Source organism: Oncorhynchus nerka, linkage group LG14 (assembly GCF_034236695.1).
Source record: "Oncorhynchus nerka isolate Pitt River linkage group LG14, Oner_Uvic_2.0, whole genome shotgun sequence".
NCBI classification, from domain to species: domain Eukaryota; kingdom Metazoa; phylum Chordata; class Actinopteri; order Salmoniformes; family Salmonidae; genus Oncorhynchus; species Oncorhynchus nerka.
The window spans coordinates 69,497,447-69,558,394 of NC_088409.1; the positions used below are offsets into that span (position 1 = coordinate 69,497,447).

Consider the following 60,948-nt stretch of genomic DNA (forward strand, 5'->3'; position numbering starts at 1 on the left):
AGAAGCAAACAGAACAAAACGGGGAGAGACCTACCGGAATTTGTCCAATAGGAACTCTCTGTTTGGGACTAATGACTACACCCCAGATCAGTTAGATGCAGGCAAGTGTGTGCAAGGCAGTATTGAATGTGTCACTGTCTGTCACCTTGATTACTCCAGTTTGTCTCTCGACCTGTGCACCTACGTTATAAACATTCATTTGTAGGTTGTAGCAACCTCATGATGGGTATAGATAGGGCAAATTCAAGTATCATGTAGCAGCCTAACCCTATCGATGTTACATTGACCTGGGTGAATGGAATATGAATGGCAGTCCTTCAATATGATGTAATAGAAATAAGGCCATGCTCATAAAAACTATTTTCCTCCCTAATATTAAACTGCACTGACCGCCACTGATGTGGGTGGAGCAGCAGAATTGCATGGCTGCTGAAAACTATGACATCCCAAATTGGAGACTTTGGGAGTCGACGTGTCACTGACCTGAATATGTCTAAACTGACAGCTTACTCTCAGGCACTCAGAGTCACTCAGTGTTAACTCAGCGTTACTAGCGAGTCAGCCCTGCATTTTCAATCCATTAACTTCACTGGTGATCTCTTCACCATTCAGAGTAATCATTGATTTTATCCTCCTAAAAATCGACCTACTGTAGCACCCAGTGTGAATATTGATTGACCCTCATTTAAGAGAGTGATCAACCCTAAAGTAGATAGATTTCCCCAAAAATATCAGGTGTATTATGTAGGCCTCTTGGCCTTATAGCATTTTAATAACACGAATGTCTGAACAAACCAGTGCTAGCTGCTTTCAGAATGCACCATTAGCACAGCACTCCTCAATCATAGGGCAGGCTGCTTTATATTTTGGACCCTGAGTCATAGTGACATATTGTGACACCTCTGCAGCAGCCAAATCACTGAACCACCCTCCCTCCGTCCATCAGTCCCTGTGGTGTTTTTTTTTCTTTGTGCAGTGCACTCTCTCTGATGGATCAATAACCGCTTATATAACGTGCCTCATTGGTGCCGGTTTGAGCTGGAGATGGGATTCCAGCTGCCTGGGACACGTGATGCAGATTTTGGGTGTGGATGATGACCCACATTCTCTCCCCCTTCCCCCCTCCAACATCACCCATTCCTCCCCCCTATGCTCTCCCCCAATAACCACAACTCTCAACCCCCAGGAAAGCAGGGAGAGAGAGCGAGAGAGAGCGAGAGAGAGAGAGAGAGAGAGAGAGAGAGAGAGAGAGAGAGAGAGAGAGAGAGAGAGAGAGATACGCAGGCAGCTCCAGCAAGGGCAGTACTGTGAGAAGCCTGGTCAGGCAGCTGATATATCGATTTGTTGGGCAGTGGCTCATGACTTAACTGTTGGGACGTTCATGGAAAGAGCCAGGCTGGGCTGTCACCATGCCACACACACACACACACACACACTTAGCAATAGTAGAAAGGGCATATGATAGGAACCACTAAGAGGCATTGAATCTATCCTTTTCTCAGGGTCTCTGGGTTTTGAATGGAGGGGGACTTTGTTGAAAAATGAGTCGGCCATACAGCTGTACTGTACTACTGAGAGGTGAGATGACCTTAGATAATGATGTCACCAAGCCAAGTAACTAGTGTTTCTACTTTGTGCCTGCGGTGTATACACCTTCGTTTTGCCCTGCCCTGTGTGTCACACTGTTCCATTGGTGTTATAGAAACAGTCAGCCTTATCTTGAACAACTTCACACACCCCTGTTCAGCACCACCCGAAGCTTTTCAAGAAAATACATTTACAGAACATAAAGACATTTCTCTATGTCTTCAACTAACTCTAAGGACTCAAAACCTGCCAATGCAACCCAGAAAAATGTATGTTTCACAATAAGATAATAAAATGCTATTCTTGCATTACTGCTCTATTCCATAAATGTTTGTGCAGGAATAAAGCGCGGGAGCATACTTTGTACAGATATTTCCTTCTTTTAGAAAAACATGAACCAACCATCTACTCTTTGTGACGGTGACAGCATGAACGCTTTACAAAGCCAATAGATGTTTCTGAAATTGTTCATAAGTACTCCATTGAAATACATTGTGAATAAAAAGTCATCTTTAATCAAGGTCCTGTGGAAACTGAAGCACGAAGCCAGAAGACCTTATAGACAGCCATTTTGTTTTTAAGAGTGTTGTTTTTAAGAGTCCACAGCCAAGATAATACCGAACATGGAAAGTAACTAGCCACCTCAGAGACCAGACAAGTACTCATTGGGTAATAATTATGACTCAACCTGAGAGGGTTCAGAGGTGAGACAAATCCTGACTTGTGTTCTGTCCAGGTTCAGAGGTGAGACGAATCCTGACTTGTGTCCTGTCCAGGTTCAAAGGTGAAACTATTCCTGACTTGTGTCCTGTCCGTGTTCAAAGGTGAGAGGAGATAGGGAATCAAAGAGAGGGAATGGTTCTGTCATGACTACAACACAAAGCATATATATTTGAGGGAGATTTTTTGGTAACCACCTTTTCAAAGATGGGATATTACCAAGAACCAAACCCCATCATCAGGCCGTTTGCTTGCCTCTGATACAGAGTGTGGGCATGGTTTTTGTCGGATACCGTCTATAGCAGTGATCTTCAAGGCATTCCTAGTCGATCACCAAATATTTCTGTAGAAAAGACAACGCACGCTAAAGGCTTGCGCTCCTTTTTAAAATTGTGTTGCGCTGTTGCCGGTAGGTGCACTTGATTCAAAAGGCCTGCGCACCGGGTAAGCAAAGTGATTCCATGAGACAAACTCCGCCTACTCGGCAGACTAAATCGAGTGCACCTACTGCGCTGCCCAATCGGATAGCTCAAATCACCGTGGCTACAGAGCTTCGGTGACCCTGGCCACAGCCACGTTTAATAGGCTACTAGCCTACGTAAGATGTAATAACTTTTAAAACCATGACCACAGAGAGACTGTCAATGAATACAGCAAAGAGCTGCTGTTTTTACGAGTGTGTTCATGTCTAAATTTATATTCAGCACTGTCACAGTTTTTATTCAACACTATTACAAACGCACTTCTCTGCAGCTGCAATGAATGAGTAGCCAAGTATCGATAACCCTGCGTTTTATTATTATTTGCAGCTCGTCATGTCGATTTTAATATGAAGGAATATTTAACTTTCTCTGGTCAAAGGAACAACATGAATGTGTGCATGAGACAGATGCGGTGCGACTCGAGTTTCACCATCAGGTGGAAGACGGTGTCCCCTCTCTCTGGTCAGTCTCACAGGAGGAAAGGAAGGAGAGAGCAGAGAACTCGAGTTTCACCATCAGGTGGAAGACGGTGTCCCCTCTCTCTGGTCAGTCTCACAGGAGGAAAGGAAGGAGAGAGCAGAGAACGCAAGTTTCACCATCAGGTGGAAGACGGTGTCCCCTCTCTCTGGTCAGTCTCACAGGAGGAAAGGAAGGAGAGAGCAGAGAACTCGAGTTTCACCATCAGGTGGAAGACGGTGTCTCCTCTCTCTGGTCAGTCTCACAGGAGGAAAGGAAGGAGAGAGCAGAGAACCGTCATCCAACTCGGAATTCCAAGTGGGAAACTTGGACATCTTTCTAGAGCTCCGACTTTTCGACCTGAATATCAGTGACGTGGTGACAGTGCCTCACAAATGCTAAACCAACTGATATATTTAGTTATCAAAGCTCGAGTTTTGAAATATAATATGATCTGATTAGCAATATTGTCAGGCCAATCATATAGCCAATATGCTGTGATTATGTATTAGGCCTACTGCCCAAACCTCATTCCTAAAACACTGTTTGTGTGGGTTAATGTAATTTTTTTATCTGAGCAGTAGATCTCAGCTTGCTTTTTGACTGCGAAAGTGATCTTGACTCAGAAAAGGTTGGTGACCACTAGTCTATAGCATATAGAGGAACTGTATATGACTCAGTGAGACTGTGGGGCTGGTCCTGCTGCTGCGTCAGTCAGCCTCCCACTAGCGACTAGCATAGGGGAACAGTATGACTCATCAGCATCTTGTGTTTCCTGCTGCTATAATTAGACAATCATTCATTCCTGGAACATACTGACGATAGGAACCCCTCATCCTATGTTTCACTGGGACCTCATTCAACTCTATGGCTTTCTAGGTACATTGCGATACCTTTTAAAGCCAACAGCTATGTTTGAAAAGTCACGTTATTGCACTATAATCCACTTTTTACTTTTTTTGTTTGTTTCATATGCCCTCTATGCTACATGGCTGGTGTTACATTGACGTATGTGCTCCATAGTAAGTGTTACATTTAACTATGCACTTCTCCTCAACGGTTTTCAGCCAGTGAACTCTCCCCTGCCTACCTTGTCTGAAGGTCTGTCTGGTCTCTTTATCAATCTCTCTCTGATGCCCACAGCTGGAATCAACAGGCTGGAGGATAGAAGCAGACAGGAGGGAGAGATGGAATGAGAAGGAGGGGGAGAGGAGTATGACACGGAGGAGGGGATGGGGGACGGGCGGAATTGGATGTTGATGAGACACAACATATCCTAGGTTGGGGAGATAAGAGACACACACACAAACGCACACACCGACTCACATTCCCTTGTGCCACCAATCCAGCCTGCTCTGCCCTGCCCTCTACATTATTTTGGGGAAGATGAGTGTAAATGTGAAGGCCTTTGAAGGTTGCATTGGGACAAAGAGAAAGGCAGATGTCTGTCTGGATTCAAGGCATATTACCCTCTCTCTTTCTTTCTCTCATCCTCTCTTCCCTTCTTTCTTCCTTTCTCTCTTTCTCACTCTCCCTGTATCACTCCCCCCGCTTTCTCTCTTTCTCCAGCCTCCTGTTGAGAGTGAACACAGATCCAGGACAGCTCAGGACAGTTCAGGACAGGCGGGGAGGCAGGGAGACAGGCGGGGAGGCAGGGAGAAAGGCGGGGAGGCAGGGAGGCATGGAGACAGGCAGGGAGACAGGCGGGGAGGCAGGGAGACAGGCGGGGAGGCAGGGAGAAAGGCGGGGAGGCAGGGAGGCATGGAGACAGGCAGGGAGACAGGCGGGGAGGCAGGGAGACAGGCGGGGAGGCAGGGAGAAAGGCGGGGAGGCAGGGAGGCATGGAGACAGGCAGGGAGACAGGCGGGGAGGCAGGGAGACAGGCGGGAGGCATGGAGACAGGCAGGGAGGCAGGGAGACAGGCAGGGAGGCAGGGAGACAGGCGGGGAGGCAGGGAGACAGGTGGGGAGGCATGGAGACAGGCGGGGAGGCAGGGAGACAGGCGGGGAGGCAGGGAGACAGGTGGGGAGACAGGCGGGGAGGCAGGGAGACAGGCAGGGAGGCGCAAAGGGCACTGTACCATCCTCTGGAGGAGACTGAGGATCCCACTGATACAGTATGACAGCCTGACTTGGCAAAACTGTCTGGGGTGGGGGGAATTTGAATGTGAGTGTGTGAGTGTGTTTGTGTGTGACAGTGCGTGAGAGAAGGAGAGAGAAAGGCAGAAAGAGAGAGAGAGAGTGTGTGTGTGTTGTTTTGGTTATACTATCCTTTTGGGGACCAGAAGTACGAAAAAGTGGGGACATTTCGCCAGTTCCCACAAGGAAATGTATTTTAGGGGTTAGATTTAAGGTTAGGGTTAGGTTAAGGGTTAGGGGTTAGGTTTAGGGTCAGGGAAAATAGGATTTTGAATGGGAATCAATTGTTTGATCCGCACAAAGATAGTAAAACAAACGTGTGTGTGTGTGAGAGAGAGAGAGAGAGAGAGAGACTGTGCATGTCAGGTGTGTTTGTAAGAGAAGGGTTGTGTCTGTGTGTGGAGATCAATTTAGAAACTAGCAGGTCATATGCTGCTTTTTTCTTATGCATCGCTGTGAAACACCTGAACAAACAGGCCGACTAGAACAAGGCACAACCTTTACAGCACAGACACTATACCTGCCTACATGTGTGTGCTTGACACAGCGCCATTCGTCATAGCATCCCTGGGAAGAGGATGCTAACAGGACTCACAGACCACACTGCCTGGGTTACACAATGCAGGAAGGTTCCACAATAAGAGAGAGAGGGGGCGGGGTTGGAGTGAGAGTGATAGAGAGCGACAGAGAGACAGAAAAAGAAAGGAGAAGGGAGAAGGAGAGAGAGAGCGTGTGGTGGTGGTTTGTGAGAGAGACAGAGAAAGAGAGGAGAAGGGAGAGAAGGGGAGAGGGGGGAGAGATAGAGATTAAGACAAAAGAGCTTTATTTTCAGACAGAAATACTCCTCAGTTTCACCAGCTGTCTGGGTGGCTGGTCCCGGACGATGCCACAGGTGAAGAAGCCAGATGTGGAGGTCCTGGGCTGGCATGGTTACACGTGGTCTACGGTCGTGAGGCCGGTTGGAGGTACTGACATGTTCTCTAAAATTACGTTGGAGGCGGCTTATGGTAGAGAGATTAACATTAAATTATCTGGTAAAAGCTCTGGTGGACATTCCTACAGTCAGCATGCCATTACACACTCCCTCAACTTGAGACATCTGTGACATTGTGTTGTGTGACAAAACTGCATATTTTAGAGTGGCCTTTTATTGTCCCCAGCACATGGTCCACCTGTGTAATGATCATGCTGTTTAATCAGTTTCTTGATATGTCGCACCTGTCAGGTGGATGGAATATTTTGGCAAAGGAGAAATGCTCACTAAAAGGGATATAAACTAACTTGTGCACAACATTTGAGGGAAATAAGGTTTCTGTGCATCAGGAACATTTCTGGTATCTTTTATTTCAGCTCATGAAACATGGGCCCAACACTTAACATGTTGTGTTTATATTTTTGTTTAGTATATAGAGGGGGAATGGACAGAGAAAGAAAAAACAAGAGATAGCTTTTACTCAAATATCCAAACCCAGCCTACCAAACAGTGAACTGATAGCTGCCACAGACTGGAAAGCGACATTGTGTAAGTGTTCTCTCGCAACCCCTCTCTCTTTCCTCCCTCCAGAGACATCAAATTATATTGTTTTCTTCCATCGCAATGAGTTAAACCACATTTTCACATGATAATAATTGTGCATTTCACAAACAAAGTCTCTCTCTCTTTCTCTTCTCTCTTCTCTCTCTCTCTCTCTTCTCTCTCTCTCTCTCTTCTCTCTTCTCACTTCTCTCTCTTCTCACTTCTCTCTCTCTCTTCTCTCTTCTCACTTCTCTCTCTCTCTCTCTCCTCTCTCCTCTCTCCTCTCTTTTCTCTTTCCTCTTCTCTCTCTCCTCTCTTCTCACTTCTCACTTCTCTCTCTCTCTCGACTCCAGATCTGTTTGGCTTGGCTCTTAGGTGTCAAGCGTAGTTCAGCCCTGCTAAGGAACAGAGAGTGACAATCACAAAGCTATCCAGCTAGCACATTCGGTTCCTTGGAAGTTGTGGGAAAGTATGTTTTTGGTTTGACATTGGTTGTGAGAAGAAAGCCATAAGTGTCCTGATCGATAAAACTGAATGTTCTGACAACATAAGTGAAAAAACACACAAAACCAAGGGCCATGTATGCTATCCGCGCATGTTTGTTCACTCACAAATGACTTCCAGCAGCCAAATAGTGCTCTGTGCACCCGCCATTTGATGAATGGAAAGAAACATCTGTTAAAACACCCAATTAGTTTAATGACATTCGACGATTGATGACATTCAGCGATTGCATTGATGCGTCTGCTGCTGCCCGGGCGCTTCAGTCTCGGCCAGTCATCTCCTCCATGGAAAAATGTCAGTGTTCTCATCAAACCACACAGCATTTTGGAGTGTATATACCACCTGTTTTCAAGTCCATTCGCTCATTTTTCATGTGGCTGACATTCGGTCACGATAAATAATGTTGTAAAAGCCTAAAGTTTTCTTGATTTTTTTTGTTTTAATTATTGTGATAGTCTCATGTTTTACAGGTACGGCATACCTCCACTATTTATTTTTCTAGGACGCCGTACCGGACCGTACCGGCTTACTTTCACCCCTGGAGCTAAGAAATATATATGGTTCTCAGAACATTATGTGCTAGCTGGGTACCTAGCTGTCACATGGCATTAGCTCTCTCCCATAGTGTCTGGCTACCCTCCCTTAGCTTCAGGCACGGGCGTTAACACTCAAGTCCTTAAACCTTCGCTACACATGATACTACAAAACAGGAATTCATGTACTAGCTAGCATAGAGAATAACAACGCTTTTTCTTGCAGATATCCCCACACCACACCCAATATGCAACATAGCCATTTAACCCTTTACACTCGTGGGAATTGGCCTATATGGATGTCATGGATGTTGAAATGTTTCTTACAGAAGTGTTATGGAAAGCATTTACATAACCATGGTAGCAATTAAAAGGGAACAGTTTGGAGATTATGGGGAAATTATTAGACTAAAGGTGAGGATACAACAGTTCACCTGACACAAGGCTGAATCCAAACATTACACTGTAGATACTTTCAACAATATGATGAGAATATTATTGGAAAATATGGGGTAGGTACAACATAAGACAAAAAAAATACAAAGGTTTGAGTGAGAGGTCAAACTGGTGTCTCCAAGTGGCCACACACCTCTCCAATTGTGCACAATCCAAACATTAGACAGTGTAACAGTTCCTAAGTCATTTCAATGCACTTTTAAGACTCAAAGAAGAGCGTTTTGAGCTCTCCTAGCTTTGCCGTTGAGGAACTAGAGAAATCACATTTGTAGTTGTTTCATGTGGAACACAGCCCTGCATCACACATTTACTGTCCAAAAGCGTTACATTATAAATCGCAGTCTGGGTCAGGGGGGGGGGATCATTTGAAAGCTTGTTCTACTGCCAACATGATTAGCTAAATGATAAAATATGATCTTACGGTGTGAGGATTTCACAAGGCAATGCAGAGAAGCAGATAATGTTGGTGCACATAGAACGGAGTCATGAGTGAATTCAGATGTGTGGTCCATGGCAAATGTTCTTCAAAATACAATAAACAGGCTCATTCTGTTCAGGACAACCCAGGGTTTAATGCCATGTCATCTTCTAACTGTACATCAAACATCGTGATAATAAACGTTGACACTGTATACTACATTAGGAGACCCAGCCTACAAAGGGAAACCCAGCCTCGAGCTGCCCAGTGACACAAGCCTACCAGACGGGCTAAATATATTTTGTGCTCGCTTCGAGGCAAGCAATACTGAAGCATGCATGAGAGCACCAGCTGTTCCATACGATTGTGTGATCACACTCTCTGTAGCCTATGTGAGCAAGAAGTTTAAACATGTCAACATTCACAAGGCCGCGGGGCCAGACGGATTACCAGGACGTGTACTCAGAGCATGCGCTGACCAACTGGCAAGTGTCTTCACTGACATTTTCAACATGTCCCTGACCAAGTCTGTAATACCTACAAGTTTCAAGCTGACCACCATAGTCCCGGTGCCCAAGAAAGCGAAGGTAAGCTGCCTAAATGACTACCACCCCGTGGCACTCACGTCGGTAGCATTGAAGTGCTTTGAAAGGCTGGTCATGGCTCACATCAACACCATCATCCCGGATACCCTAGAACCACTCCAAATTGCATACCGCCCCAACAGATCCACAGATTACGCAATCTCAATCGCATTCCACACTGCCCTTTCCCACCTGGACAAAAGGAACACCTATGTGAGATTGCTGTTCATTGACTACAGCTCAGCGTTCAAAACCATAGTGCCGACAAATCTCATCACTAAGCTAAATACCCTGGGACTAAACACCTTCCTCTGCAAATGGATCCTGTACTTCCTGACGGGCCCTCAACAGGTGGTAAGGGTAGGCAACAACACATCTGCCACGCCGATCCTCAACACAGGGGCCCCTCAGGGGTTCTTGCTAAGTCCACACCTGTACTCCCTGTTCACCCATGACTGCATGGCAAAGCACAACTCCAACACCATCATTAAGTTTACAATGGGGGTAGGCCTGATCACCGACAACGATGAGTTAGATTATAGGGAGGAGATCAGAGACCTGGCAGTGTGGTGGTGCCAGGACAACAACTTCTCCCTCAATGTGAGCAAGACAAAGGAGCTGATCGTGGACGACAGGAAAAGGAGGGCCGAACTAGCCCCCATCGATGGGGCTGTAGTGGAGCGTGTCGAGAGTTTCAAGTTCCTTGGTGTCCACATCACCAACAATCTATCATGGTCCAAACACACTAAGAAAGTTGTGAAGAGGGTACGACTACACCTTTTCCCCCTCAGGAGACTGAAAAGATTTGGCATGGGTCCCCAGATCCTCAAAAGGTTCTACAATTGCACCATCGAGAGCATCCTGACCAGTTGCATCACCGCCTGGTATGGCAACTGATTGGCATCTGACTGTAGGGCGCTACAGAGAGTAGTGCTTACAGCCCAATACATCATTGGGGCCAAGCTTCCTGCCACACAGGACCTACAGTTGAAGTCGGAAGTTTACACACACCTTAGCCAAATACATTAAACTACATTTTTCACAATTCCTGACATTTAATCCTAGTAGAAATTCCCTGTCTTAGGTCAATTAGGATCACCACTATTTTAAGAATATGAAATGTCAGAATAATAGTAGAGAGAATTACTTATTTCAACGTATTTCATCTTATTTCAACGTATTTATTTCATCACATTCCCAGTGGGTCAGAAGTTTACATACACTCAATTAGAATTTGGTAGAATTGCCTATAAATTGTTTAACTTGGGTCAAATGTTTTGGGTAGCCTTCCACAAGCTTCCTACAATACATTGGGTGGATTTTGGCCCATTCCTCCTGACAGAGCTGGTGTAATTGAGTCAGGTTTGTTGGCCTCCTTGCTCGCACATGCTTTTTCAGCACTGCCCACAAATTTTCTATAGGATTAAGGTCAGGGCCACTCCAATACCTTGACTTTGTACTTAAGCCATTTTGCCACAACTTTGGAAGTATGCTTGGGGTCATTGTCCATTTTGAAAGACCCATTTGCGACCAAGCTTTAACTGCCTGACTGATGTCTTGAGATGTTGCTTCAATATATCCACATAATTTTCCTACCTCATGATGCCATCTATTTTGTGAAGTGCACCACTCCCTCCTGCAGCAAAGCACCTCCACAACATGACGCTGCCAACTTGCAAGCCTCCCCCTTTTTCCTCCAAAATAACGATGGTCATTATGGCCAAACAGTTCTATTTTTGTTTCATCAGAGGGATGAAACAAAGGAGGACATTTCTCCAAAAAGTATGATCTTTGTCCCCATGTGCAGTTGCAAACCGTAGTCTTGCTTTTTTATGGTGGTTTTGGAGCAGTGGCTTGTTCGTTGCTGAGCGGCCTTTCAGGTTATGTCGATTTAGGACTTGTTTTACTGTGGATATAGATACTTTTGTACGTGTTTCCTCCAGCATCTTCACAAGGTCCTTTGCTGTTGTTCTGGGATTGATTTGCACTTTTTTCACTAAAGTACGTTCGTCACTAGGAGACAGAACAGGTTTCCTTCCTGAGTGGTATGATGGCTGCGTGGTCCCATGGTGTTTATATTTGTTTACTATTGCCTTTACAGATGAACGTGGTACCTTCAGTTGTTTGGCAATTGCTCCCAAGTATGAACCAGACTTGTGGAAGTCTACAATTTTTTTCTGAGATCTTGGCTGATTTCTTTTGATTTTCCCATGAAGTCAAGCAAAGGGGCACTGAGTTTGAAGGTAGACCTTTGAATACATCCACAGGTACACCTCCAATTGACTCAAATTATGTCAATTAGCCTATCAGAAGCTTCTAAAGCCATGATGTCATTTTCTGGGATTTTCCAAGCTGTTTAAAGGCCAGTCAACTTAGTGTATGTAAACTTCTGACCCACTGGAATTGTTATACAGGGAATTATAAGTGAAATCATCTGTCTGTAAACAATTGTTGTAAAAATTACTTGTGTGATGCACAAAGTAGATGTCCTAACCGACATCCAAAACTATAGTTTGTTAACAAGAAATTTGTGAATTGGTTGAAAAACTAGTTTTAATAACTCCAACCAAAGTGTATGTAAACTTCCGACTTGAGCTGTATATACTAGGCGGTGTCAGAGGAAGGCACAAAAATGGTCAAAGATTCCAGTCACCAAAGTCATAGACTGTTCTCTCTGCTACCGCACGGCAAGCGGTACTGGAGCACCAAGTCTAGGTCCAAAAGGCTCCTTAACAGCTTCTACCCCCAAGCTATAAGACTGCTGAACAATTCATCAAATGGCCACCCGGACTGTTATATTGACCCCCTTTGTTTTACACTGCTGTTACTCGCTGTTTATGCATAGTCACTTTACCCCTACCTACATGTCACTGTTTATGCATAGTCACTTACCCCTACCTACATGTCACTGTTTATGCATAGTCACTTACCCCTACCTACATGTCACTGTTTATACATAGTCACTTACCCCTACCTACATGTCACTGTTTATACATAGTCACTTACCCCTACCTACATGTCACTGTTTATGCATAGTCACTTTACCCCTACCTACATGTCACTGTTTATGCATAGTCACTTTACCCCTACCTACATGTCACTGTTTATGCATAGTCACTTTACCCCTACCTACATGTCACTGTTTATGCATAGTCACTTTACCCCTACCTGCATGTCACTCTTTATGCATTGTCACGAACCGGCTCAAAGCCCGTAACAAAGGGAGACAACGTGGAGATAAGGAGTAGCAAAATATATATTTATTAACTAAAGCAACTAAGTATAATATACAATGGTGTGTGTAATCAGTAATCAGTAGTGTAAGTGAGTGTTTTGCATGCATGAATGTGATAATGCAGGGTGTTGAAAGGTGCCAAAGCAAACAAACAAAAGGCCACCAAGAACCACAACACAATCTACAAAAGGTGTCTGCATGGAGAGAGTCTCCTCCATGAATGTGGAAGAGGTCTATTTATCCTGGGAGACACCTGGCCCAGGTGTTTCCCATGTAGCTGACGACCCTCTGCACTCCGCCCACCGGCATCCTAATAAGGAAACAAGAACAAAGACAGACTACGGCAGACAAAGTGGGAGGGTCGTCACAGCATAGTCACTTTACCCCTACCTACATGTCACTGTTTATGCATAGTCACTTTACCCCTACCTACATGTCACTGTTTATACATAGTCACTTTACCCCTACCTACATGTCACTGTTTATACATAGTCACTTTACCCCTACCTACATGTCACTGTTTATGCATAGTCACTTTACCCCTACCTACATGTCACTGTTTATGCATAGTCACTTTACCCCTACCTACATGTCACTGTTTATGCATAGTCACTTTACCCCTACCTACATGTCACTGTTTATACATAGTCACTTTACCCCTACCTACATGTCACTGTTTATGCATAGTCACTTTACCCCTACCTACATGTCACTGTTTATGCATAGTCACTTTACCCCTACCTACATGTCACTGTTTATGCATAGTCACTTTACCCCTACCTACATGTCACTGTTTATGCATAGTCACTTTACCCCTACCTACATGTCACTGTTTATGCAAAGTCACTTTACCCCTACCTACATGTCACTGTTTATGCATAGTCACTTTACCCCTACCTACATGTTACTGTTTATACATAGTCACTTTACCCCTACCTACATGTCACTGTTTATACATAGTCACTTTACCCCTACCTACATGTTACTGTTTATGCATAGTCACTTTACCCCTACCTACATGTCACTGTTTATGCATAGTTACTTTACCCCTACCTACATGTTACTGTTTATGCATAGTCACTTTACCCCTACCTACATGTCACTGTTTATGCATAGTCACTTTACCCCTACCTACATGTCACTGTTTATGCATAGTCACTTTACCCCTACCTACATGTCACTGTTTATGCATAGTCACTTTACCCCTACCTACATGTCACTGTTTATACATTGTCACTTTACCCCTACTTACATGTCACTGTTTATACATAGTCACTTTACCCCTACCTACATGTCACTGTTTATGCATAGTCACTTTACCCCTACCTACATGTCACTGTTTATGCATAGTCACTTTACCCCTACCTACATGTCACTGTTTATACATAGTCACTTTACCCCTACCTACATGTCACTGTTTATGCATAGTCACTTTACCCCTACCTACATGTCACTGTTTATACATAGTCACTTTACCCCTACCTACATGTCACTGTTTATGCATAGTCACTTTACCCCTACCTACATGTCACTGTTTATGCATAGTCACTTTACCCCTACCTACATGTCACTGTTTATGCATAGTCACTTTACCCCTACCTACATGTCACTGTTTATGCATAGTCACTTTAATCCTACCTACATGTCACTGTTTATACATAGTCACTTTACCCCTACCTACATGTCACTGTTTATGCATAGTCACTTTACCCCTACCTACATGTCACTGTTTATACATAGTCACTTTACCCCTACCTACATGTCACTGTTTATGCATAGTCACTTTACCCCTACCTACATGTCACTGTTTATACATAGTCACTTTACCTCTACCTACATGTTACTGTTTATGCATAGTCACTTTACCCCTACCTACATGTCACTGTTTATGCATAGTCACTTTACCCCTACCTACATGTCACTGTTTATACATAGTCACTTTACCCCTACCTACATGTCACTGTTTATACATAGTCACTTTACCCCTACCTACATGTCACTGTTTATGCATAGTCACTTTACCCCTACCTACATGTCACTGTTTATGCATAGTCACTTTACCCCTACCTACATGTCACTGTTTATGCATAGTCACTTTACCCCTACCTACATGTCACTGTTTATACATAGTCACTTTACCCCTACCTACATGTCACTGTTTATACATAGTCACTTTACCCCTACCTACATGTCACTGTTTATGCATAGTCACTTTACCCCTACCTACATGTCACTGTTTATGCATAGTCACTTTACCCCTACCTACATGTCACTGTTTATGCATAGTCACTTTACCCCTACCTACATGTCACTGTTTATGCATAGTCACTTTACCCCTACCTACATGTTACTGTTTATACATAGTCACTTTACCCCTACCTACATGTCACTGTTTATGCATAGTCACTTTACCCCTACCTACATGTCACTGTTTATGCATAGTCACTTTACCCCTACCTACATGTCACTGTTTATGCATAGTCACTTTACCCCTACCTACATGTCACTGTTTATGCATAGTCACTTTACCCCTACCTACATGTCACTGTTTATGCATAGTCACTTTACCCCTACCTACATGTCACTGTTTATACATAGTCACTTTACCCCTACCTACATGTCACTGTTTATGCATAGTCACTTTACCCCTACCTACATGTCACTGTTTATGCATAGTCACTTTACCCCTACCTACATGTCACTGTTTATGCATAGTCACTTTTACCCCTACCTGCATGTCACTCTTTATGCATAGTCACTTTACCCCTACCTACATGTCACTGTTTATGCATAGTCACTTTACCCCTACCTACATGTCACTGTTTATGCATAGTCACTTTACCCCTACCTACATGTCACTGTTTATACATAGTCACTTTACATTTACATTTACATTTAAGTCATTTAGCAGACGCTCTTATCCAGAGCGACTTACAAATTGGTGCATTTACCCCTACCTACATGTCACTGTTTATGCATAGTCACTTTACCCCTACCTACATGTCACTGTTTATGCATAGTCACTTTACCCCTACCTACATGTCACTGTTTATGCATAGTCACTTTACCCCTACCTACATGTCACTGTTTATGCATAGTCACTTTACCCCTACCTACATGTCACTGTTTATGCATAGTCACTTTACCCCTACCTACATGTCACTGTTTATACATAGTCACTTTACCCCTACCTACATGTCACTGTTTATGCATAGTCACTTTACCCCTACCTACATGTCACTGTTTATGCATAGTCACTTTACCCCTACCTACATGTCACTGTTTATGCATAGTCACTTTTACCCCTACCTGCATGTCACTCTTTATGCATAGTCACTTTACCCCTACCTACATGTCACTGTTTATGCATAGTCACTTTACCCCTACCTACATGTCACTGTTTATACATAGTCACTTTACCCCTACCTACATGTCACTGTTTATGCATAGTCACTTTACCCCTACCTACATGTCACTGTTTATGCATAGTCACTTTACCCCTACCTACATGTCACTGTTTATGCATAGTCACTTTACCCCTACCTACATGTCACTGTTTATGCATAGTCACTTTACCCCTACCTACATGTCACTGTTTATACATAGTCACTTTACCCCTACCTACATGTCACTGTTTATACATAGTCACTTTACCCCTACCTACATGTCACTGTTTATGCATAGTCACTTTACCCCTACCTACATGTCACTGTTTATGCATAGTCACTTTACCCCTACCTACATGTCACTGTTTATGCATAGTCCCTTTACCCCTACCTACATGTCACTGTTTATGCATAGTCACTTTACCCCTACCTACATGTTACTGTTTATACATAGTCACTTTACCCCTACCTACATGTCACTGTTTATGCATAGTCACTTTACCCCTACCTACATGTCACTGTTTATGCATAGTCACTTTACCCCTACCTACATGTCACTGTTTATGCATAGTCACTTGACCCCTACCTACATGTCACTGTTTATGCATAGTCACTTTACTCCTACCTACATGTCACTGTTTATACATAGTCACTTTACATTTACATTTACATTTAAGTCATTTAGCAGACGCTCTTATCCAGAGCGACTTACAAATTGGTGCATTTACCCCTACCTACATGTCACTGTTTATGCATAGTCACTTTACCCCTACCTACATGTCACTGTTTATGCATAGTAACTTTACCCCTACCTACATGTCACTGTTTATGCATAGTCACTTTACCCCTACCTACATGTCACTGTTTATGCATAGTCACTTTACCCCTACCTACATGTCATTGTTTATACATAGTCACTTTACCCCTACCTACATGTCACTGTTTATGCATAGTCACTTTACCCCTACCTACATGTCACTGTTTATGCATAGTCACTTTACCCCTACCTACATGTCACTGTTTATGCATAGTCACTTTTACCCCTACCTGCATGTCACTCTTTATGCATAGTCACTTTACCCCTACCTACATGTCACTGTTTATGCATAGTCACTTTACCCCTACCTACATGTCACTGTTTATACATAGTCACTTTACCCCTACCTACATGTCACTGTTTATGCATAGTCACTTTACCCCTACCTACATGTCACTGTTTATACATAGTCACTTTACCCCTACCTACATGTCACTGTTTATACATAGTCACTTTACCCCTACCTACATGTCACTGTTTATGCATAGTCACTTTACCCCTACCTACATGTCACTGTTTATGCATAGTCACTTTACCCCTACCTACATGTCACTGTTTATGCATAGTCACTTTACCCCTACCTACATGTCACTGTTTATACATAGTCACTTTACCCCTACCTACATGTCACTGTTTATGCATAGTCACTTTACCCCTACCTACATGTCACTGTTTATGCATAGTCACTTTACCCCTACCTACATGTCACTGTTTATACATAGTCACTTTACCCCTACCTACATGTCACTGTTTATGCATAGTCACTTTACCCCTACCTACATGTCACTGTTTATGCATAGTCACTTTACCCCTACCTACATGTCACTGTTTATGCATAGTCACTTTTACCCCTACCTGCATGTCACTCTTTATGCATAGTCACTTTACCCCTACCTACATGTCACTGTTTATGCATAGTCACTTTACCCCTACCTACATGTCACTGTTTATACATAGTCACTTTACCCCTACCTACATGTCACTGTTTATGCATAGTCACTTTACCCCTACCTACATGTCACTGTTTATGCATAGTCACTTTACCCCTACCTACATGTCACTGTTTATGCATAGTCACTTTACCCCTACCTACATGTCACTGTTTATGCATAGTCACTTTACCCCTACCTACATGTCACTGTTTATACATAGTCACTTTACCCCTACCTACATGTCACTGTTTATACATAGTCACTTTACCCCTACCTACATGTCACTGTTTATGCATAGTCACTTTACCCCTACCTACATGTCACTGTTTATGCATAGTCACTTTACCCCTACCTACATGTCACTGTTTATGCATAGTCACTTTACCCCTACCTACATGTCACTGTTTATGCATAGTCACTTTACCCCTACCTACATGTTACTGTTTATACATAGTCACTTTACCCCTACCTACATGTCACTGTTTATGCATAGTCACTTTACCCCTACCTACATGTCACTGTTTATGCATAGTCACTTTACCCCTACCTACATGTCACTGTTTATGCATAGTCACTTTACCCCTACCTACATGTCACTGTTTATGCATAGTCACTTTACTCCTACCTACATGTCACTGTTTATACATAGTCACTTTACCCCTACCTACATGTCACTGTTTATACATAGTCACTTTACATTTACATTTACATTTAAGTCATTTAGCAGACGCTCTTATCCAGAGCGACTTACAAATTGGTGCATTTACCCCTACCTACATGTCACTGTTTATGCATAGTCACTTTACCCCTACCTACATGTCACTGTTTATGCATAGTCACTTTACCCCTACCTACATGTCACTGTTTATGCATAGTCACTTTACCCCTACCTACATGTCACTGTTTATGCATAGTCACTTTACCCCTACCTACATGTCACTGTTTATGCATAGTCACTTTACCCCTACCTACATGTCACTGTTTATACATAGTCACTTTACCCCTACCTACATGTCACTGTTTATGCATAGTCACTTTACCCCTACCTACATGTCACTGTTTATGCATAGTCACTTTACCCCTACCTACATGTCACTGTTTATGCATAGTCACTTTTACCCCTACCTGCATGTCACTCTTTATGCATAGTCACTTTACCCCTACCTACATGTCACTGTTTATGCATAGTCACTTTACCCCTACCTACATGTCACTGTTTATGCATAGTCACTTTAATCCTACCTACATGTCACTGTTTATACATAGTCACTTTACCCCTACCTACATGTCACTGTTTATGCATAGTCACTTTACCCCTACCTACATGTCACTGTTTATACATAGTCACTTTACCTCTACCTACATGTTACTGTTTATGCATAGTCACTTTACCCCTACCTACATGTCACTGTTTATGCATAGTCACTTTACCCCTACCTACATGTCACTGTTTATACATAGTCACTTTACCCCTACCTACATGTCACTGTTTATACATAGTCACTTTACCCCTACCTACATGTCACTGTTTATGCATAGTCACTTTACCCCTACCTACATGTCACTGTTTATGCATAGTCACTTTACCCCTACCTACATGTCACTGTTTATGCATAGTCACTTTACCCCTACCTACATGTCACTGTTTATGCATAGTCACTTTACCCCTACCTACATGTTACTGTTTATACATAGTCACTTTACCCCTACCTACATGTCACTGTTTATGCATAGTCACTTTACCCCTACCTACATGTCACTGTTTATGCATAGTCACTTTACCCCTACCTACATGTCACTGTTTATGCATAGTCACTTTACCCCTACCTACATGTCACTGTTTATGCATAGTCACTTTACTCCTACCTACATGTCACTGTTTATACATAGTCACTTTACCCCTACCTACATGTCACTGTTTATACATAGTCACTTTACATTTACATTTACATTTAAGTCATTTAGCAGACGCTCTTATCCAGAGCGACTTACAAATTGGTGCATTTACCCCTACCTACATGTCACTGTTTATGCATAGTCACTTTACCCCTACCTACATGTCACTGTTTATGCATAGTCACTTTACCCCTACCTACATGTCACTGTTTATGCATAGTCACTTTACCCCTACCTACATGTCACTGTTTATGCATAGTCACTTTACCCCTACCTACATGTCACTGTTTATGCATAGTCACTTTACCCCTACCTACATGTCACTGTTTATACATAGTCACTTTACCCCTACCTACATGTCACTGTTTATGCATAGTCACTTTACCCCTACCTACATGTCACTGTTTATGCATAGTCACTTTACCCCTACCTACATGTCACTGTTTATGCATAGTCACTTTTACCCCTACCTGCATGTCACTCTTTATGCATAGTCACTTTACCCCTACCTACATGTCACTGTTTATGCATAGTCACTTTACCCCTACCTACATGTCACTGTTTATGCATAGTCACTTTACCCCTACCTACATGTCACTGTTTATGCATAGTCACTTTACCCCTACCTACATGTCACTGTTTATGCATAGTCACTTTACCCCTACCTACATGTCACTGTTTATACATAGTCACTTTACCCCTACCTACATGTCACTGTTTATACATAGTCACTTTACCCCTACCTACATGTCACTGTTTATGCATAGTCACTTTACCCCTACCTACATGTCACTGTTTATGCATAGTCACTTTACCCCTACCTACATGTCACTGTTTATGCATAGTCACTTTACCCCTACCTACATGTCACTGTTTATGCATAGTCACTTTACCCCTACCTACATGTTACTGTTTATACATAGTCACTTTACCCCTACCTACATGTCACTGTTTATGCATAGTCACTTTACCCCTACCTACATGTTACTGTTTATGCATAGTCACTTTACCCCTACCTACATGTCACTGTTTATACATAGTCACTTTACCCCTACCTACATGTCACTGTTTATGCATAGTCACTTTACCCCTACCTACATGTCACTGTTTATGCATAGTCACTTTACCCCTACCTACATGTCACTGTTTATGCATAGTCACTTTACCCCTACCTACATGTCACTGTTTATACATAGTCACTTTACCCCTACCTACATGTCACTGTTTATACATAGTCACTTTACCCCTACCTACATGTCACTGTTTATGCATAGTCACTTTACCCCTACCTACATGTCACTGTTTATACATAGTCACTTTACCCCTACCTACATGTCACTGTTTATGCATAGTCACTTTACCCCTACCTACATGTCACTGTTTATGCATAGTCACTTTACCCCTACCTACATGTCACTGTTTATACATAGTCACTTTACCCCTACCTACATGTCACTGTTTATGCATAGTCACTTTACCCCTACCTACATGTCACTGTTTATGCATAGTCACTTTACCCCTACCTACATGTCACTGTTTATACATAGTCACTTTACCCCTACCTACATGTACAAATGACCTCGACTAACCTGTACCCCCACACATTGACTCGGTACCGTTACCAAATATATGTGTTACTTTTTGATTTTTGATTTTAGTTTATTTTGTAAATATTTTCGGAACTCTATTCTCTAAACTGCATTGTTGGTTAAGTAAGGTCTACACCTGCTGTATTCTGTGCATGTAACAAATACAATTTGATTTACATGAGTTTTATGATATGGAAATGTGAAGTGCACATTTTGACTCATGGTTGTTTGGCTTTCTTGTATGACAACAAAGTGGTATTTATTATAATCCTCAACATCTTATCTTTCAAAATACATCGAGGACTCTTAATTTACAACTTTTCCCTCACTCAGACAACAAAACAGGAGTTATGGTGCAACTTGTCATGAGCTGGGCAACTCAGACCGTTTGTCAGTCAATACCCAGAGCAGTGAATCGGAGACCCTGAGCTCTGATGTCATGTATTGCATGTTACTAGCTATCTATAGAGAACAGTGAGGTATTTTCCTAGCAGATACCACTAAACCCACTTTGAACCACAGAGGCTATACATACAGGATTTGATGTGTTAGCTAGCTATAAAGAATAATAGTGAGCCTTTCCTTAAGCAGATATCACCACTGAACCAGTATGAACTACAGAGCATAACATATAGGATTGAGGATTTGATGTGCTATTTACAGTAAATAGAGAAGGCTTTCCTTAGCAGATATCACAACATCCAAACCTAACACAGAACCATATAGAATTTGATGTAATAGCTAGCTAGGCCTTTCCTAGCAGATATCCCCACACCACACCCAATATGCCTATGGCATGTGTCTATAGAGGAATGTGCTAAAGGCTAGTATGCACCACAAATATTCTGCTTGAGATGGAGCTACTCACACATCACCATCACCAACCCATCTGTGGGTGAGGAGGGGAGGAGAGGATTGGGTGGGGGAGAGATAGGAGGAGGAGGAGAGGTGAGAGAAGGGGAGGGGGGAGAGAAGGAGAGAGGAGGTGCAACAGGGTTGAAAAAGCTCCAGATGAGCAGATGTTTTTCCTGACGATCTGACATGTGAGATTCTTGTGTTTATTTATGTTTTTCAGAAATACTGCCTAGGCTGGCAGTCACAGATTCTTAGAAGTTTATGCAGCTGTACATATTGGCATGTAAAGGTAACATATTGGATTTAGAGAAGAGGCTTGGAATCCGAGCTACATCGGATAGGCCAAGCTATACTTCATCACTGCAAATGAGAACAGTAAGAGAGCGACCCATCATGACTGGTGTCAAATTCACTGGTCCATGTGAAATAGCACACGTTACACACATTATTGATACATGACCTGAGGGTGGAAATAGGCTGAATACTGGATATACTGTAACTACAAGTCCATAATGTCCGCTCTGCACACATATTGTATGCATACTTGCATTTGAAAGTACAGTATATGAATTCATGACTTTATTGATTTGATTTAATACACATAATTCTGTGCATTTTTGGCACAAAATAAATGCATCACTTCCGTGATTAGATTTACTTGTGACACGGCAGATATCTTTTTAAACCAGGGCTATATCTGGCCTCCATGTGCTGTGCTCCAGTTTCCCAGCCTAAAGCAGCAGAGATATAGCTGCGTCATTGTGTCTTTTAGGCAGTCTCTCAGAGAGACAGAACCCATTCAGAAACCCAGCCAGTGCTGCCACCTTCTGGACACTAGAGGTTTGTGGAACTTGGTCTTAATGACATCATTGTGATGGGTAAATAGATCAGACGATAACGCCAAAGTAAGAGCATCATTAGAAATGTAAGTCATGCAGACAGGTTGTTAGGCGATATGCCCTTCACACAATATAACCTGTTCTCATGTGCATAGGGTGGGAAACGTATGCTCTATTAATGTTCCTGTTGTTTTATGTTCGTTATTTAGACTATTTTCTGTGTATTATATCACGGGTAGTCCTTGAATCATTACAATAATGTATGTTTTCATTGAGTGCATTATAAAATGTGTAAAAAGTGACTGCCGGTATTTTGCAACATTTCTTATAACGGTCTCATGAAAATCAAGATAGATTCATGTGTAGCTGTGTTGAGTCCAGTATCCATTCGTCATAACGTTGTTTAAATTCAATGCTGTATTAGCGGCTGTGATTAGATACTAATGCTATCTATTCAAGAGGCTTCGGCTTTTCAGAAACTTGTGGAATGTCACTTGCACCCAACAGCCACTAGATGGCCCTCCTTACTTTAGTGAAATATTACAGTACATCAACACAGCACTAGCCTACTTCACTTAGTCATCTAACAAATCCCATTATTATATCCTCTCTATTCCAAAGCAGGTTTTCTCACTGACCTATGCATATATCTTGATTATATCAATGGACTAGGTTATTATAAGCTATATAAGCTAATGAAATATCAATCAATGCAAATTCAATTGGACAGACAGACGTTGGGGCTGGAATTAAATAAGCAAAGTGTTAAAGGTCAATCCAATGTTAACAACTTAATTGGGCCAGGAGGCTGAGAAGCCTGGTGGTTATTGTTTCTGTCGCCCCTATGTCTGTCTGCTCTAGTTGACATTTCACGAAATTAAAATGAACAACAAAAGAATGAGCATTCTAAGCAGGCTGCTTCAGCTCATTGTCATTTGTAGTGCTGAAGTTGTCTGGGCACTGGGATCATATGTAATACCTGTATTTACATGGTAGTTACAGTGTCATTACAATGTAGGTGCACATTGTTACATTACAAGGCCTGTTTGCATACTGTGAAGCAGAGATTTGCAAAAGGGGAGAGATAGTAGACTACATATACAGTTGAAGTCAGAAGTTTACACACACCTTAGCCAAATATATTTAAACTCTGTTTTTCACAATTCCTGACATTTAATCCTTGTAAAAAAATCCCTTTCTTAGGTCAATTAGGATCAGCACTTTATTTTAAGAATATGAAATGTCAGAATAATAGTCGAGAAAATTATTTATTTCAGCTTTTATTTCTTTCATCACATTCCCAGTGGGTCATAAGTTTACATACACTCAATTAGTATTTGGTAGCATTGCCCTTAAATTGTTTAACTTGGGTCAAATGTTTTGGATAGCCTTCCACAAGCTTCCCACAATATTTGGGTGAATTTTGGCCCATTCCTCCTGACAGAGCTGGTGTAACTGAGTCAGGTTTGTAGGCATCCTTGCTCACACACTGTGTTTCAGCACGGCCCACAAATTTTCTATAGGATTAAGGTCAGGGCTTTGTGATGGCAACTCTAATACATTGACGTTGTTGTCCTTAAGCCATTTTGCCACAACTTTGGAAGTATGCTTGGGGTCATTGTCCATTTGGAAGACCCATTTGCGACCAAACTTTAACTTCCTGACTGATGTCTTGAGATGTTGCTTCATTATATCCACATAATTTTCCTTCCTCATGATGCCATCTATTTTGTGAAGTGCACCACTCCCTCCTGCAGCAAAGCACCCACACAACATGATGCTGCCACCCCCGTGCTTCACGGTTGGGATGGTGTTCTTCGGTTTGCAAGCCTCCCCCTATTTCCTCCAAACATAACAATGGTCATTATGGCCAAACATTTCTATTTTTGTTTCATCAGAACAGAGGACATTTCTCCAAAAAGTATGATCTTTGTTCCCATGTGCAGTTGCAAACTGTAGGCTTTTTTATGGCGGTTTTGGAGCAGGGGCTTCTTCCTTGCTGAGCGGCGTTTCAGGTTATGTCGATATAGGACTCATTTTACTGTGGATATAAAGTGGGGCAAACAAGTATTTAGTCAGCCACCAATTGTGCAAGTTCTCCCACTTAAAAAGATGAAAGAGGCCTGTGATTTTCATCATAGGATTCACTTCAACTATGACAGACAAAATGAGAAAAAAAATCCAGAAAATCACATTGTAGGATTTTTAATGAATTTATTTGCAAATTATGGTGGAAAATAAGTATTTGGTCAATAACAAAAGTTTATCTCAATACTTTGTTATATACCCTTTGTTGGCAATGACAGAGGTCAAACGTTTTCTGTAAGTCTTCACAAGGTTTTCACACACTGTTGCTGGTATTTTGGCCCATTCCTCCATGCAGATCTCCTCTAGAGCAGTGATGTTTTGGGGTTGTTGCTGGGCAACACGGACTTTCAACTCCCTCCAAAGATTTTCTATGGGGTAGAGATCTGGAGACGGGCTAGGCCACTCCAGGACCTTGAAATGCTTCTTACGAAGCCACTCCTTCGTTGCCCGGACGGTGTGTTTGGGATCATTGTCATGCTGAAAGACCCAGCCACGTTTCATCTTCAATGCCCTTGCTGATGGAAGGAGGTTTTCACTCAAAATCTCACGATACATGTCCCCATTCATTCTTTCCTTTACACGGATCAGTCGTCCTGGTCCCTTTGCAGAAAAACAGCCCCAAAGCATGATGTTTCCACCCCCATGCTTCACAGTAGGTATGGTGTTCTTTGGATGCAACTCAGCATTCTTTGTCCTCCAAACACGACGAGTTGAGTTTTTACCAAAAAGTTCTATTTTGGTTTCATCTGACCATATGACATTCTCCCAATCTTCTTCTGGATCATCCAAATGCTCTCTAGCAAACTTCAGAAGGGCCTGGACATGTACTGGCTTAAGCAGGGGGACACGTCTGGCACTGCAGGATTTGAGTCCCTTGCGGCGTAGTGTGTTACTGATGGTAGGCTTTGTTACTTTGGTCCCAGCTCTCTGCAGGTGATTCACTAGGTCCCCCCGTGTGGTTCTGGGATTTTTGCTCACAGGTTCTTGTGATCATTTTGACCCCACGGGGTGAGATCTTGCGTGGAGCCCCAGATCGAGGGAGATTATCAGTGGTCTTGTATGTCTTCCATTTCCTAATAATTGCTCCCACAGTTGATTTCTTCAAACCAAGCTGCTTACCTATTGCAGATTCCGTCTTCCCAGCCTGGTGCAGGTCTACAATTTTGTTTCTGGTGTCCTTTGACAGCTCTTTGGTCTTGGCCATAGTGGAGTTTGGAGTGTGACTGTTTGAGGTTGTGGACAGGTGTCTTTTATACTGATAAACAAGTTCAAACAGGTGCCATTAATACAGGTAATGAGTGGAGGACAGAGGAGCCTCTTAAAGAAGTTACAGGTCTGTGAGAGCCAGAAATCTTGCTTGTTTGTAGGTGACCAAATACTTATTTTTCACCATAATTTGCAAATAAATTCATTAAAAATCCTACAATGTGATTTTCTGGATTTTTTTTCTTCTCATTTTGTCTGTCATAGTTGAAGTGTACCTATGATAAAAATTACAGGACTCTCTCATCTTTTTAAGAACTTGCACAATTGGTGGCTGACTAAATACTTTTTTGCCCCACTGTAGATACTTCTGTACCTGTTTCCTCCAGCATCTTCACATGGCCCTTTGCTGTTGTTCTGGGATTGATTTGCACTTTTCGAACCAAAGTACGTTCATCTCTAGGAGGCAGAACGCGTCTCCTTCCTGAGAGGTATGACGGCTGCGTGGTCCCATGGTGTTTATACTTGCGTACTATTGTTTGTACAGATGAACGTAGTACCTTCAGGCGTTTGGAAATTGCTCCCAAAGATGCCACCAAGGAAAGGTAGTGTATTTTGTAAAGGGTTAGGGTTAGATGTTAACTGAAGCTGTGGTCCAGCAGTAGCAGCTGTCTGAGTGGATGAGGATCTGTAGGGACACACTGCAGAGAGATGTCTAATTAGATCACACAGACACACACGCACTCGCAGACCCACACACACAGGCACGCACACGCACACACATACACACAAAGACAGTGGCATCGCTCTGGGCATACAGCTATTTTAGGAGTGGTCTAAATGGAAAACTCTCCATGCGTTTTATGAATCCTCAGACAAACAGAACTCTGCTTTACATAGTCACAAAGTTCAAAGTATGACACGTAAAGTATTGTACAGTACATAAAGTTCCACATACAGTAACTGTAATTCATACAATGTTACACAGTGTTACTGTAATTATGTTTGGACACAAATGAACAGTATGTGACCAAAATGAAATGCTTGCATGATACATGTTCCCTCATAGTTTTGTTTTATTACATTGTTCCTTACCAATCATTCACATCATTTAACAGAGGTTTAACATTGTTGAGAAATCTACAGGAAAATCATCATGTCACTAACCGTGCCAATTCAAAGTCGTAAATTCCAGCTACATTCAACAAACCTCAGTCAGAGTTTGAATTACAACATGTGGGAAAACCCACAGACCCAACAGGTTCCACCCAGTTCAGCAAAATATCACAATATCATTACACAAATTTTCCTCTTGAATCTGGCTCGTCAGAGAAATACTGGCAGTCCAGTGTCCAGATGGGCATTTTTGGACAGTCATCGGGCGGGAACAAACGCACACAAACACACACACAGGCTTTTCTGGTTACCCCTAGTGTGTTTTGAAGTGTTCATCCTCAATTTCTGAGAGTGTGTGTGTGTCGATGAAATCCTGTTCCATCAATTACCCAGGTGGCTGGGGCACACAGATTAATTTTCAGCCCTTAAATGCAAAGCTCTCTTGTTCTGCAGATACAATCCCTTATCATCCATAATATCAATCCCTTATCTTCCATAATATCAATCCCTTCTGATCCATAATATCAATCCCTTCTGATCCATAATATCAATCCCTTCTGATCCATAATATCAATCCCTTCTGATCCATAATATCAATCCCTTCTGATCCATAATATCAATCCCTTATCATCCATAATATCAATCCTTTATCATCCATAATATCAATCCCTTATCATCCATAATATCAATCCCTTATCATCCATAATATCAATCCCTTATCATCCATAATATCAATCCCTTATCATCCATAATATCAATCCCTTATCATCCATAATATCAATCCTTTATCATCCATAATATCAATCCCTTATCATCCATAATATCAATCCCTTATCATCCATAATATCAATCCCTTATCATCCATAATATCAATCCCTTATCATCCATAATATCAATCCCTTATCATCCATAATATCAATCCCTTATCATCCATAATATCAATCCCTTATCATCCATAATATCAATCCCTTATCATCCATAATATCAATCCCTTATCATCCATAATATCAATCCCTTATCATCCATAATATCAATCCTTTATCATCCATAATATCAATCCCTTATCATCCATAATATCAATCCCTTATCATCCATAATATCAATCCCTTTATCATCCATAATATCAATCCCTTCTGATCCATAATATCAATCCCTTATCATCCATAATATCCAATATCCTCACCCCAGCTCATCGTGTATAAGACCTCTGCCAGTTGTAGATAGCGTGTATATTATGTGAGCATACGGGCAGCCTCTTACAGGTACTGACACTACGATGTCTGAAGACTTTGCCCTGGCTGCTACCCCCCAGGCCCCTCCGTCTGGCAGCCTGCTTAGCCCTCTCCTCTGCCGCAATGAAGTCTGTGGTGGCCCTGAAGAACTCCAGCAGGGCCTGGTGGCTCCAGCTAGTCCCAGGGGTCCCTCCACCGGTCACTCCCCCAGAGAAAGCACTCCCTTCCTGGGTGTTAAAGCCACAGTGTCCCCCCGTGGTGGTCAGCAGCAGGAAGAAGTGGGGGTTGCTCTCGAAGAGTTCCATGGGTAGGGTAGACTGGGGGTCTCCTCTGATAGGGTCATCCTGAGCACAGACACTCAGAACGGGGATGGCGACTTCATCTACGTCCCGGAGGGGTTCATTGCGTTCCCAGTAGGCCTCCCAGGCTCCCCCACTGCTGCCCGCTGCTAGGGCCAGGGCTCCTTTAGGGCCTGGCTGCTGGCAGAACAGCACCTCCTCCAGGCCACGCAGGGAACAGCTGGAGAAAAGGGTGTCGGTGTGCACTGTCTCACCCAGCACTGTCCTGTACCTAGATATACAGTACACAGACATGAACACACACACACAAACAAAGAGACAGACCCACAACACCCACACACACAAACAAGTACAATCAGTAAATAAAGTACAATCGGTAAATACATTTAGAAGAGCTGCAAGGCTCTGTAACATCCTTGTTAGCATTGATTGTGAAACCACAAGTTGGGTCCCGATGCCCCACTCGATCAATAGCACTGTGGGCAGGACACCGGTTGCCATGGTTATGGTATTGTATTTTAATAAAATCCTATAATATCAGGGTATTTGACATCGTTCCCTTTCTTCTCCTCTTCTCAATCAGGTTTCTCTCTCTCTCCACCATCCCCTCTCCCTCCATTCCTTCCTCCCCACTCCCTTCCTTCATCCTTTACCTGCTGAGGCATATCCTCTGGTAAGTCACCAGAGCCCAGTGTAGGGGCCAGATGGGTCCTTTCTCAAACCAGCTCTGGCAGCGGAACACTGGCGAGAGGCAGGCGGCGGCCGTCACGTAGCTGGATGAACCACACTCTCCCAGGTAGGCGAGGAGGAGACCGGACCCGGTGCTCTCGCTCACCGCGTACAGCCGGCTCACAGGCTGCCTGTAGCGCACGTAGCGCACGGCCTCGCGTAGGTCACCTGGGTCGCCAAACTGCTGCAGCTTGACGGTGCTGAGGGGGGTGGCGTTGTGGCTGCGCCGGTTAAACACCACAGGTAGGTAGCCATGGGACAACGCCACCTCACAGAGCTGAAGGACACAGAAACAGAACATAATGTAATTCATAGTGTTAGGTCAATGTAAAAGCCCTATTTAAATACATGAATTCATTAATGCATGATGTTTCAACTGACTATGAACTGTAACAACACCAACACAGGCTGCATCTGACATGGCATCATATTCCCTATATAGTGCACTAATTATAAAAAGTAGTCCACTTTATAGGGAATAGGGTGCCATTTGAAACACACCAACAGAGTATGAATGTACAGCTTCACAGAGATCTTAAAAGACAGTGATTAGAGAGAGACCAAGAGGAGGTGTAACAGATCACTACATTAAATATTTACAGAGCTAAGAAACTCGCAAGAGCACTTATACCTGGATATCATCTTTTCTCTCTTTCCTGTCTCAACCTTCTCTTTCTCTTCCTCCCACTGTCTCTCTCTGTCTGTCTCTTTCTCAACATCTCTCTCTCCCTCTCTCTGAATGAATTCATCCTACTATTATCGTGGATCACAGTAGTATTGAGGTGGCGACACTATTTCATTGAAGTACAGTTTTCCAACATAAGGATGATGAGGTATAAAGCAGATCATCTTTGCTCCAGTCCTCCATTTGTTTTCCCTCTGGACTTCTGGACGATGCTGCCAGTGTCGAGCCCATGAGGAATTCTTGTCACTGAGACTCGAGAAACACGGAAGTATGCACACGTCAACACTCACACTTAAACTCGTGCCTGTACAGTCGCAGACACACACCTACACACTGTCACTCAGAAGCATGCACACGCCTGCACAAAACACCTGCAGTACATCCTGCCACACATATGCCTACACAGACCCCTGCACACACTCATGTGTATGCATCTGCACACACATTTACACACTGCCACATTCTTCAGGCGAACGATGACAAACTCTCACAAACTCCCACAAATATTGAAGGTCCACCCTTCAGCCTGAACATAGCGCTGTGAACAAGACCAAAGGGATTTGTCTCTGACTCAACCAACCGTAGAAATGGAGGAAGTAGAAATGACATCATCACTCTCATAACACAGCTGTTAAATGCAGAGGTAAAGTCATCATGCTGAAGGGCTATCACAGTCAAGTTCATCATACTGGAGGGTATCACAGTCAAGTTCATCATACTGGAGGGTATCACAGTCAAGTTCATCATACTGGAGGGGTATCACAGTCAAGTTCATCATACTGGAGGGGTATCACAGTCAAGTGCATCATACTGGAGGGTATCACAGTCAAGTTCATCATACTGGAGGGGTATCACAGTCAAGTTCATCATACTGGAGGGTATCACAGTCAAGTTCATCATACTGGAGGGGTATCACAGTCAAGTTCATCATACTGGAGGGGTATCACAGTCAAGTTCATCATACTGGAGGGTATCACAGTCAAGTTCATCATACTGGAGGGTATCACAGTCAAGTTCATCATACTGGAGGGCTATCACAGTCAAGTTCATCATACTGGAGGGGTATCACAGTCAAGTTCATCATACTGGAGGGTATCACAGTCAAGTTCATCATACTGGAGGGTATCGCAGTCAAGTTCATCATACTGGAGGGGTATCACAGTCAAGTTCATCATACTGGAGGGTATCACAGTCAAGTTCATCATACTGGACGGTATCACAGTCAAGTTCATCATACTGGAGGGTATCACAGGCAAGTTCATCATCAGCATTCCTATTTTGATTAAATGCTTATAGAAACGTACTCATCAATGCAACAATGTGTGAATTAACGCAGGACTTGGGCTTCTGCCATGTTGGAAGACTGAGGGTATATTTTGAACCAGGCATTTGTCTAGCTCCGAATTACCATAGTTCAGTCTTACTCACTGGCTTGACTAATTGTGTAATAAACATCTAGACAGTATGGTGTCCTGTGTCTGGACACAAGCCTGTCTGACCTTAAAGAGAGCATACAGGAGTCAAGGGACCCATTTCACTCCACAACGTTGTTTGTTCCCTTTTCTCGGTCCCTCCCTAAGCCCCTTCACAGATCTGACTGTACTGGACAGGCGAAAGAAATATGGTGAAAACTATTTGGAGCGCAATGCTAAACCAACCCAGTCAGCTCAGATCTGTGTTGGGGAGTTATGAGGGAAAATGGGAGTGGAAAGACCGCAGACTAGCTTGCTACAACTCAGGCCGTTAGGGGGATAGAGGGCATAAATCCTATAACTGTCCTCTAACAAATCATCCACCGCACACTCTGCATACTTTCATACTGTATAGCCAGGGCAGCAGGACTGAGCAAGAATATGTCTGCATCCCAAATGGCACCCTATTCCCTATATAGTGCACTACATATGGAATAGGCACACTTGGGACAAAATTTGCAACACCTGCCATTCACCGTCTGTTTCTAGACACTTTTATGGTGTGTGCGTTTGCTGTGATGGAATGTAGGCCCATACGCTACAGTATATGCCCAACTACTGGAACATAACATGGGGGAGGGGGTAAAACAAAGACAATCTCATTATGAAAAAGGATGACAAAGTCTCATCTAGAAAGGATGATGTCCAAACACACTGATTTAGCTCTCTCAAAATACACAAATGTGCTCTCTCTTCCTCTCCCTGTCTCTTCTTATCTCATCTTTATCTTTCCCTCGCTCTCTCTCTCTTTCTTTCTTTCTGACTCCCTCTTTCTCTCTCACATACACATACACACACAAACACACATACAAACACACACACACAATTGGAGTTGACCCAGAAAGACAAAAGAATCCAACATAATTTGCCCTTTACTCAATCTATCTTTCTATTTCTTCCTCTCTCTCTCTCTCTCTCATTCTTCCCATCACCCTCTCTTTTGCTCTGATGCACCCTCGATCTCCCAGCAAAAAGGAAAGTCAAATCTGACAGAATAAAATTTTAGTTAAATCTTTCTTCCCATATCCCTCTCTCTCTCTTTCTTCCCCCATTTCCCTAGGCTATGGACATAAAACATCATTCACTTGAACTTTCACTCAAAATTCCATTTCTTCATCTCTCCATCGCCCAGAAAACAGAAAAGTCACATTTGATAGAATACATTTTTCTCCAAATTTCCCTCTCGCATCTCTCATTCTTTCTATTTCCCCCTCTCCTCCCTCCATCTCTTTCTCCCAAAATCTCCCTAGGCTACAAACAAAATAATTAACTTAAACCGTAGTCTAAATTCCCATTCTTCTGCTGACTCTTGACAGGCTGTTGATAATGTATCAGCGCCTATGAATGCTCCCATTGTTGACAGACTAGGCTAGTAAGGGGGTGTTGGCAGTCAAGGTTGTGACTTTTTGTTACTCACAACAGTAAGAGTACATAAATCAGGCTTGTAACAATGCAAGCCTGTCCAGATTGGACAGTTTTACAATCAATTGGGATACTTTATAGTGGATTGGGAAGGTTTTTTGATCTAGTTGGGGTAGAATGTGTCAGAAGAATCTAGCAACATTGCCTGGACCGCAGGGCACTCTGACTCATTATAAGGCTAATGGAAATTGGAGTGTAGCCTGATCCCAGATCTGTTTGTGCTGTCTTGCTGATAATGGTATGAGTTGGCGAGACAGCACAAACTGATCTGGGACTAGACTATTGGGAGTACAGCTGCAGTGATGTGATCCTTTCACTCATAACCTGCCCAGGCAGAGCAAAGCCTTGTAAAAGCGTTTGTCAATTACCACAATCACTGTATTGAACCCTGGTTTTACCGCATGGCGCTGTGCTCATTGTTCGCTTTCTTGCTCTCTTCCTCACCTTGCCAAGACTGACTTGAATGAAGATGTCCCCCCCCCCATGCTCAATGGAAATAGCCATTGGCACTGGTGCTTTCTCATATCTCGTCCAACCTCCTTTTTTACACCACTGCAACGATGAATTAGACATAATTTCACTATTTATGTCATTTCACCATTACAAATAACTTCACAGATTGAACCTTCAACAATGAATGGTATTAGCAGAGAATTGTATGACCATGAGATAGGCTTTGTTATGTGTCTGCATATAATATATGATTACCAAATAAGTCATAATAACTACATTGTAACGGAAAACAGTCAATTATACAGTCATTTGGGGTATTATCAACAGTGAAATACTATGAAACATTTTGCTGCAGCATACGGTAAATGATGGTGCATTGTGGTAAAATGTTGTGGGCGGGGAAATAATGGATGCATTTCAAATGATAATGTATTTCCACCCCACAGAATACAATACTATAATGTATCTTTGGAGCACCAAAAACATTTTGACCACTAGTGCGTGCATGGTATTGTTGTTTCTGGCTCATGAACATATTTTGAGGCTGTCTTGTAAGAGGCTGTATTTGTTGCACCTGTGAGTGAGAATGATGTAACAATTTAACTCCTTTCTGGTTATAGTGATCCATCCATTTGTATGAGTGGCAGTTAGTCCTAAACCTTAAATGGTTGAGCATTTTGCCCTTTTGGTCTGTTTTGATCTGTAGTCACTGCCAAGCCTTTGTAATGACCTCTAGAAGTGCAAGTGATATAAAGCACCACATATTCATTAATATGCTGTAATGTGTCAACACTTTCCCTAGCAGCCAACCTGCTTGCACTAATCCCTTGTAATTACAGTTTTGTGAAATACAAAACCCTCCCCTTAATTAATTAAATTAAATTCATCCATCCATTCATACTGATTATGGTAGCATTTTACTTGTTTACAGTATAATACAGTCAATTTTACAGTATTGTACTGCATGTCATTATACAGTACTTGCTTTGAGACTGTGTTATTACAGTAGATGTACTGTTATATGAAATACATCCTTGTACTTGCCACCAAGCTGCCTGTATATTCACAGTAACCCCATTACAGTGTAGATATGTCTAGAGTTGATGTAAATCTTATTTCTGCCCCTGAGACAGTTCACAACAGCCCCCAATAGACATCCATAGCACTGTAACACTGTAAGCTGTGTTCTAAGAAACAGCTATGTTGTCAGAGCAGAGGTAAAAAAGGAGCAAGACAATTAGTATAATTTTGCCCCCATTAAGACCATAAGACAAGCCTTAGCACATACTGTAGGCCTAATAACAGGTGTAGGTGGGCACTGGGTGGGCACTGGGCACACTATGGTTGAGGCTGTTTTCACATGATGAACAAGAATAAGCCTGGTTATGAGAAGGTATTGCATGGTATTTCATCATTCATTAAATCATTAGGCTACCTTCAGCACATTTCTAGTGATTTTCCCGAAAGAGTTGGGTATGATGAGGAGGATTGGGCTCGTGGAATTACTCGAGGTTCTCCTCCGTTTCTGGTACGACGCACCGGCCACCGAAACTGCCCAGTCCAGTGCCACGAGACCATCGTCACTCAACTGCAAGTAGTCTCGCACGAAATGCACCCGGCTCTTGTACGGCCAGCAGGCGCCGTAGACTGTCTGAAGAAACGCACTCGCCCGCCATGTCCATCCGGTGCACGCCGTGAAATTGCTAAAAGTCCTGCAGTGTTTGAGGAGATAGTTGGCCAGCGCCGAGGGTTTGCATATCAGCGCAACAGCGGGGACTTTATTCTCACCTTCCAAGTCCGGTGTCTGGGCATTAGCACCGTCCCCCGGGACCTCCCGGTCTGAGACGCACCTCTCCGAGACCCTCTCCTTCGTTTGCCGCCGTGAAATTCCGAGCCTCTGGAGGAGTGCGTCTGGCTCGCCCTGGGTACCAAAATATTTCGAAGCTGGCCAAATAACGGCCACCAGAATCACAATACACAAAACCACTAGCCATTCCAGCATTTGAACGGTGGGGAATAAACGGTCAATTCCACGGATGTTATATAGGCCTACAGTTATTCTTTAATTCAAGTCAGCCAAAGCTAATATTAAAGCACAAAGAACAAACCGGACCATCTTCGGTTGGTTGATGTCTTGTTCTCACAAAGCACAACGTGCGCGTAACCATATAGACTATTTGCTTTCGTTGGGAGAAACCAGAATGCGCACAGTCACAGTCCCCACTTTATTTCCTACAGTAACATTTCCACTTTGATATCTCCAGCCTTTTATGGTTGATTAGATTTTCTGTACATCCTTATTGAAAACAGATCGTTGAAGCAGAAACTGACTGGAAAAGACCCACTGTTTCAAAATAAAGCGCTCGGCTCCAGAATGGCTGCCTTCTTCAAGGTGCATTCCTGGGTAAATTACGCAAAGTGTTTTCTCCGACAGCACATGAAAGGTATGGACACCCCCTCTCCAGGCCGTTCCAAATCGGGATGCATGGTGTTCTCGGCGCGCGCCTTTGAATTATCAGTAATTTCATGCAGAGCTGCGCAAGCTTCGCTCCTCAACCTCAACAGCTGTGTGAGCGAGAGAAACGTCAGAATGCATTGCACTGTTCATGCTTCAAGTGAGAGGCAGGCAGGCGCCTCCCAGCTCCCATGCAGAAACCCTCGGTGTCAGACTGTCAGAGGCGAAAACATATCAAATTAACTTATGGATGTACAGCAACATTTTCTCTTTCAAAGTAGTCATTCTATGTGAAAGTATGGCTAGATGTAAGGAATAGAGGGACATTAGGGAGGCAATATATGTTGACAGGGGTGATAATGTAGTGCAGGTTGCTGTTTGGACCTATCTGAAAATCGTGGCAAACCAGCTGCTTAGCCTATGGGGACTGATAATGATGCAGTTAGCCTGCCAGGGAGGACTGATTTGGACCAGACTGAAAATGAGGCAGACTCTGAAGGCAGTCTGACAGAGTGCTGTAGCCTGTCAGAGAGGACTGATGGTGAGGACCAGACTGACAGAGAAATGTAGCCTGCCAGGGAGGACTGATGGTGAGGACCAGACTGACAGAGTGCGGTAGCCTGTCAGGGAGGACTGATGGTGAGGACCAGACTGACAGAGAGGACTGATGGTGAGGACCAGACTGACAGAGAAATGTAGCCTGTCAGGGAGGACTGATGGTGAGGACCAGACTGACAGAGAGGACTGATGGTGAGGACCAGACTGACAGAGAAATGTAGCCTGTCAGAGAGGACTGATGGTGAGGACCAGACTGACAGAGCTGAGCCTGCCTGACTGGTGACCAGACTGACAGAGTCAGTAGCCTGTAATTGAGGACCAGACTAGGCAGGGAGGATGAGTAGGACCAGACTGACAGAAAGCCAGGGACTGATGGTGAGGATTGTGTTTGTCCCCTTGTTTCATACATGAGGCAATTTATTTTGCTTTATTGAACACTTAGTTAGGTCTTTGTAAAGTCCATAAAGAGAAGTGTGTGCCTTTTGTGTTTGGTAAATGTCTCTGTTGGTTGCTACTTTCTCTAGAGGAGTTTGTCATCACCTTTCATAAAAGGTTTCCGCCCCCCATCCTTTTGGATTCCTAGAAAACATGTTGAATAACTGTTGTAAGGTAATACACGTAGCGTATACGTGGCTTGAATCCAAGTGTGTTGTATTGTGTTGTGTTGTGTTGTGTGTGTATGTATATGTGTGTGTGCTTAGACATTAACCAGACTGCAGTCTGTTGTTGGTGCATGTGGTTCAGCTGTTTATCTTTGAGCCTATGATGAGACGATTTCAGTTGGCGAGACACAAGAAGACAACAGCTAATGTTATTCATGAGGCTGAACCAAAGAAGAGAAATTAAGAAATGAAGGGAACAGAACTTTGGCCTCACTCATCATTTTAATAGTCATGACAATAAATTATATTCTAAGTCTGTGGAGTGAGGGATGCTGATTAGAAAGAAAGGGAAGAAAGTGAAAGGGAGGAAGAGAACAAGAGGAGTGACAGGGAGGATAGTGTATCTAGAGAGAGAGAGAGAGTTGACATGCAGTAAGGATAGGGGTTATGGCGCCTGGAGGTTGTTGTTATAGATTGTTCAACACACCTGCTTCTCAGGACATGTTATGGCCCTCAAGGGACATCACACACCCTCGAAGGACGTCACAGGATATCTAAAAACAAGCACACACCCTTTATTGTTTTGTTTATGGACAATAAATTGTTCCGCATGACCCAAGGTTTTGGGAACACGCACAGACACAGTCACACACACACACACACACACACAGTCTCACTCTCTCTCTCTCTCTCTCTCTCTCTCTCTCTCTCACACACACACACACACACACACACACACACACACACACACACACACACACACACACACACACACACACACACACACACACACACACACACACACACACAGTGTACCACGTGAACTCAGGAACTGGTGGGGAATGGTCCTTGAGAGGGGCTGGGGTCTTTGAGAGTTCTGGGAACATAAATACACACACCAGAGGACACCGATAAGAGAAACGGTGCCATAGAGAATATGACACAAATCACTCTCTGACATAAGAAGAGCCATAAAGGGCAGAATCTAGCAGCTCTAGTGTCCTGTAATGGGGGGTGAACAACCTCCACCCTTCCCATGAACATAGCCCTAAATGACACTTCTCTGTATGTTCCTTGTCATGTGTTGTGTTCTGTTTTCATTGTCCTCTAATGATAGTTACACCATAACATGTAAATAATTGCTGTAACAGAGTGGATGGTTATGTGTTACTGTTCTGTTGATCTTCTTGCATTAAGCAGAGGTCTCTTGTTCTCCATCCTATAGTAAAAGAGTGAATGTACTGTAGAAGAGATGTTCTCTATTAAAACAACCTTTCCAGACAAATGAGGTGTGTTGGCAGATGCATAAATGAATGAATAATTGCTCCCTGTCTGCCCTAGAGACAGGACACACCTGTCATGGCTTTGCCAAAGCATTGACCCTACAGTTGACAAGGAATACAATGGTCTACACTGAAGCACATATACGCACACGAACACACACATGGGTATGTACACACTCACATACACAAACACCCGACACACACACACACACACACACACATGCAAGGCTAGGCTCATCTATTATTGAACACTGATCCAGGGACGTTGGTGCTAAATCTGGACTCCCTCCCCAGGAGTGCTGACTAAATGTAAAAAACACTGGCTGGAAATAACACCCAGGTTGCATCCCAAATGGCACACTATTTCCTATTTAGTGTACTACTTTTGAACAGGGCGCATAGGGCTATGGACTAAAGTAGTGCGCCATATAAGGAATTTGGTGCCATTTGGGACACATCCCCAGTCTGCTCCTGCAGAACAGAATGTCTGAATTATACAACCAGTGTTCAGTATGCATTATGAATGACACATCTCACAGCCGGAGCGTTGATCGTTCAGCGGAGGTCATACTAGTTTAATACAGTGTCACGCCCTGGCCATAGAGAGGCTTTTATTCTCTATTTTGGTTAGGCCAGGGTGTGACTAGGGTGGGCATTCTATGTTCATTTTCTATGTTTTGTATTTCTTTGTTGTTTGGCCGGGTGTGGTTCTCAATCAGAGGCAGCTGTCTATCGTTGTCTCTGATTGAGAACCATACTTAGGTAGCTTTTTCCCACATGGGTTTTGTGGGTAGTTGTTTTCTGTTTTTGTGTCTGCAGCACACAGAACTGTTTCGGTCATTCTCTTTGTTCTTTTATTATTCAGTGTTCAGTTCAAAATAAAAAGATGAACACGTACCACGCTGCACCTTGGTCCTCACCTTCTTCCACCAACAGCCGTTACATACAGGGTGTGTTTGAACTGGGAATGAGAAATCAAACTATTAATAGATTTATAATAGATTCATATAATTCATATAATTTATAATAGATACAATATATTCATGATTAAGTATTTAGCATTTGATGATGGTGCACTAAACACAGATTCTGACAGCTGATTTCTATTTTCTACATGATCTATTGATATTGATCTTTTGATTGGTTTTCTGAAGGAAAACCCAAAACAGAAGTACATTAGCTCAATCTCCAGCCACGTATACAGTATGATGTCACCAAGGAGATGGTGAGCTAGATAAAGAGGGGGAGAGGTGAAGTGAGGAGAGAGGAAACTGTGGGAGGCCTCATGTCTCGTTCATAGTCATAGTTTATGTGTAGAGAACCGATTTGTGGAGCTTGGATAAACAAATGGCCCCCGCCCTCTAAATCTCATTGCCTCCCTGATGGGAATGGAAACCAGCTGTAGTGTGGAAGACTGAAATGATAGTAGTGTCAGAGGCTGTCCAACAGGACTGTGTGTTGTGTCCCCCTTGTGTGTTCTCCCTCCTCCATCTGGGAACTATCATCACAACACTGCCTGCCCCCTGTGTACGCCCCCCAGCCCTCCCATCCTCTCCTCATTCCTTCCAACCTCTCCCCATCCTTCCCCTACCCTCACTTCCTCTCCTCACCCACCACGGTCACCATGGCACCATTCACAGGAGTCACAACACTGCATGTGTGAGGGGGGGGGGAGTCTACATTTAAACCCAGCCTACCACTACTTCAAAACAAAAGTTTCACACAATGACACAAGCTCACGTAACCTTTTTGATGTGGGATGAGATCACTTAAATGCTGATATAACTTCAGTTCTGCTTCTTTACCTCTGAATCGCTAAGGCTTGATCTGTGTGGAGTTAAATTATCCAAGACCTGTGTTAGAAGGCAAACACTACCTCAGTTTGCTTTTTTCAGATAGAGTATGAGCTCATCCACTCTGGTGTCAACCACATCCCTGAACCCCACATCCAACAATATTACATTACATTTCAATTCAACTTTTTAATGTACAATGATCCCAAATTCTGTTAGGCAACATCCACCACTGAGACCTTGACATAACATGGCTAACATGCAGTACATGTGTGAAGTCTATTGCTATCAGGATGCAGAGAAGCTCAAGAGCCCAATGAAAGTTTTGGCTTCAACATCTTTTTAAAGCTTCACTTCCTCCCTCTGTTGTCCTCCTAAACTGTCCCTCTCCTGAACCCCATCATGACGTAGGTAGAATGCAGGGTGTAGTTGACTGACGTCTGTGACCACTGACCAGACAGACTCGTATTTAGGCGAAACCCACTTCAGCCTCAAATGTTATCCTCTAATGAATTAAAAGGCGTAAACAACTCAAATGTCATCTTAACACTTATCTACTTTGACGCAGTTTGTTTTTTATGACATCAATCAATTCTGAGAATTCATCTAGCCAAACGCTAGCGGCAACAAGTCCTCTATTCACACTCCATTGGTCACACGCACACGCACACACTGTGCAGTATGTCTAGCCAGATCTGCACAGACAACACTCTGAAATGTCATAGACACTGTTTTTTTTGGTAGATTGTTGTTGGGTAAGCAGTAAGCACTGGTTTGCTGGAAACCTGTTTGATGCACAGAGGTGGTACGCCGGCTTGGTTCAGTGCACACTGGTGGTACGCCACACCAGTGACTCAGAGATGTGGGGTAATAGGTCAAATTGTGCGACCACATCCTCTGTGGCTCACTTCCTGTCCCTCTTACACTTCCTGTTTAAGGAGTAATGCTGAAAACAATCCCCAACCAAGAGACATAACACTAACAGTCAAAAGCATTAAGAGTAGACTACCTTAGCTAATTATATCAGACAATCTCTCTCATGTCAGGGTTCTATTCCGCAACAAAGCCTCCTTCACTCACGCCGCCAAGCTTACCCTAGTAAAACTGACTATCCTACCGATCCTCGATTTCGGCGATGTCATCTACAAAATGGCTTCCAACACTCTACTCAGCAAACTGGATGCAGTCTATCATAGTGCCATCCGTTTTGTCACCAAAGCACCTTATACCACCCACCACTGCGACTTGTATGCTCTAGTCGGCTGGCCTCGCTACATATTCGTCGCCAGACCCACTGGCTCCAGGTCATCTACAAGTCCATGCTAGGTAAAGCTCCGCCTTATCTCAGTTCACTGGTCACGATGGCAACACCCATCCGTAGCACACGCTCCAGCAGGTGTATCTCACTGATCATCCCTAAAGCCAACACCTCATTTGGCCGCCTTTCGTTCCAGTACTCTGCTGCCTGTGACTGGAACGAACTGCAAAAATCGCTGAAGTTGGAGACTTTTATCTCCCTCACCAACTTCAAACATCAGCTATCCGAGCAGCTAACCGATCGCTGCAGCTGTACATAGTCTATTGGTAAATAGCCCACCCATTTTCACCTATCTCATTCCCATACTGTTTTTATACTGTTTTTTTTATTTATTTATTTACTTTTCTGCTCTTTTGCACACCAATATCTCTACCTGTACATGACCATCTGATCATTTATCACCCCAGTGTTAATCTGCAAAATTGTATTATTCGCCTACCTCATGCCTTTTGCACACATTGTATATAGACTGCCCATTTTTTTTCTACTGTGTTATTGACTTGTTAATTGTTTACTCCATGTGTAACTCTGTGTTGTCTGTTCACACTGCTATGCTTTATCTTGGCCAGGTCGCAGTTGCAAATGAGAACTTGTTCTCAACTAGCCTACCTGGTTAAATAAAGGTGTTCTCAACTAGCCTACCTGGTTAAATAAAGGTGAAATAAAAAAATAAAAAAAAAATAAAAAAATGTCCTTCCAGACTGTATACTGTACCACAGCACTATAATCAGGAGTTCTTTACTCCACTGACTGACAGGCTCGATAGCAGTGTCCGTGATGGCCCTGACCTCAGCTGAAATGCTAAAGTACAGTACTATTGATTGACACGTTATTCGGTTATTCATTATTGGCAGGTTGAGGATAAGCTATAGAGTCAGTCAGTCAGGGGAGTGTTTATAAAAGAGACAAATATTTTGAAAGAGACCAGTATCCCAGGACTGCACAACTTTCTGTTTGTAAAACGCATTTTGAAGCATACAAAAGAACAGCAGCAGGGATGCTGTGCCATTATATTTTATTTGATACAAATAGTTGATAAAAAAATTAGGCTGTTTGTCTTGTAACGTTAAATACCACAGTATATTCCAAGTGTCACCAATGGGAATAAACTAGCTACCTCATACTGTAACGGCTCCGTTTGTAGAAGGAGACCAAGGCGCAGCGTGGTAGGCGTACATCGTATTTTTATTGACGACACCAAACAAAATAACAAAGACAAAAAACGAAAGCGCACAGTTCTGTCAGGCTCAGATACTAAACAGTGGGCATCTGCTCTCGGTGGGGGCTCCGGTGTGGGACGCAGGCCCCGCTCCGCTTGAGGCTCCCCCCACTTCGGTGGCGCCTCTGGTGCAGGGATCGTCGCCGGGACCTCCGGACCGTAGATCGTCGCTGGAGGCTCCGGACTAGAGACCGTCGCTGGAGGCTGGGGCCCGTCACTGCACATACTGTAGCTGTACTATGACAAAGCCTGCAGCCCTGTCTGTCCTGAATCCTCAACGCAGCCAGGAGGGGAGAAGCTAATCTGAGAGCTCAACGTATACACATCCTGACCCCTCAGGGAGAGTTTGGGTATGACATCAAAGGAGGAGAGAAAGGGAGGTAGAGAGAGAGAGAAGGATAGAATGGTGGGAAGGAGAGAGAAATATTCAGTTTGTGAGTCAGGAGAAGGGAGAAGGGGAGTGAGGGGAGAGAGGTAGGAGGATAATGATAGAGAGGGGGAGGGAGTTAGAGAAAGAAGAGAGAGATAAAGTGAAAGAGTCAGGAAAAAAAGAGGGACAGAAATGCGGATGTTGTTCGACCTCCCACCCTGCTCCTGGATGATCTGAATAGAGATTATTGAGGTGCATTAGAAGTAGATTAGACAGAGATGAAGAGATCTTCAACCAGAGAGAGTGTAGATCTTGACTGTTCCAACAGTATCTCTATAGAGAGTGTTTATTCTATAGGATCTCTGGAGTGTCTTGTCATAACACTGTTATATAAATGACATAACTGATCATGAATGTTAAAGACAAACCAAACCAAGGCATTGTCATAGGTCAATATCGGACGTCTTAAGTAGAGTAACAGTTTCTGCTAAGTTTTACTTTATCACTTGAATTCATCTCACTTGCAAGGCAAAGTGGTGGACTGAAGAGAGAATGAAGACAAAGGGACTGAAGGGGGTGGGGGCAGCCCCGGTTCCCATGACAACCTGGGGAGGAGTTGGCGAGGATGCAAGCATGTGTTTGTTTGTTAAAGTTTCCATCCCAAACAGTGTGCCTACCAACTGTTCACAATGCAAAACCCACAACATGTCTGAACACCTGCAGACATAGAGATCAGTCAAATGGATTATTTAAAAATCCCATTGAAGCCACATAGATAGGCTACTGTAGAAGGTGAACCAGCTAATTGAATATTCAGTCCCCTCTCCTCCATGGCAGCTACATAACATAACAGTGACAGAGTAACTAACAAACCAACGAACAAAACTTCTGTTCATAACGCGCTGCCATGTCTGCCTAAAGTTAATTGAAAGAATATGATGACTATACTTCGTTTGGCTACGCTACCTTAGCTCCCATTCCCCTGGGTGTGTGAACACACACACACACACACACACACACACACACACACACACACACACACACACACACACACACACAGAGTCTTCATTAGCTAATTATAACTCTACCTCCATGTACTCCATGTACCCTCTTGGTCCCAAGGGAGAGATCATCCTCACCAGAGTGATGGTTGAGCCTGAGGAGTGGTAGAGCTAATTGAAAACACTATAAATATAATAGCAAACATTAGCTCTTTATTCTACCACTCTAGGGTTTAGATTTCCCTACCCCAATACTGAACCGCAGATACAAATCTTTGACTGAACTATATCCTCAAATGACAAACCTTCCCTATATCAGTGCATGAAGCTAGCCGAACTGCTTAATTTCACATGGACACACGCACACACACATGCACGCTCGCACACACATGCACGCACACACGCACATGCACACACCCTCTTTGTGTACGTTCTTCTCAGTTGACCACTCACTTACAGACAATGTAGCTAAGCGGGTCACCATTGAGGGCATAATGTTCTGAAAATGTGTGTGTGTTCAGGCCCTGTCTGGGTGCTTTGTGTGTGTGTTGAAAGTATGGTAAACAGAACATGGCCTTGTGGCCATGCTCCTGAAAGAGAGGCCATGGGGATAAAACTATGACGCTGTGAGGTGACAGTGAGGGAGCGACCCTGGAGAGACAGAGAGAGAGAGAGATGGGTGAGTGGGTGGAAAGGGGGAGTGGGGGCTGAAAGCTAGAACTAAAATCAGAGGAGATAGATTTAGCCAGTCAGATTACGGTTTAGCTAAATACATTTGGTCTATCCAAAGTGACTTGAGAACCTGTTTTTGGTGCTGCTTATTCTATTTATATGATTCCTTTCTATGATGACCTCTGAGAAGCAGGTCTCTCAGTGCTGAGGACCCAAGAAGATGGAAGGTTCCAGAGTGGACAATGCTCTAAACTCCATGTTCCCACGATGCACTTTGATTCTCATGCACCCAAAGCACTCTTTCTCCAACAGAGAGACACACACACACACACTTTAGACTGTACATATTGTCACAGCAAAATAATCCTGCAGCAACAGGATTTTAACCTTTAGTCCATAATGTTGCTTGATCAGTGGTTAGGCCATTAGCTGACCAAAAGTAGGCAACTTGAAAAGTGCAGTACTGCTAATATAACCATATGTTTTCAGAGAATTTATGTAAATCACGAAAGTCATCTGCATTGCCTGCGGAGACGGACAATTTTCAGCACCAATAGTGTTATCAAATTAAGAATGGTGTCGCATCCCTCCAAAAGAGTTCCCTGACACATGTAGAATCTATACCAAGGTGCATTGAAGCTGTTCTGGCTCGTGGTGCCCCAATGCCCTATTAAGACACTTTATGTTGGTGTTTCCTTTATTTTGACAGTTACCTGGACATACAGTATGTACACTGCAGAGAGGCAAATAGCACACGACAAGGTGAACGTGAAAGGCCCAACAGCTTGCTTTCCAGGCTCACTGGCTGTAGATAGGGTTGTGGTTGGGGGTGGGATGGGATGAGGCAGGTCTTTGTGCTACCTCAGCAGGGGTGATCTGCACATGCAGTGAGTAATTGCCAAGTGTCTGTGTGAAACAGAGTATTAACAAGCAGGTTGCAGAGATAAGGACTGGCAGGAATGAACCATACAAACACGCTCTGACACTCTCAGTCTCTCTCTCCGACACAAATTAAAGGTACACTATTGTACGTGTGCAAAATCTAAACAAAAATCATATTCTACCTACCAATTAAGCATAGAGGAACTCACAGTTGGAATCTGTTAGTCGGAGATGTGGACTAATATGTTGATTAGAGATCAAAGTGTTCTTCAGTTCATCTGAGGATGAAAAGAGTTAGAGCTCATTGGGATACAGCTCTGCACACTGCACACTGCAGTCTGATCAAACACCCTGCACTTCACTTTCTCTTCATTTACAGTATCATCAATAGATTGGAGTGAAAATAAAGACTTTTCAAAATGGAGACTTGGTTTTAGAAAAGTACAGCTTTGTTTTATAGAGGGCTGGAGTAAGCCATTACATTTCACAGTGCCAATAGATTTCTTCAAGTATGCGATCGGAGCTAACCACTGGGCACAGACTTAATTTAGTTTTGATTTACATTTGACTGAGTTGTCAACTAATGTGAATGCAGCATGAATTCAACAAAACATGTCACTGGATTTAGGTTAAAAGTTGGCAGAAAAAAATACTACATTCCCTTACGTTGATGGCTTATTGCAAATTTGTTTTCCACGTTAATTTAACGTCATCACTTTAAAATGTTTTGTTGAAATGAAACGGTTGAATGTTGATTCAGCCAGTTTTTGCAGAGTGGGTTCCGTAACAACCTTGAGTCTTTAACAAGGTCTACAGTTCACGAGACCCACAAAATCAATAGATTTTAGTTAAAAAGAAAACAAGAAAAAGAACCCCCCTCTGCTTCTTTCTGTTTGGCCTTCTCTGTCTTTATTTGAAGAATAACAGCCTCCTTGAAAGTGGTTTATGTGATGTTCTTTTGAACATTACTGTCTTATTTAACACAGATATTTGAAATACCCCTATTAAAGACCTGCTATGCTCCACTGGGCTCAGAGGAAGAGCATTCTGCGTTCTACACACTATCGTCAAAAACAAGCTTCACTCTCCTCTTCAATATTTTAGAGGAATCCTCTGGTGTGAAACTGAGGAATGTGAAATACAGATATTTACACTCCGTCATCATGGTTTCTACTCCTCTTTACCTCAACCAACACACAGCATTGTATTAGCCTGTACTGTATGTACTGTATGTACTTGTATGTACTTGTATGTAATTTGCTCTGGCCCCCCAATGGTGGAACAAACTCCCTCACGACGCCAGGACAGCGGAGTCAATCACCACCTTCCGGAGACACCTGAAACCCCACCTCTTTCAGGAATACCTAGGATAGGATAAAGTAATCCTTCTCACCCCCCCCTTAAAAGATTTAGATGCACTATTGTAAAGTGGCTGTTCCACTGGATGTCTTAAGGTGAACGCACCAATTTGTAAGTCGCTCTGGATAAGAGCGTCTGCTAAATGACTTAAAATGTAAATGTAAATGTATGTACTGTATGTACTGTATGTACTGTATGTACTTATGTACTGTGTGTACTTATGTACTGTATGTACTGTATGTACTTATGCTGTAACCAACTCTATCATTGCCCTGCAATACGTTTCAACTCTCCTCTCCCTCAACCCACACAGACAGCATTGTTGACCTCCTTTCAGTTTACTATCTCCCTCCCTCTCTCCCACTCTCCCTCACTCTCTCCCACTCTCCCTCACTCTCTCCCACTTTCTCTCTCCCTCTCTCCCACTCTCCCTCTCTCCCTCTCTCCCACTCTCCTTCTCTCCTTCTCTCTCCCTCTCTTTTTTGTAATATTTTATTTTATTTGAGTTGACAATAAACGAAAACACACATAGACAAAAACAATAGACAACGTAACATTTACAAACATTAAGTACATCACACTTGCTCAGTGTGTGAAAAAAGAGAGTTCCATGCACTCATGGCTCTGTATAATACTATACGTTGAACTTGTTTCCTGACCTGGGGCCTGTGACCTGGGGCCACTCGAGATATCTGTGGGATTGTGTTATGTGACAAATCTGCACATTTTAGAGTGGCCTTTTATTATCCCCATGCAAGGTCCACCTGTGTAATGATCATGCTGTTTAATCAGCTTCTTGATATTCCACACCTGTCAGGTGGATGGATTATTTTGGCAAAGGAGAAATGCTCACTAAAAGGGATGTAAACTAATTTGTGCACAACATTTTAGAGAAATAAGGTTTTTGTGCATCAGGAACATTTCTGGGATCTTTTTTTTTCAGCACATGAAACATGGGACCAACACTTTACATGTTGCGTTTATATTTCTGTTCAGTGTAGGTCTTTCTTTGCAGCCCTTCACCATATGACTGGACATGAATCAAGATAAGATACAACTAGAGCCTGCAGGACATGCTTTGTAGGGTTGGGGTTAGTGTGGTGTCAAAAAAGCAGAGCATCTCTTTAATATGGACAGACCTCTCCCCATCTTTACAACCATTGAATCTATATGTTTTGACCATGAGAGTTTGCATTCTAAGGTAACAAACAAATAATTTAGTCTCCTCAACTTGTTCAAAAACCTCACCATTCATTACCAGACTCAGCTGAGGTCTAGAACTTAAGGAAAGATTTGTACCAAATACAGTGCTCTTAGTTTTAGAGATGTTCAGGACCAGTTTATTACTGGCCAACAAGTCCAAAACAGACTGCAACTCTTTGTGTTAAGGGTTTCAGTGACTTCGTTAGCTTCATTATATGGTTGAATCAACAGCATACATGGACACTCATGCTTTGTTTAATGCCAGTGGCAGGTCATTGGTAAAAATAGAAAAGAGGGCCTAGAGAGCTGCCCTGCGGTACACCACACTTTACATGTTTAACATTAGAGAAACTTCCATTAAAGAAAACCCTTGGAGTTCTATTAGATGGATAGCTCTGAATCCACTACATGGCAGAGGTTGAAAAGCCATAACACATAAGTTCTCAACAGATTATGGTCAATAATATCAAAGGCTGCATTGAAACCTCACAGCACAGCACCCACAATCTTCTTCTTATCATTTTCTTTCAACCAATCATCAGTCATTTGTGTCAGTGCAGTACATATTTAGTGCCCTTCTCTATAAGCATGCTGAAAGTCTGTTGTTAATTTGGTTACAGAGAAATAGCATTGCATTTGGTCAAACATATTTTTTACAACAATTTGCTAAGAGCTGGCAGCAAGCTGATAGGTCTGCTGTTAGAACCAGAAAAGGCCACAATACCACTTTTGGGTAGAGGAAAGACTTTGGCTTCCCTCCAGGCCTGAGGACAAAGACTTTCCTCTAGGCTCAGATTAAAGATATGACAGATAGGAGTAGCTATAGAGTCAACTACCATCCTCAGTATCTTTCCATCTGAGTTGTCAATGCCAGATTTGTCACTATTGATCGATAACAATACATTTTTCCACCCCTCCCACACTAACGTTTACAAAATTCTAACTTACAATGCTTTCTTTTTTCTTTTTCTTTTTTTATGCATGAGTACATTGGCTCATTGTTTGTTGTTGGCATTTCCTGCCTAAGTTTGCCCACTTTGCCAATTAAGTAATCATTAAAACAATTGGCTACATCAAATGGTTTTTTGATGAATAAGCCATCTGATTCGATGAAAGATGGAGTTGAATGTCTTACTGCCCATAATTACATTTAAAGTGCTCCAAAGTTTTTGTTCCATCATGCTTTATGTCATTGCTCTTGGCTTCATAATACATTACTTCCAGTAAATGAGAGCAGGGCAGGGCAGGGTAATATCTTACAAAATCCCTGATTCTCATCTTTCAGTTTAAACTGAATGGTATAATGACAGCCGCTTATATGTCCCGCTGCAAAATATGTTGTGTTCTGACCTCTTGGAGATCATCTATAGGTTCTCTAGTTCTTCCATGGAGGCTGGATCAGTAACAGAACCTATGATCCGGATGTGTTGCAGCTGACATGCTGATCCTGACGTGTTGTAAGAAGTGTCAGGCAGTCATGCTATAGACTGTACATTCGGGAAGAAGTCAGACCCCTGGACTTTTTCCACATTTTGTTGCGTTACAGCCTTATTCTAAAATTGATTAAGTCGTTTTTTCTTCCTCATAAATCTACACACAATACCCCATAATGACAAAGCAAAAACAGGCTTTTAGACATTTTTGCAAATGTATAAAAAATAAAAACTGAAATATCACATTTACACAAGTATTTCTCCCATTCTTCTCTGCAGATTCTCTCAAGCTCTGTCAGGTTGGATGGGGGTGTTGCTGCACAGGCATTTTCAGATCTCTCCAGAGATGTTTTATCGGGTTCAAGTCAGGGCTCTGGCCATGCCACTCATTCAGAGACTTGTCCCAAAGCCACTCCTGCGTTGTCTTGGCTGTGTGCTAAGGGTCATTGTCCTGTTGGAAGGTGAACCTTCACCCCAGTCTGAGGTCCTGAGCGCTCTGAAGCAGGTTTTCATCAAGAATCTCTCTATACGTTGCTCCGTTCATCTTTCCCTCGATCCTGACTAGTCTTCCAGTCCCTGCCGCTGAAAAACATTCCCACAGCATGATGCTGCCACCACCATGCTTCACCATAGGGATGGTGCCAGGTTTCGTCCAGATGTGACGCTTGGCATTCAGGCCAAAGAGTTCGATCTTGGTTTCATCAGACCAGGGAATCTTGTTTCTCATGCTCTGAGAGTCTTTAGGTGCCTTTTGGCAAACTCCTAGCGGGCTGTCATGTGCCTTTTACTGAGGAGTGGCTTCCGTCTGGACACTATACCATAAAGGCCTGTTTGGTGGAGTGATGCAGACACTGTTGTCCTTCTGGAAGGTTCTCCTATCTCCACAGAGGAACTCTAGAGCTGACCAAGGCCCTTCTCTCCCGACTGCTCAATTTGGCCGGGCGGCCAGCTCTAGGAAGAGTCCTGGGGGTTCCATTTAAGAATGATGGAGGCCACTGTGTTCTTAGGGACGCTGCAGAAATGGTTTGGTACCCTTCCCCAGATCTGTGCCTCAACACAATCCTGTCTCGGAGCTCTACGTACAATTCCTTCCACCGGCTTTGTTTTTGCTCTGACATGCACTGTCATCTGTGGGACCTTACATAGACAGGTGTATGCCATTCCAAATCATGTCCAATCAATTGAATTTACCACAGGTGGATTCCCATCAAGTTGTAGAAACATCTACACCTGAGCTAAATTTCGAGTCATAGCAAAGGGTCTGAATACTTATGTAAGTAAGGTATCTGTTTTTTATGTTTTATAAAGGTGCAAAAATGTCAAAAAACCTGTTTTTTTTTTCATTATGGGGTATTGTGTGTAGATTGCTGAGGAAAATGTTTTATTGAATCCATTTTAGAACAAGGCTGTAACGTAACAAAACGTGGAAAAAGTCAAGGGGTCTGAATACTTTCCGAAGGCACTGTTTGTGGAGGGTATGTACAAAGCCTGTTACAACACTATAGACCCTCTATCACATATGGTGTATTTCTGAGTGGAAACTACAATATGTGAACCTTGCATCTAGAGCTGTCCTTGTTCCTGTCTTGCTTTCTCCAGTCAGTTAGACAGTGATGACAAATCCATCCCCAAGAGCTTTCGTGTGTTCTCAAAATAAAGTGAATTACAACAGTGAATGACAGGAAGGAAGTTAGAGAAAAAAGGGCATTCATCCTCGATGCCCTTAACAGTCTCTCCCTTGAAAAGAATAGACCCACACAAGCCCATTCTACAGACACACAATGCATTAGATAACATCCATCCAACTAGAACAACAAAGGAACATGGCCACTGTTTTTACAGCAAAAATAATTGAACATTTACATTTCCCTAGGAACTTATTTTTTCAGTAAATAATGATGTTTTGCCATGAACTTAATTTCGATGAACCTGTTTAACCTGGTTTGAACTGGATGGAGAGAATGAGCCTCTGAACCTTGAGGCTAAAGTGGAAAGAAATAGCTTCTCTCTCTGCAAGACAGTCGTTTCTTCTAAATGCACTCTTCTGTCAAAGCACTCTCATTCTATCCGTCACTATGCCATGCTTCACTAGAGAGAAAAGACTCCATGACTGAGAAATTGATCTAGTTTTAAACATCTGTATTTCCTTCTCTGCTTGAAGAGATTTTCCTAAACCATCTAGGTCTACTTGTTAGAGGTGACTGTAGTCTTACATTTTAGGACAAGGAGAGGTCACTTTAGGAGAAGCGGACCTGATTGAATAGAGCCCTTAATGTTTCAACCCTATCCAAAACCTTAACTTCGAAATTTGAGGTTTGAATAAACAGAACGATGCTAAGCAGGAGTCAACCCAGGGTGTCAAAAGACAAATTGGTAAAACGGTGAGATCTTGTTGGAATTCACACACATTTAATGGGTGACCCACCCAGCATATAAAGTCAAAAAGTGATTCCTTTTTCCATTTCCCATCCTGCCCCTAAAGTTATGGGAATGACATCCTGTCCAACCTGAAGCATTTTTATGAAGGAGATTGGCATTGGCTCTATCTATGGTCTATACAGGTCTCTCGTGCAAATTAGATTTGATCTCAGTGAGTATAACCTGGATAAATGAAGGTTAATGAAAATGGGAAAGGAATCATGTCTCCTGTCTTAAGCATTTTCACACATGGTTTCACAGAACATCCGAGGTCTGAATGGGGACTGTCTGACGGTGGCTATACACAGTGTGTGTGACGCACTGGAGGTTCTGCTTCTTGCCTCAGTGAACACCGCTTCCTGGGCTTTCACAAACAGACAAGCACGCACATGCACACACAGATTCTCCCCTCTAGGAAGTACTGTTACAGTATGAGGGTGTACCATATGGCACCCAGTTGAACCTGGTACATAAATATACAGAACTGTACAGAACTATATGCATTCAGACAGCTGCTCTCATTCAGGGGTTTGTTTAACTTAACAATAAAGTGTGGACTCCATGGAAAGATGTAAACACACACAACCCACACGTCATCCGGTGTAGTTTCAGCCGATCTCAAGTCCATACAGTTCCCATAAAGTCCCTAGACCAGACAGGACAACAATAACAACGGTGTTCCTGCACAGAGTTGACTGAACTACTCCAAAGGGCACAGGGCTTCCAGTGGGATTCCCAATCTATCATCTCTCTGCCTTTCTGCCACCGCCCTGCTCCCTCGTCATCCTAAAGACGGACTACTCAGAAGGTCTATAAATAAAGGTCTGTAGAGGAGCACCCCAGGTGTTTGTGTGTGTGTTTGTCTGTTCTGCTGTCCCTCCTAAAGCAGTGGCCACACAGCAACCATGACAACATGACTCCAACACCCATTTACATAATGGGTTATACATTATGGTTCATCAAATTCATACCCACATATGCACACACACAATAAGACAGTAGTTATCCTTAATAATCTCACAGTCACACACTGTGTACAACCCTGCTGCCCACCATGGTACACCATCAACACCTCTTCGGATCCATCTGCCTTTGTCTACCTGGAAATGCCAACCTGCCACCCACCACCATCCCCTGCTGCGTCAGATTCCATTTCACTGGTATATGTGAGGTTTCCATGGACATTTGATCTTGACGAGCGCCGTGTTATCTGGTTCACAGTGTTCCTAGCTACATAAACAACTGAGACTGAGACGCAGCTACTGAACGTATACTGAGAAATTGAAGGCAAGGACCAGAAATTGTGATTCTTCAGAATGCACCAAATTGATGATGCTATGGTTTGTTTTTTAATTGCAACATTGGAGGAAAGAACATTGGGTATAATGAGAATGACATGAGCCAGCCAACCAGCTAGCCAATGGCATCATTAAGAATAATGGTGATGAGATCAGAAAGCACCTCTGGTTGTTTTGTTCCTGTTAGTCAATTTTCCACAATCTCTTTCACTGTGATGATGTGGAGAAGAGATAGTACGTGATTGGAACCATATAATTAGCCATTTGAATACTAAATTAAAAGGCAAGTCATTTCATAGGATCTTTGTGTTTTGAAAATTCAAGCTTAGCAACAGTGGCCATTGTGACATCAAGCACAGAGCACCCTGAACGCTAACAGACACACTGTGTAATGGATAGGGAATAGAGCCGCTCTCAATGTTCAAATGACTCTCCCAAGGACAAGAACAGGCAGTGTGGAGGGAAGGATGGGCGAGGGATGGAGAGAGAGAGAGATTAAGAGAAATAGAGACAGAAAAGGGAGAAATTAAGAAATAGAAGGAAATAGAGATAGGAGAAAGGGACACAGAGAAAGTGAGAGGATAACAGAAAAGGAAAGATATACAGCCTTATTTGGACTAGCGAGTCCTCGGTTCAGGTCAGGATCGCAAACCCAAAAATGTCCCATGTATCCTCTCTCTCATTTATAAGTAGTGAGAACAGTCAGGATATTTGACAATTGTCATGAATAATGACAAGGTCCAGGCCACATTTTATTACTCGGTTTTATTCAAATATACTGGCTTCCAGGGTTCAAATATTATTTTAAATAATTTCAAATATGTTAGCTGGGCTTGATTGAGCTTGCCTGATGCAATGGAACAAATAAAAGTGGTCACAATTGTGCAAACTCCACCCCTTTGCCACTCCAGGCAGGCTAAAGCAAATACTTTTTGTATTTGAAAGATTTCAAATAGTATTTGATCTCAGGTCTGTTGGTCCTGACACTGAAGTCCTAATAAATAGTACCAGTGTTGGAAAAAGTATCGTATTGTCATACTTGGGTTTGGCCGGTAGGGATATCCTTGTCTCATCGCGCACCAGCGACTCCTGGTGTAAAGATACCTTAATAGAAAATGACTCAAGTAAAAGTCAGTCAGTTAAATTCTAGAGTAAAAGTAAAAACGTATTTGGTTTTAAATATACGTAAGTATCAAAAGTAAATGTAATTGCTAAAATATACTTAAGTATCAAAAGTGAAAGTATGTGTTTAGTGAGTCCGCCAGAGGCATTCGGGATTGGACCATTTTCCTTTCCTGCTAAGCATTAAAAATTTAACAAGTACTTTTGGGTGTCAGGGAAAATGCATGGAGTTAAAAGTACATAATTCTCTTTAGGAATGTAGTGAAGTAAAAGTAAAAGTTGTCAAAAATATAAACAGTAAAGTACAGATACCCCCAAAAAACAACTTAAGTAGTACTTTAAAGTATTTTTATTTAAGTACTTTACACTATTGAACTGTACAAAGCCTGCATGTCACTTGAGCCACACACTTCCATTAATTAATATACTAAAAACACTGTTGTCCAGGAAACAGACACTCTTTGGGTGTTGTTTTTGTGGTCAAAGCCTAGCTGTATTCTTAGAGTCTAGTAGCAGCCAAACCTGTGTTTGATAGGCATGAAATTAAGATAAACCGGATCTTGAGATAAAATTGGTAAGATTTTCCAAAATAAAGAGAAAGGGAATAGTGTCACTAATCATTTTCAAATTAATTTGTGTACACATAGCATACAGGGGGAAAGCACTGATTCACAAAAGATGAATCCTAGTTTAATGGCAAACGTAATAGAGCTGTTTTTCATTGAATTTCTATCTGTCAGTGAATATGCAAGGAAAAGGTGATGGTCAGGGAAAATACACTGAAAAAAGGAAAAACAGGATGACCTTAATTCAATTGTTTTGGTGATGTGTTTTGGTGATGAACACCAGAATTAGCACAAATAAAATGGAAAAAGACAGGAGGAAGAGACTGTCATCACAGAGGTAGACCTGTTCTGTTCCAACCATATTACAGAGGATATGTATCCTGTTCATTCCATCACCCAATGACACGTGAACGGTTCTAAATGGCCTGGCTGGCAAGCTCAACTTTCCAAAAATAGCTCATTAATTCAGCCCTCTAGCCTCTGAGGGAATAAGTAAAACTGTACCAAGAGGCTCTCTCTCTCTCTCTCTGTGTGTGTGTGTGTGTGTGTGTGTGTGTGTGTGTGTGTGTGTGTGTGTGGTAGAGAGAGATGGGGGAGATATCATAGATACAGAATAGACACAGATAGAAATCATAATGATTGTATGCCTCATTGTCGTTGACTCTTCAACAAATAAATGTTTGATAAATGATTCTTTATTGATTTGTTGAGAGCTGAAGTGAAGTCCATCAGAGTAGATTGAGATCTTCCTGACATTGATAGCCACAAAAGCTGTCATCTATTGATTGACAGGGAATCTGTCTCAATCGGCCCACCATAACATATCACACACCCTGTTGACAGCACAGCTGAAAAGAACACACTTGGTACATGACGATTGTAGAACATCTACAGTGGGGAGAATTTGATACACTGCCGATTTTGCAGGTTTTCCTACTTACAAAGCATGTAGAGGTCTGTAATTTTTATCATAGGTACACTTCAACTGTGAGAGACAGAATCTAAAACAAACATTCAGAAAATCACATTGTATGATTTTTAAGTAATTAATTTGTATTTTATTGCATGACATAAGTATTTGATACATCAGAAAAGCCGAACTTTGGTATTTGGTAAGGAAACCTTTGTTTGCAATTACAGAGATCATATGTTTCCTGTAGTTCTTGACCAGGTTTGCACACACTGCAGCAGGGATTTTGGCCCACTCCTCCATACAAACCTTCACCAGATCATTCAGGTTTTGGGGCTGGGCAATATGGACTTTCAGCTCCCTCCAAAGAATTTCTATTGGGTTCAAGTCTGGAGACTGGCTAGGCCACTCCAGGACCTTGAGAGGCTTCTTACGGAGCCACTCTTTAGTTGCCCTGGCTGTGTGTTTCGGGTCATTGTCATGCTGGAAGACCCAGCCACGACCCATCTTCAATGTTCTTACTGAAGGAAGGAGGTTGTTGGCCAAGATCTCGCAATACATGGCCCCATCCATCCTCCCCACAATACGGTGCAGTCATCCTGTCCCCTTTGCAGAAAAGCATCCCCAAAGAATGATGTTTCCACCTCCATGCTTCACGTTTGGGATGGTGTTCTTGGGGTTGTACTCATCCTTCTTCTTCCCCCAAACACGGCGAGTGGAGTTTAGACGAAAAATATCTATTTTTGTCTCATCAGACCACATGACCTTCTCCCATTCCCGTCTGGGTCATCCAGATGGTCATTGGCAAACTTCAGACGGGCCTGGACATGCGCTGGCTTGAGCAGGGGGACCTTGCGTGCGCTGCAGGATTTTAATCAATGATGGCGTAGTGTGTTACTAATGGTTTTCTTTGAGACTGTGGTCCCAGCTCTCTTCAGGTCATTGACCAGGTCCTGCCGTGTAGTTCTGGGCTGATCCCTCACCTTCCTCATGATTATTGATGCCCCACGAGGTGATATCTTGCATGGAGCCCCAGACCGAGGGTGATTGACCGTCATCTTGAACTTCTTCCATTTTCTAATAATTGCGCCAACAGTTGTTTCCTTCTCACCAAGCTGCTTGCCTATTGTCCTGTAGCCCATCGCAGCCTTGTGCAGGTCTACAATTTTATCCCTGATGTCCTTACACCCTCTCTGGTCTTGGCCATTGTGGAGAGGTTGGAGTCTGTTTGATTGAGTGTGTGGACAGTCTTTTATACAGGTAACGAGTTCAAACAGGTGCAGTTAATACAGGTAATGAGTGGAGAACAGGAGGGCTTCTTAGAGAAAAACTAACAGGTCTGTGCGAGCTGGAATTATTACTGGTTGGTAGGTGATCAAATACTTATGTCATGCAATAAAATGCAAATGAATTACTTAAAAATCATACAATGTGATTTTCTGGATTTTTGTTTTAGATTCCGTCTCTCACAGTTGAAGTGTACCTATGATACAATTTACCGACCTCTACATGCTATGTAAGTAGGAAAACCTGCAAAATCGGCAGTGTATCAAATACTTGTTCTCCCCACTGTATATAACAATCGACTTCATATTCATAGATCTGTGTTCCCTGTTCACTGCTGGGAACAACACTAGTAGTTTTTACACAGCTAACTCCTGTTTGGGTGTAATTTTCCACACACAGGAGTGGTGTGAGAACTACTTAGGCATAAAATAAACATGCGCACACACACCCTACCCTTTCCCACTTCAGTAAGCAGCCATGCAGAGTGACAGTCTCTCTCACTGCAGCCAGCCTAAAAGCCCATCCAAGGTTCTGGCTGGGTCCAAAATGTCAGCCTATTCCCTGTAGTGCTAGGGAATAGGGTAGGGAGACATTGCAGATTTGACCTCTGTTTCACTCAAACATAGGACAAGATATTGGACACGGCTATGATATCATAGAAGAGGAAGGAGACTTTCCATGTTATTTACCGTACAAGTGGAATTTAAAGTGTATCGTTGTCCTAAACATAATTGTCCTATAATCTCTCCAACTCTTCATGTTAGATCTACAACCACAGCACATGGATGAGTGAATGAGCACTGAAAAGATACCTGTAGCGGTAGTGACTAAATGGATTGTAGCTGATTGTGGAGTCTAGCAAATGGACGACTGTAAAGGACCTATTAGCCAGAGGCAATTGCCCATACATCCTGACTATGTTCTGAAAAATACACCATAAGGGTATCCTCATTAGTAAGATAAACAGGTAGTCTACAGATGTTTTCTTCTTATGCTGACTGTAAATTCAAGCTAAACATGAGGCTCATAAGAGTTAGGCCACATCAAAGTAAAACCTTAATTCACCCAATTTGTCTGGTCCTAAAACTTTTATTTCAGCCAGGGCTCTAAAGGGGATGAAATGTATTTTTTTCCCTTGAGACAAGAAAGAATGAAATTGGGCAACCTGGGATTTCCCAAGTGTTGCCTAGTTGGTATAGACAGCTCCACATTTGTTCCAAAGATTGGTTCCCAGCCTTTAGGGATTGCTGAGGCCAGGGAGGGACCTGCGAGGGACAGAAGATTGGTTCCCAGCCTTTAGGGATTGCTGAGGCCAGGGAGGGACCTGCGAGGGACAGAAGATTGGTTCCCAGCCTTTAGGGATTGCTGAGGCCAGGGAGGGACCTGCGAGGGACAGAAGATTGGTTCCCAGCCTTTAGGGATTGCTGAGGCCAGGGAGGGACCTGCGAGGGACAGAAGATTGGTTCCCAGCCTTTAGGGATTGCTGAGGCCAGGGAGGGACCTGCGAGGGACAGAAGATTGGTTCCCAGCCTTTAGGGATTGCTGAGGCCAGGGAGGGACCTGCGAGGGACAGAAGACAGAGGCAAGCAGCTGGGTAAATATGTTTTTACCATCTAGCTGGCTCCACTGGCACACTCAGTCCCATACTGTGGTTCTTGGGTTCTGTCATGGCTGGCTGGCAGTGTCGGATTTTGAACCGAGGAACAATCTATTCTCTCTCCCTCTCTCACCACTTCACATAGAAAGAGCTAGAACGAGCTAGAGATGCCTGCCTTGAGTTTAGTCACTCACACTCAGCTCAGCACTAGGTATCCCATGGGAATTGGAAAGAAAAGGAGAAAGAGAACTAGAGGAGAGAGGGTTGGGCTGAGGGTGTACCTTCCTTACCCTTGTCACTCACTCCTGGAGTTCATTAGCTCTGGGTACCCCTGACAATTCAATGGGTCGGGCATAGAATAACACATAGAAGATTTACATACAGTAGCCTTGTCAGCTTGCAAATAACTACTGTACGGTTTGAGATGCTGCAGGTGTTGTCGTCATAGTTTAAGGCTATGGATTATAATAATGATAGCGACCACAAACATTTATGTGACTATTATTACATCCAGTGGTATGGCTCAGGAGACCTTCATAAATGATTTACAATAGTCACCAAGGTAAAACATCATGAAAGGTTATGAGGCTAAACATTTGTGGTTTTTAAAATATTGTCCTCTGGGAATGTTACATAACAAAAAATAATTCATCTCCTTTCACGTTGCAGACATTACAGCCCTTTAAATTGCCAATTAGCTGACAAGTGGTGAATTTATGTCTGGGTATCTACTGAAAAGTATCCTGTTCTACTCACCATGCTTTTCAGTCTAATTTTCCAGGAGACGGACTGCGATGCCTTACCTCCTTAGAGGAAAACAACCATGCATAGAGAGAGAAGAGACTTATATTACTGCAAAGTTCTACAGCTGCACCATCGAGAGCATCCTAACCGGCTGCCTCACCGCCTGGTATGGCAACAGCTCGGCATCCGACCGAAAGGCGCTACATAGGGTAGTACATACAGCTCAGTACATCACTGGGGCCAAGCTTCCTGCCATCCACGACCTCTATACTAGGCGTGTCAGAGGAAGGCCCAAAAATTGTCAAAGACTCCAGTCCTCCAAGTCATAGACTGTTCTCTCTGCAACTGCACGGCAAACGGTACCAGAGCGCCAAGTCTAGGTCCAAAAGGCTCCTTAACAGCTTCCATTCGGCGCATGTGACAAATAAAATGTGATTTGATTTTAAAATTAGAGATTATGTTGCGTATATTGTATATATACAATATATTGTATATATCTAATGTCTAATGTATATTTCCATTAGATCTTACCAGGACGTGTCCCAAATGTCATCCTATTCCCTATAGTGCACTACTTTTGACCACAGCCCTATGGACTACAAAGGGAATAGGGTGGTTTGTAAGTCGCTCTGGATAAGAGCGTCTGCTAAATGACTTAAATGTAAATGTAAATGTATTTGGGACGTAGCCCCAGAGTTGGACCAATAAAGGACCAGTTCCAGCTGGCATTGTAAACTCCTATTGGTCCCCACTTCCTTATAGCAACATAAAGCTTATGTTGTTAATTGAGATATACTGTATTACTCCTCAGTTGCCAGTCAAGCTGTTTCTCCTTGTTAAATGGAGTTATTGCTAAAGGGACACAGAGGAGAAGGGAAGCGTGTAAAAGCTTACTGTATTTACAGTACAGGGATCCATTTCAGGGTAGGGTGGGGTCATTGGGACAGGGGTGGCTGGTGTGCAGGAACCACACAGGCACGCTATGGCCCTGAAATGTCGAGTCAGTGTAAAATGTACACTTAGTCAAAATATTTTCGGGATACCCTCAGAATGAAAACACTCTGGTTTTCATTGAGGAAGCTAGCAGAAATGTTGACTCTTTACTCCTCTTTCCATAGTGAACACAAACCTTTTCCTTTTCTCTCTCTCTTTAACTCTTTATAGGCATATTTCAAAGTAAATGTGTTTAAACCATATTCCCTCTCTATGGATGGGC

The 60,948-nt window shown here is 42.9% G+C and overlaps 1 protein-coding gene across 1 annotated transcript; it reads right to left on the bottom strand.

Moving 5' to 3' along the window:
• Positions 1-27,292: 27,292 nt before the first annotated feature.
• On the bottom strand, positions 27,293-36,242 carry abhd15a (abhydrolase domain containing 15a). The gene is made up of 3 exons (XM_029680952.2): positions 35,078-36,242; positions 29,535-29,887; positions 27,293-29,152 (listed from the first exon to the last, which is right to left on the bottom strand). Exons 1-3 carry the CDS (start codon positions 35,642-35,644, stop codon positions 28,540-28,542), a joined length of 1,533 nt encoding a protein of 510 aa, XP_029536812.2. The 5' UTR covers positions 35,645-36,242; the 3' UTR covers positions 27,293-28,539.
• Between the last annotated feature and the right edge of the window lie 24,706 nt (positions 36,243-60,948).

What these genes read in the sequence shown, in the direction of transcription:
- abhd15a (XM_029680952.2), bottom strand. Translation starts at nt 35,644, where the DNA reads ATGCTGGAATGGCTAGTGGTTTTGTGTATTGTGATTCTGGTGGCCGTT. An exon ending in TCACTAGAAATGTGCTGAAG is followed by an intron (nt 29,888 to 35,077) that starts GTAGCCTAATGA and finishes TGTGTCCTTCAG; the next exon opens with CTCTGTGAGGTGGCGTTGTC. An exon ending in CAGAGGATATGCCTCAGCAG is followed by an intron (nt 29,153 to 29,534) that starts GTAAAGGATGAA and finishes CTGTATATCTAG; the next exon opens with GTACAGGACAGTGCTGGGTG.